Source organism: Stylophora pistillata, chromosome 2, assembly GCF_964205215.1.
Source record: "Stylophora pistillata chromosome 2, jaStyPist1.2, whole genome shotgun sequence".
Lineage (NCBI taxonomy): Eukaryota > Metazoa > Cnidaria > Anthozoa > Scleractinia > Pocilloporidae > Stylophora > Stylophora pistillata.
The window spans coordinates 57,322,903-57,394,991 of NC_142520.1; the positions used below are offsets into that span (position 1 = coordinate 57,322,903).

At 38.2% G+C, this 72,089-nt stretch overlaps 2 protein-coding genes across 2 annotated transcripts; both read left to right on the forward strand.

Annotated features, from left to right (window-relative positions):
- The first annotated feature begins 11,465 nt into the window (after positions 1-11,465).
- Positions 11,466-12,008, forward strand: LOC148740600 (uncharacterized). The gene has a single exon (XM_088749701.1). The coding sequence runs from the start codon at positions 11,466-11,468 to the stop codon at positions 12,006-12,008; it is 543 nt and encodes a 180-aa protein (XP_088605827.1).
- A 28,868-nt stretch (positions 12,009-40,876) lies between these two features.
- On the forward strand, positions 40,877-57,130 carry LOC148740601 (uncharacterized). Its single transcript, XM_088749702.1, has 21 exons — positions 40,877-40,893; positions 43,215-43,286; positions 43,744-43,815; positions 44,596-44,679; positions 45,971-46,042; positions 46,536-46,607; positions 46,837-46,908; positions 47,219-47,290; positions 47,936-48,010; positions 48,228-49,224; positions 49,447-49,528; positions 49,996-50,061; positions 50,919-50,963; positions 51,336-51,386; positions 52,976-53,032; positions 53,914-53,970; positions 54,315-54,362; positions 54,911-54,967; positions 55,168-55,215; positions 55,698-55,749; positions 56,713-57,130. The coding sequence occupies exons 1-20, from the start codon at positions 40,877-40,879 to the stop codon at positions 55,727-55,729; spliced, it is 2,148 nt and encodes a 715-aa protein (XP_088605828.1). The 3' UTR covers positions 55,730-55,749; positions 56,713-57,130.
- Positions 57,131-72,089: the final 14,959 nt, after the last annotated feature.

Genomic DNA, 72,089 nt, shown 5'->3' on the forward strand with positions numbered 1-72,089 from the left:
AAGCAATTTTTACAGTAAAAGGAGAGGAAGGACTTTATTCCAGCAGAACAATCTTTTTTGTGTACAAATCTTACAAGGCGGATTATGAGTCAGAGAATAACTAAATAGATAACAAAGAAAATCAAACAAATTTAACTCACGGAAAGTTCAATCGTTGTATGTTCTCGAGGTCTAGAAACCGTGAGGTGAGAACGAACGGAACGATCACGATCCAATAACACTTGCCCTTTGGCGACCTCTTGGAGACATGGCCAGTTGAAAAGTGTTTTCCATATTCTAGAAATGGCACCTGGGACAATCCTTTTTCATGCCTAATCTACGTCGATACTCCTTTCGGCTGGAGGTTTGAGCAATGTAGGCGTACGAATGCCATCCATTAGCTTTCGTAACTATTTCGTTTGGCCTTTGTAGCGATATTTCAGCATTCATATTAAAGAATAATTGCTCATTCCTGCATAACACAACCCTAAGGTGCCATTTCCCGCCTCAAAACGACGATTAGTCTCTCCTAGAACTGTTCAAGTACAACAATCTCCGTCCATTTCTTAGTTAAGAGCCTGCGCAAAAGTTGAAGGGATAATATGACGTCACGAACTAACGAGCGGTCATTTTGCAGTTCGAGTAATGGCGGATGTTGAATCGAGGAAAAAAAGTCTAAAAAAAAACAGACTTTTTCTAGTCTCCTTGATTTGCCACCTTCTCGATCACTGCACTCCTAAATTTCGCATTTAAACGCTTTTCCATATACAAAAAAGAAAACACTGACCGGTCTGTTAGAAAAGAAAACCCAATAAAACAAAGAAAGGCTTATATATACATTTAGTATAATTTCAGAGCTGAGCAAAGAGTTTCCATCAATCTGATTAGTCGAGCGGTTCCTTATATGATGCTATATAAACCTCTCCGCGCGGTTTATATAAAATGTCAAAATAAAATGTTAATAAATGTTACCAAAATGTTATAATTTTAGAGATTTCTCTGTTGTTCAGCTCTGAAATTATACTAAAACAATTATTCGCCTCAGGTTCGGTGAATGTTGTCGAATAATCCCCTCGACCTCGTCTCGGGAATTATTCGACGATATCCACCTCGCCTTTGGCGAATAATTGTTAAATATCGGAGTTAATGAAAAAAAAAAAAACCGCTGGAGCAAGCTTTGGACATTATCGAACATTGGAAGCGCATATTAAGTTATTTTCCCCACAAAGTTTCAACGACAACGCGAAAAAGTTTTTCTAAAATTGCAATACAAGGCACTGAAGGCCACATTGAAGGGCCCTTGCAATGCCATATGTATCACCACAGTGGTTCTCCGAACATCTGTCAGGAGCTGAGGTGGGAATATTTTATCTTTGGTAGTTTGCTTTCTTTTGTAAATGACGAGTTTTGCCAGCAGTCTGGGATTAGTCATAAGATACTTTGCTGTATTGAGAGAGGTCGTATGAGCAATCCGTATCTTTCTAGCGTTGAACAGGGAATTTTTAGTTGACAGGTTTACTTGGAGTAAAGCCCAGCTCTCATCTGATAATATGTTTAGGATTATCTCAAAAAATTATTATATAGTCGACTGACATAAGGAGGATTTTTCACGGTCGTGTTCTGGATGAAAACTAACTATAATCTAGGCATAGATGAGTAAAGGCACATACTTTTCGACATAATTTCACTTCTTTCACAAATGAGTCAAGGTCATATTTGGTAATAATCATGATTAAGAAAAAGCTACTCTGTAAATTACAAACATTATAATGATAAAGTGTTATCGTTTGTTTTACGATATGGTCACTTATAATGTGAGTCTCGGCGTTTCGACAGGATACCGCTTCTCTTCATGAGGTGATATGGTCTTCTGGTTTCTGGTCTTCTTGTTAAGCCGGATGTTCCGCTTTGATAAACAAGCACAAGCTTTTTTACATAAAAACATTATCTTAGTAAATCCAGGACGACATCAATCTGTTTAATTCAGTTGATTGGCTTATGGCTAATGGTGAATGTTTTAAACGATAACCACGAACGATGAGCGAAATTGATTTATGGATCTGACAGATGCGCCTGAAAGTATAAATTTATTGCTGCTTAAGTATCCTTCGTTCTTTCCCAAAACATTTTAGCCACTTAAAAGTACTTACTCGACTTATTTGTTGACAGGCGCTTGGACAACAATCATTTGGAGGACTTGCCGAAAGACATATTCACTAACAATATCAAACTAATAGGGCTGTAAGTCAAACGTTAAAAGTAAATGTTTCCTAAATCTGTTACTATTGGCATTGTAATGGGGAGTCAAGAAGGGATAACCAGGGAATATACGGAATATATGGGAAAGCTGTATCAGTTTAAGTATTACAATGATTAGACAGTGGACAAATTAAAGTGACAAAATGTAACATTTTTTGATATATCAGTCTTAGAAGATCTGGCATCCACCGATACAAAAAGCTAGGCTTTTCATTTATCTTAAAAGTAAAGGGGGATATACTAGTTCTTAATTGCTTGGTAATTATCCTCTTTAATTAATTCGGACCAATATTACGTAGCTTGCATATATATTAATCTGAAGATAGGGGAGGGGGCGGTGGCCACTAGAGGTTTACATGTATATATGCCTACCTAGGGAAAGAGAATTGCTTCCTTTTGCACTTGACTTCAAATCTGCTGCAAAGCATGCGTTCGTTAGTTACACAAAATTAAAAAAATGTCAGGACGAATTGAACGTACGTAAGTTACTAGTTCATTCTAGCATTCGAGTTAAACCTTGTTTTGTAGCAATGCTATCTCATTTGACCGGTGTTAAGGCTTCAAAAGTCAAAAGTACGTGCCAGAAATCCATGTAGCATTTAACGGCAAAGTAAATTGCATTAAAAGTTATTATTTTCCATTAATGACCCTGTTGCCAAGTATTCTACGTAGCCTGGAGAGATAAGAAAAAAACTCAGACAAGGTGTCCTTGTTTGGAGTCGCTCAATAAGGCTCCCTAACAGTCCTCTTCACACAACTGTTGTCCCTTTTGGTCTGAGGATATGATATCAGTTTTCAATGTGGATTGGAAGTTTCGATTGTCATCTCTATTCTCGCACCCCGCTATGTGTTGCACGTACCTTTCTTTTTTTCGCTCGCAGTGTTTTGTTATCAAATTCTATCCTCTGCCTGTGAAATGTCTGAAAGACACCTCGTGGAAAGTAGCCACCGATGAAATAATATTCGTACTTCAATCTCATCTACAATTTTCACACAAATGTTTAAGGAATTAGATGTTGCCTGATAGAAGTAGTTCTTCAGGAAACACAATTTGACCAGCTCTGGCCGCTGGCTGTTCATTTTCTTGATTTGAAGGGCGTCCTCAAACTCTTCCCTCTTCACAAAAGGGCGGTTTTGTTCACGATGAAATGTCCACAAAAAAGATCGTTTAAGGTAGAAATAATTTGTTGTTGATCTGAGTTTTCACGGAATCAATAAAGTATGGCGATTGCATGCCGAACGGACCCATTTGGGATGAATTTCCTCAGAGGCCTGCTCGATATTAGTTTAAATTGAACTGAAAGTTCATTTTTGAATGAGCTTTTGTCAGACAGTTCTTTGTCAGTCGACAGACTGTCCTCAATAAACAGGTATGATCATCCATGAACTGAAACGGAAAAACAAAAGGACCTTTAGGAATGCTTAGAAAATCGATAACTGGTGTATTGAACTTGTATTCAGACCTTAACAGCTCGGGAAATTTACGAAATTTAATTCTGCACTCCTTCTTTCTTATGAGCATATGAGTCAAACTGAAATAAATAAATTACACTGATTACTTTTCAGGCACTGTGCCGTAATGTTCTTGAGCTAATTGTACTTACAATTTTGTATTGCTTTCCCTTTCTTGAACCTTGTGTTCCCGTTACGATTATAGATCTATTTTTGTACTTTAGAGACTAATAACGATTTTCGAAACGCATGTTCATTTTTAATAGAAAAATGTCCCTAGGGATTTTACGTAACTTGAAATAATTTCCTTCAAAACACTCCCTAACCAGTGCGGAAATCGTATTATATTATTATGTGATTAGACTGAGCAACGATATGCATTTATCGTAACATTTGTAGTTGCTTATGTTTCATTATTTAGTTCTTCCTTCGTAGCAATTAAACAAAGTTTGTGAATCGGGCAATCATGAACTGAACTTGTGGTTTTGATTCTTGCTTTTCTCACAAGACCATCTGATCCCGGATACGTAAGAAGCACCAGTGCAAGCTTCCATGTTCTTCTCAGAGTCGGTTCCATTTCAAACACTAAATTCCGTCTTTGAGGATTTCTCTCGGTCTGTACCATTTGTTTCTGGGCAACAAATTAGGTGCGAAATATTGTACCCAACACTTCCAGAACTATTGAACCCGTTTTTCTGCGTTTCTCATGAGATGCCGCGGATTCACTTTCTCTTGTTCTGGAGCAGGGGACTGAAAATGGTGGCCAATAAAAAGGTCATTTAGCGTGACAGGAGGGGTTTCCCAGATGCCATCTGAACTATCCCAAATAAGTCATCGCAGCTCGAATTTAAATGGGATGATTTGTCCCACACATTTCAAGACCTTTCAACCGACGCCATTCAAACTACTATTGACGCCAAGCTCTTTCTGTGCTAAAACAAGTGATCTGGTTCCCAAGGACCATAAACATCGCAGAAAAAAATATGGGACTAAACTGTGGGGCTAGCTTAAGCTTTTTTTCTACCTTAAGTTGGAATGTGACGTCGTTTTTCATGACGGCATGATGTAGACAACACTGTCTATGGCTCGGACTGATTTTCTCGGGCTTAAAAAGGTGAAACGTATTTTCCTCGCACATGACGAAGAAATCATATCTCAAAGAAAAGAATTTATCTATGACCCGTACGGCCCCGCTCGCGCAATCCCATTGAAAATCATGATGTAAGCTGACGTGTGAGAAAGTGTCTGATTGGCTCAGTGAGTAGTTCCATTCGCAGATCTCGCTCAGGCCACATGCATGATATGCTGCTTTCACATCGATGACTTACTTCCTAAGAACACTCAATATCTCAAGTACTTATTCTTGTTATAAGAGAACACAGGTGTTATCAGTTAGGTAGGGACATCCTTGAGATCCCAGTCCGCTGGTGAGGCCTGTGTCATGGAAACCCAAGCCGAGAAGCAAGTAGGAAGTACGTTTTATCAGTCAAATTGACAACGTTCCTCGTTGGGCATATCACTCCTTAAACACACCAGCCACAATATGAGTCTTTAGTCAGTCGACAAAAGACGTAGTCAATTGCGAAACAGCAGAAGAACTCAAATACAGAACAGAGAGGATTAGGGCGTATGGTGCGTTTTTAGTGTCAAAATTCCAAACCTCGTGTCAGACTTGCTATTTTTCTATTCAAACTTCCTGTTTGACAATTTGGATTCGCTATTTGTTTACTGAAACATCCATTGTTTCAATTCAAAGTAATATTTCTTCGATTCAGTCATGCTGTTTTTCTATTCAAACGTGCAATCCTTCGTTTTAAAAGTGTTTTTCTACTACCCAAACATTCAGTCGTCTAATTCAAACGTGCTATTGTGCATTTAAAATTTTCAATCTCGCAATTCAAAATAGTCATTTCCGCAAGTAAAAATGTTGTCCTTCTATTCCAATATGCAATTCTTTACCGCAAACCTCCTACTCGTCAATTGAAATACACTATTCGCCAGTTCAAACAGGCTTTTCGTCGACAGAAACACGCAATCCTTCATTTTGAAACAATCGTTCTGCAATTCAAACACTCTGCTCTTCAATTCAAACCGGCAATTCTTCCATTCCAACGCTTAATCTCTTAGGTCAGATCTGCTGTTCGACTATGGACACATCCAGTTGTTTAATTTGGTAACCCTATTCATCACTTCAAATATTCGAACTCCTTTTCCAAACATTCAAGGGCGAGGGTACCACCTAAGATGAGGCCACCGCCCAGAATGCTATTTCTACATGTACTTACAGTGCACAGTTTATCATCGAGCGTAATAAAAATTTGCGTGAAACATAGGAGCAACTTTTCCGTATGCTAACTGAGAAGTTTGGCGATTAGTTCATCCGATTATTCAATCTGAAAATCAGCTTCCCTACGGCAGAGCATCTATAAACTGTCATTTTGGAACACAGTCTCGGTAATGGTTATAGAAACCGCAGAAACAAACTTTAGTATGAATTTTGTTTATTGAGCCCTCTACAAAGTACATATGCTGGCAAATAGTTACGGCAACTAGTGATTAAAAGTGAAAACGTTGGAAAAGTAGGCGATTTATGGTCATTTCCATAATTATTTCGCTTTCTTTTCTCGGAGGGCCTTCAAATTCCCCGTCGACGGACTTAAAAAGTACCCTCATACTTCCTCGCTATCCGAAGACCTTTAGTTACAAAATCTCATTTACGAAATCTGTACAAAAATCTTTAATAAATAATAATTTGGAAATCAAACAATCGAACTTGTTTGAGCATTTCCTCAGGACTTTAAAGTTCTTTGCGATTTCACATGGTTCAATTCCATGTTCTCTTACATGGTTGCCGATTACCGATCGTTTATGCTCCTCCACACGTTGATGTAGGTGTCGGCTTGTAAAGCCGACATAATCTGTATCGCACAGATCACACTTAAATAAATATACAACGTTTTGCTGGTTGACAATTGGAGGTTTAAGTTCCTTAGCTTTGAGATCATCTTTGATCTTACGGCTTCTAAAGACAGGATGTACTTTGTTTGTATTACTCAGAGCCCCTCATAAAAAACACCATCAGGTCTTTTGTTGAAATGAAGGTGATGGAAAGCGCGCGTCCCCCACAACAAGCAGGTGAAATTCCCGTCAGGATACCCCTGCCCTTCAAGAATCAGAGATCAGCGAAAAAACAACGCGAACAACTTTTAGTGACCATAGCCGGAAGATAAAGACCGATACAGATTATGTCGGCTTTACAAGCCGACACCTACATCAACGTGTGGAGGATAAACGAACGGTAATCGGCAACCATGTAAGAGAACATCGAATCGAACAATGTGAAATCGCAAAGAGCTTTAGGGTCCTGAGGAAATGCTAAAACAAGTTCAATTGTTTGATTTTCGAAATGTTTTTTTTTTCGGGACCCTTTAGCTGCCGCTATTCCTATGGGGTAATTTCTGACCCCATAAGAGTATAAAGTTACCGAAAAGTTGCGTTACTTCAGTTCGACGCCAAATTTGGCACACAGGAAGTAAACAGATTTTGCCAGTTACTGGCCGAATTGTTAGGAAGATGCTTTAATTCAGAGTTCACGACGAATTTTTTCATCCCCAACGTGTCTAAAATTGATCAATCGACTGCCGATCCTATTCCTATGGGGTCATTTCTGACCCAATACGAGGATAAAATTTACTAAAAAATCGCACTGCTTCCGTTTGACGCCAAATTTGCCGCACAGGAAGTAAACAGACTAAGCCAATTACTGGCTGAATTTTAGGGAAGATGCTTTAATTCAGCGCACATGACGAATTTTTTTTCAAACCAAGTGAGTAACGTTTTACCCTCACCAAGGTCGTTGTTGGAACTGTCATGTATGAGTCATATAAAGCTACGTGTGACGTAATGCTAATACATTCGATAGGGATATGGGTAATAAAACAGCACGAGGTTCTGTCAAAAATACGTCGTTTGAAGGTAGTATATAGCACAAATTTAAAGGGAACATAGATAAAAAAAGATGACAAACTTTGACGGCCACTGGGGCAGAGGAATCGAAGTTAAGGGGGTTTTAACATTTCCTTGGCAACAGACTTGTAGTTAAGTACCACTCCCCCTAATTCATGGATAAACTTGATGCATGTTGAACTGTAAGCCAGTCAGTTAGATTAAGTAATACGATGCTTACCTACTGTATCATTTTGTCATTTTTTGTCATTGTCGTTTTTACTGTAATGAATGAATGCTCCGCAGATTGAAGTCGGAGATTGACAATTTAAGAATTAGCTCGGGTCTGCACCTCTTGAATGTCTTAAATTTTTAATCAGCGCCGATGAAAACTAAGACAAGAAAGTAATTCTCAAGCTGCACAAGAAAATGATAATCAATATTGTTTCCACACTACTTTTTGAATCTACTAATTTAATTCAGTCTCAAGTGACTTGAATCGCTGAAAAAAAGGCAAACAAACAAACCGAAACGCAGTCTTATTCCTCAGCCTAGTTGTTTCATCGTCAAACAACAACTCATTGTAAACAACTCTGTCGTCTGGCTTTGCTTGGTTTTTGCATGGTTCCGCCATAAATACGTTCAAAATCCAATGCAACTCTACCAAACAGGTGCTTCCCATGAATGAGAAGAACTATTCAGTAAACAAGGGGAAAAACGACGACGATTTCTCAATTGTATTTTATAAAATTAAGGAGAAAAGTGACAGTGACACAAATGTCAGAAATAGCTTGTCTAGGTAACTGTAATATTTAATAGGTAAATCAATAGACACGAGATTTAACTGGAATGGAATAACTATAGAGTTTTTAAAATCGCCTATGTGGACTCATAATAACGTCTCATTTGCCGTATCTATAATTATTCTCTATTTGCGCTTACTGCATAACTTTCAAAGAAGAAAATCTCGTTCTCCTTGAAACCGAAAAGTTGTGTTGGCGATCTTGAAAGGGCCGGGTTTAAGATGTTCACGAACAAATATAACTTTGACATCTCGTTGCAACGACTACTAAGTCACTTCTGAAACACAACTGAACGGGGCGACGTTCTCAACCCAGTTTATTACAAGTACTTTTGATACCCGCACTGTTGTCAGCGGAAGTTTACTTCCTCTCGCTAAATCGCCCTACTAACTTCTCAACAAGGCATATAATAGCTTTTTACTGAACTGAGTTTTTGCCGAATTCGAGCTGACTCTAGACCGAGACAAGGCCACAGAACCTTGAAAAATATGACGTCACAAGCGGATAGCAACAGCAGCACATCGGTTCCAAGGCTCAAAGACTGCAGCAATCTTCGCTTTACCTCTAATGTTTTAGTTCTTCCGAGGCTAGATCCTCGTAGAGATCTAGAAAAGAATTGAAAGAAAAAGCTTGGAAAAAAATTACACTCGATTTACACTGAAAGCTGGACGACTATCGATTTTCACTACAGTATCAGGCCAGAAGCCTTCGATATCCACGCTGGTTTAACCTTTGCCTCCAATGAAGAGAAAAGTAGGACCGATCAAGCCTTGGAGTTTTGAAATAATCACTGCTTGGCTGGTAAGACGAATTCAATTCTCGAGGGCTAAACAAATTTCATAATAGAGTAAGATCGTTGTTGAGCAAAACACATCAAGCTAAGTAATGAGAAGTTCGAATTCAATTGAAGCGAAGCGCCATTTTTTGGACGTGTAATGAAGAAGAAGCAAAGGTTAGCCAGATCAAAGAAAAGCTGACCTGCAGATGTGCCAGCAGTGCAGGTATTTATAGGGTTACTGAAGTACCTGTGTCAATTCCTACAAACTCTTTAGAAATGTGGCAGCCACTACACTGCCTGACACATGAGAATGGCGAGTCGATCTGGATGCAATAGTGGAAAGAGGCTTTCGAAACGATCAAAATGAAGACGGTGTTTCCAAAAAACGTTACTTCAGCTAGAGTGACCCAACAGAAGGCAAGGAAACATGTCTAAGGACGGGGTTGGCTTTTTACAGATGCAGCATGGTCAGCAAGTGAAATTTGCAAACAGCGCACTCACGTTGGCAGAGAGGCAGCAATCTCAGATCGAAAAGGAATTTTGCTCTCACTCTTTGACATGGAGCAGAACCGCCGATATGTGTTCGGATGAAAAGTCATCTAGTAAATTGACCAAAAACCCCTGGTCTCTATTTTTCAGGGCCTCTCAGTATCAGCAACGAAGACATTAAAGCACCTCTCGTCACGATCGACTGCAGCAGTACGACCCCGAGATAATCTACAAGCCTGGGAAAGGTATGCTGCTAGCCGCCACTCTGCCAAGAGCTTGCCACCCTCTTTCTTCCCGTTCCAAACCACCAACCCAAGGAAACCCATAGGGAGAGACGACCTGTGACAAAACCCCACAGAGCTTCAAGGAAACGATCTTGGAATACTTCCCAGATTCTAAAAATGATCTCCCTAAGGCCGCCCATCCGAGCAATTCCAAACGAGCCACAAGCACCTCCATAAGCAGGGGCTCAAAAAATTCCGAAACAGCTAGGAAAAGCCACAGTGCGAATACCAAGTAAGGCCCAGGATCTGTCTGTAACAACTGACTGACCCCAAGAGACGAATGCCGGAACCACGAGATCTAGCCGGTTGTCAAAGCCACCAAGTTCCTAGTAGGACTATGCATAAGTATAATCGAATGGCTGAGTGCAGACCATTCGAAGTTTAAAAAAAAGAGACACTGAACTTATAGGCCCGACAACGAAATGAGGATCCCATGGTATTACAACACGAGATGATGGAAGTGCTCTGTCTTGCCGGGCCATTGCCATACCAACAGCACACTGCAATTCTCCATGCCTCTTTTACCAGCTGAGACGGGAGACGTTTTCGTCCCTAGTTTCCCGAGTTGAAAGCTAAAATGCAAGTGCGTATCTCCCTTTAAGCCAGTTAGCCTGAGCCTACAAAATTTCCTCGGAATATTAAGTTTTTCTTTCACTATATTTACGAGGTATGGAACAGGCTTACAAGCCAAAACTGACTTGTTACGTATCTGAAATGAAATAACGAATGTGCCTCAACTAATGACAGATCGATACTGACCAGTAAAATATAATTCCAGGTTCAAAAGCACAAGAACTATATTCAAATGTTCCAACTGAAATTATTCTTAGAATAGGAGGAAACCTGTACTATTTTTTGTCAATGGTAAATCTTTTAAGTGGCCCACAGCTAGTCATGAGAATTTTTGTTTTGAAATGAGAAAGATTTTATCACCAATCCCTGGATTTCAAATGATTTTAAAACGTTTTAGGGCTTACCGCTGAATACTTAACATGTATACTTACACTCATGACGTCAGTGCACACATCTGAAAACTTTCCAGGATATTTTTTTAATATTTTGTAGAGAGGTTGAGGGTCATATATACCGAGCTTGACTCATTAACGGTTATATCTCTGATAAAGTAGACTTTGGGATACGTGCAGCTTGAAACCTACGAAGTGACTACACTTAAATGAAAAATAACATGCGATGCGTCCATTTTCTAAGGTTTGTTTTCAGAAAGTTTTTTTCATTTGTAAGGGTTAGCAAGAAATTTCCAAAACTAGAAAGTTGTTCCAAATTGAGCTTGAGGGAATTCGGTGCAGATATTTTGTGGCAGCGCTGATAGCAGATATTCTTAATTTATCTTATCGCGAAGGTCGTCTCCCTCATTCATGGAAAGAAGCGGATCTCGTGCCGGTGCCCAAGCAAAGACCTGTGCAGGACATAAACAAACACCTTCGACCCATCTCTCTGACTCCAAGCTTGTCAAATATGGCGGAGGAGTACGTTGTCGACACTGATGTTAAGCCCGCTGTCCTCTCAAAGATCGACCCACAGCAATTTGGAACGGTGCCTAAATCCAGCGCCACGCATGCATTAATTAGTATGTTTCACTCTTGCGCGAAGTCAACGGATGGAAATGGATCGACTACGAGAGTTGTACTCTTTGACTTCCGGAAGGCATTTGATCTGATTGACCATTATGTCCTGGCGCAGAAGCTTTCATCCTACGATATTCCAAGGTCGATTTTGTGCTGGATCATGGACTTTTTAACGAACCGTAAGCTAAGGATAAAACTGAGCCGCGACTGCTTCTCGGAGTGGGAAGCTGTTCCTGCAGAGGTACCACAGGGGACGAAATTGAGCCCCTGGCTGTTCCTTATCATGATAAATAATCTTTCTGTAGCAGACACAATTCTTTGGAAATACGTTGATGACACCACTCTTGTCGAATCAGTATTGAAGAATGAGTCTAGCTACATGCAGTTACGTGTAAATGAACTTGTAAGACAGTCAGAAGTTGATGGTTTCTGATTCAATGAGTCTAAATATAAAGAACTGGGAATATCATTCTCCAGATCAGGTAGCCTGTTTGATCAAATTACTATCAATGACGAGCAAATCGAAGTTGTTTCATCCGCTAGGTTGTTAGGAGTGATAGTCTAGGACAACCTCAGATGGAATGCGCATGTAGAATCTATATGCAAAAAGGCTGCGAAGCGTCTGTACTTCCTAAAACAGATAAAGCAGGCTAAAGTTCCATCTGAGGAAATGCTACTTTTCTATACAACAGGTATACGCCCTGTATTAGAATATGCGTGCCCAGTTTTTCATAATTCTTTGCCGCAATATCTGTCTAATAAAATGCAAAGGTTGCTAAAACGCTCGTTGCGGATGATTCAGCCTGACTTACCCTACGCTGAGGCTCTAGTAGCTCTTGACGTTGCGTCACTGTACGAGAGGAGGGAGATCTTGTGTGATGCTCTATTTTATCAGATTGTAAGGGACGAAAACCACAAGCTCCATGATCTGCTGCCTCCACGCAACGAGTCCACCTATTGCACCCGCAGCCAGAGATACTTGAAGCTACCGATTTGTAAGACAAATAGGTTCAAAAACACATATTTATCATGGCCAACAGTTTTAATTATTAGTAGCTATCTTATTTATTTGTATCTTGGTTTTTGATACTTCTCTCATTGTATATTATTGTAGATTACATTTTGCGACATTTATTGTAGTTATCTTAGAGTAAGAGATAATTTATTCCCATTGTAAAGTAAGTCGTATTTCAGCCGGCCCGGAGGCTGCAATGATTTTACTTCCTAATAAAGCTATCTATCTATCTATCTATCTATCTATCTATCTATCTATGCCATAAGTTATAGATTTCAGGAAAGTTAAATGCAAGGAATAAAATTTCAAATACTTTGAAATAGAATATAGCATCAGCTTCATTCAACACAATCTCTTCATTCCATTGTGGACAACCTCTTTTGGCGTTGTTCTTCACCAAGATAAAAAAATATTCCATTATCTTCTCCTGTCCCTACCCATCCACCGCGCAAGAGTTCAAAACCCTAGAGTATATATTACTGACTATAAAGGATGCAACTTTTGCTTCATAACGCCTGAGCAGAAAACTAACGCGCCGGTTCTCTTTTTTTCATCTCTCCTGAGATCGTAAACAAATTCCTTTAAACAGGCTATCGATTTTATATTGTGCATATGGGTAGATATAAACTTGAACATAGCGCTTTAATTTGCGCCCGCTCAATATATAATTTTCGATAAAAATATAGACATTTTGTTATTATCTCAAACTGACCCACCCTTAGCCTCTGTCGGTAACCGACCTTCAACCTCCTCTACAATCAATGTCGTTTGGCCTATAATGAGGACTACACTAGAAGACCCAATAGAATTTTGCCTTTTACATGTATCTTTGGGTAGCCCATTATTCGTTTTCAAGAACACCGAAAAGGAAACATCGCATCATAAACGAAAGAAATTTGTTAAAGGATATGTTTTAGGAACTTGTGTAGAATCTGAACAACTACAGAATATTCGAGAATAACAGTCTCGTTTACTTTATTTACGAATACAGGGTAGTTAAGATCTTTCTTAAATATCTTTGGTAGGTGGTTGGACAACAATCAGTTGAAGAAATTACCATCAGGGATTTTCAGTAACAACAACCGGCTGCTCGACTTGTAAGTTTGGAGCCTGCCCTTTTTAAGTAAAGAATGCATCAAATCCATCCAGAGTAGGCGGGAATATCAGCAGATCAGAGCAGCGATTTTCCAGTATTTTCCATAAACGCCTCGGTGCAATATCTCTAGATATCATGCATGTTCCGATGCCCTTATAGGATTGTAGATTGCAAAATGGATCATTTGCTCCCACTGCAAAGCATGTAGTGGGATCTCATGCAGAGTTGAATGCTATAATGACATTGCCTAGAAGAGCCAATAAGTAGAACACAAAACAACAAATAGCTATAGAGAAAACATTAGGGAAAGGATCAAAAGTCAGAGTGAAGGCGAAACAGAGGCAAGATACAAAATGACTGAAATAGGAGAAGAATACCGAATATGGAGCTGGAAACAGAATGAAATAGGTAATAAACAAAGTGCCATTTGAAATCACTACCAAAAACAAAGAATCTCAGCTGAGTTAAGAACGTTCTTCCCAAATTGAGAGTTTTAGCTACAAAACTCACGGAAACTGGTTGGGCTGGAAACTGTTGGCAAATTAAAACAACTAAGTTGAGAGAGAGGTAATTCTTTTGATACGTCATCTAATATTATTTCAGCTAATGTGCCGCAAAGTCATTTCTGAACACCTAAAGAATGTCAGCATTACCGATTTTGTTTGTTAAATCGTCGCGTATTGTCACTGTTTGTTAAATCTGTTCAAACCACTCAGTACGGCATTCGTTCTCTCTGTTAGACTGGTCAAAAACTTTGGAATTCTTTATCTATTGATGTTAAGAAAATCAAGCCGTTTTCCAGTTCTCGTCAATAAATCCGCAAGAATTCTGTGACTGATGGTTAATATATATATATCTTATTAAGCAAGCGCAAGGGCCGTACTGGGAGAATATCGGCCCGAGGTCTTGACAGTACGGACCGAGCGCAGCGAGGTCTGTACAAAAAAGACCGAGGGCCGATATTCTTCCAATACGGTCCCGAGCAAGCTTGGTTAATAAGAGATTTATTATACGACCAGAGTTCAAAAGGACACAAGTGCGGTATCATTCGGGACCATGCGGGACAGCACCCGGTCCAATAGTGAGAGAATATTGACCGGAAATATAGCATTTTGATTGGTTGATTTTAGTTATTGACCCTCCGACTGCCCGAGTCGTGTAATAAATACTGTTACTGATTCCTAATGTTTTACGATTATATTATCTTTAACTACTATTTAACTAATGCCGTAATACTTTTTATCTAAAAACAAATATTTTGTATCTATATTCCTTGTACTCATATTATTGTTTGGTTCACTTACTCGGTTAGTTCCACGAACTATTTAGGTGTCCCAAACTTTGCACAATGTACCTAAAATTGAAAGTTTCTTTTCCTTCACAATCTCTTGATTTTTTATATCTAAAATACTTATTTATATTCATTATTATTCTGTGTGAGTTTAAATAAAAATTGACTTGACTTGTTAAGACTAGGATAAACACATCTGTTGACAAGAGTTAGTTTATATCATAAGCAACCTCGAGTGGAAAATAAATATACACTGAAAAATGACTGTTAGTGCGAATCAAACTTGCATAGTGGCAGTAAAGAACTGAAGAGGGTAACTTCCCTTCTTTAAATCGTAGTTCAAGTTATATAGATTGTTGTAAAGGTTACGTTTATCCTGACTCTCCATGGAGATGTGCTCAATGTCTCATTATCTACTGAATATGAGTGAATATGTCTTTGTGTTGAATGAGTATCGTCGACCACAAAGCGATTAACATAGGGTCAGGATCGTTTCTAAATTATTATTGCGGATTGATCAAATGTCCATCATATCAGAATTATGACAAATGCATTTGTTTGACCTGAACAAAACACGAATAAACTGTATATTGTTCGCTACAGCAAAAATACACAAGAGTTAACATTTTTAACTGACTTTAAGGAAATATCTTCTCGTAGGAGTTTGGGTAACAACCAGATAGAGGAGCTACCACCTGGAGTATTCTATAACAACTCCGAGTTGGTCAGACTGTAAGTAATTGATATTGATTTCATTCCTTTGTTGATGGTGCTAAGAGTTTTATCTATTTATCTACTAGATATGATGAAGAAGGTCCTGAAGCTTAGTGGGTGTGGTCAGCCATAAAGAAAGAGAAAGGGGGCGGGTCGGGTCGGGTCGTAGATGGACAGTATTGAACAAAAGATAATAACAGACCTTAGTTAGCCTCGCACTTCGCGTTTCTTTGTACGTCATTACCCCAATCAAACGCAAACAAGATTTATGAGTTTCCACGTGCTGCTAAGTTTTAAAACTTGCAGGCACTTATACGGCAACAAGATCGAGAGTTTACAAGGCGATATATTTTCCCAATTAGCCAAGCTACAGTGGCTGTGAGTGAAAAGTCGTCGGTAGAAATGATTTAAATAAACTTGTGCAACACTTACTCCCAGCACTACCCCCCTCCTCCCCCTTTCCCTTGCCCAAGTGATATTCCCCAGTTTTCGAACCTTATATCCACTAGGATTAGTCTTCGTTTGACTTTGATTCAAGAAAACAGAGAGTTTTATAAAATGTTACAGAAGGCAAATATAATTTGTTAGTTTTCCATAACTTTAGCTCAGCCAAATTTTCTTCAGGCTTAATTTAAGGCGGGGAAAAATGGGTCGGGGATGGTGTTTAAAGTAACCGTCGTATTTGATTTATGAGTCAAGCTACAGCCGCTCTAATTATAATACTTCACTCGCTGCAACCTCAAGTGGAAAATAACTCTACACTGAAAACTGACTTTTAGCGCGAATCAAATTTGCGTAGGGGCAGTAAAGAACTGAAGAGGGTAACTTTTCTTCTTTAGGTCGTAGTTTTAAGTTATATAGGAAAACTCATTACTTGATGAGGGAATTCGGGAAACGAGGGAACTCCGGGAAACCTTCTTCGCACTATTATAAACTTCCTTATGTTTGCCGGTTTTCAAACATCGCTCAGACTAAGTTAAGACAACTACTCAAACGTTATTGTAAAGCTGATTTGGATGTTAAATTAGTCTTCAGTACTCAGAAACATGTTCAGTGTGAAAGATTCAGTACCGCTAGGTCTACGTTCGCGTGTCGTTTATAAATTTTCGTGTGCTGGCTGTAATGCCAGTTACATTAGGGAGACCACTCGCCACATTTGTAAACGAGTTCGTGAGCACCTCTTGTCGGACAAGTCTTCGTATATTTACAGACACCTGCAATCATAAGGGCTGTCTTGACTCTTGTGATGCGGAACGATGTTTCACGATGTTAGATTTTGCCGCCTCAAAATTCCAAATTGAGATCAAAGAGGCATTGCATATTAAGTGGGAAAAACCATTCTTAATCAGCAATTGAAGCACCTAGATTTATCTCTTTCCTTTTAATTATGTTGTTTCTTTTGTCTTTTAGGATTTATTTATTTATTATTATTATTGTTATTATAAATTTTTTTTGGCCTAGTTATGCGCGAGCTATTTTCATTTTACGCGTATTTAATATTCAAATGTAACGCAAGTCCGGACACGTAATTTGTAACGTACCTTAATATAAATTCAAATGTACAACCGTTGAAAGCTTGTTTGCAACTGAAGATGACATAAAAATGTCGAAACATTTCTTGTAGATTTAAGTTTAAAGTGCACCTAAACCCGAAATTTTTTTTTCGCCTAACAAAATAAGCGTATTTTTTGAAGTATTTCTGTGCAAAAATTCTTTTATTTGCTCAAATCTTCAATTTTCTGTGCCCAGTCAAAATACGGAAAATCGGCCGCCATCTTGCCCCACGACCGAGTTTAAAGAGGAATGGCTCTAGCGGGTAATGTGACGTCAAATCGAGAACACGAAAGTCTGCATTTCACACATTTTCATATGTTTGGGAAGGCTGTAGTCGATGTTGTCCGAAAATATGCTGACTAAGTGTATTGTAGAAGGATGTAGCAACGTGCGAAATCTGCAAGAGGGTATCGCGCTTCGTACATTCCTCATACAACACACCTAGTCGGCATATCTCGGACAATATCGACGACAACCTTCCCAAACAAGTGAAAATGTGTGAAATGCAGACTTTCGTGTTCTCGATTTGACGTCACATTACCCGCTAGAGCCATTTAGCGTGACAGGAGGGGTTTCCCAGATGCCGTCTGAACTATCCCAAATAAGTCATCGCAGCTCGAATTTAAATGGGATGATTTCTCCCACACATTTCAAGACCTTTCAACCGACGCCATTCAAACTACTATTGACGCCACGCTCTTTCTGTGCTAAAACAAGTGAACTGGTTCCCAAGGGCCATAAACATCGGAGAAAAAAATACGGGACTAAACTGTGGGGCTAGCTTAAGCTTTTTTTCTCACTTAAGTTGGAATGTGACGTCGTTTTTCATGACGACATGATGTAGACAACAGTGTCTATGGCCCGGACTGATTTTCTCGGGCTTAAAAAGGCGAAACGTATTTTCCTCGCACATGACGAAGAAATCATATCTCAAAGAAAGGAATTTATCTCTGACCCGTACGGCTCCGCTCGCGCAATCCCATTGAAAATCATGATGTAAGCTGACGTGTGAGAAAGTGTCTGATTGGCTCAGTGAGTAGTTCCATTCGCAGATCTCGCTCAGGCCACATGCATGATATGCTGCTTTCACATCGATGACTTACTTCCTAAGAACACTGGCCGACATCCAGATTCTACTAGAAAATTAAATATCTCAAGTACTTATTCTTGTTATAAGAGAACACAGGTGTTATCAGTTAGATAGGGACATCCTCGAGATCCCAGTCCGCTGGTGAGGCCTGTGTCATGGAAACCTAAGCCGAGAAGCAAGTCGGAAGTACGCTTTATCAGTCAAATTGACAACGTTCCTCGTTGGGCATATCACTCCTCAAACACACCAGCCACAATATGAGTCTTTAGTCAGTCGACAAAAAACGTAGTCAATTGCGAAACAGCAGAAGAACTCAAATACAGAACAGAGAGGATTAGGGCGTATGACGCGCTTTTAGTGTCAAAATTCCAAACCTCGTGTCAGACTTGCTATTTTTCTATTCAAACTTCCTGTTTGACAATTCGGATACGCTATTTGTTTACTGAAACATCCATTGTTTCAATTCAAAGCAATATTTCCTCGATTCAGTCATGCTGTTTTTCTATTCAAACGTGCAATCCTTCGTTTTAAAAGTGTTTTTCTACTACCCAAACATTCAGTCGTCTAATTCAAACGTGCTATTGTGCATTTCAAATTTTCAATCTCGCAATTCAAAATAGTCATTTCCGCAAGTAAAAATGTTATCCTTCTATTCCAATATGCAATTCTTTACCGCAAACCTGCTACTCGTCAATTCAAATACACTATTCGCCAGTTCAAACAGGCTTTTCGTCGACAGAAACACGCAGTCCTTCATTTTGAAACAATCGTTCTGCAATTCAAACACTCTGCTCTTCAATTCAAACCGGCAATTCTTCCATTCCAACGCTTAATCTTTTAGTTCAGATCTGCTTTTCGACTATGGAGACATCCGTCGTTTATTCTGGTAACCCTATTCATCACTTCAAATATTCGAACTCCTTTTCCAAACATCCAGTTATTCAATGCGGACACGATACTCGTCATTTCCAATACGCAATCCTTCAATTCAAACATTCAAACTTTCATCACAAACACGCTGTCCTTCGTCGTAACCTGGAAACTAGCCCGGCCACGCATGAACGTGGAACGATGGAACGGTAAATTGGCGGAGAATGTCCCAACTCCTAAAACATGGAGCGGCGGAAAATGGCCCCAAATCCTAAAACACGGAACGGATGTCAGGGCATGTTGCGCGAATTTTGTACATAGACACTAAACCACTTGGCTCATTCATCCCTTCGACGATAACGCGCGTGACCAAAGATAGCTGCGTTTTCGGGTTGTAAACCTGTTTACCTTTTTTTATGCTAAATTTGCCATGAGTTTTAGTCGCGACATAAAGAGTCGCACAGCATATGAAAACTAACTTGACATACCACATTACAATAAACGATGGTAACATACGTTTGCTGGTGACGTCTGCGTTGATTTAATGAAACCAAAATACCTCAAACGCTTGTAGATGTGAGAACATTACAGGCACGTTTTCAGGCGTCTCAAAATATAACAACGTTCAGCCCCAGCTCCAAACTTTGACTAGCGTGAGAGCAAGCCCTCGTTACGAGCCCTTCAATACGAGCGTTTCTTCATCCGCGAATAAGTTTTGGGCCTTGAGTAACACTAGGTGAAGAAAGGTTTGCAGGGAGTCACGCCCGTGGGAATTTCACATGGCGTGAAAAGACAAATGAAATTTAGCAAAACAAAGCCGTTAAGAAGAATTTGAAGAATTTCTCCGCGACTAGCTGTCCAAAACACCACCATCCTACTATTTAATTTACGGCTTACATATCAGCGGAAGAAATATATTTTGTGGACAAAAAAGAGGCTATTTCACTAATTCGTCTAGTTTGCTCTCTTTTAAAGTGCAATAATGCTGGTTGGAGACCAGTATACTGGCAGGCTTTATATCACTGTGGACGATCCCAAGGTCATGCAAATGTGCAAGTCGCCGTTTCGAGGGCGATCTTTTCTTGAAGTGGAAGTGTCTATGTACAAAACTCGCGCAACATGCCCTGACATCCGTTCCGTGTTTTAGAATTTGGGGCCATTTTCCGCCGTTCCATGTTTTAGGAGTTGGGATCATTTTCCGCCAATCTACCGTTCCATCGTTCCACCGTTCATGCGTGGCCGGGCTAGTTTCCAGGTTACGACGAAGAACAGCGTGTTTGCAATGAAAGTTTGAATGTTTGAATTGAAGGATTGCGTATTGGAAATGACGAGTATCGTGTTCGCATTGAATAATTGAATGTTTGGAAAAGGAGTTCGAATATTTGAAGTGATGAATAGGGTTACCAAATTAAACAACTGGATGTGTCCATAGTCGAACAGCAGTCTGAACTAAAAGATTAAGCGTTGGAATGGAAGAATTGCCTGTTTGAATTGAAGAGCAGAGTGTTTGAATTGCAGAACGATTGTTTCAAAATGAAGGACTGCGTGTTTCTGTCGACGAAAAGCCTGTTTGAACTGGCGAATAGTGTATTTGAATTGACGAGTAGCAGGTTTGCGGTAAAGAATTGCATATTGGAATAGAAGGATAACATTTTTACTTGCGGAAATGACTATTTTGAATTGCGAGATTGAAAATTTGAAATGCACAATAGCACGTTTGAATTAGACGACTGAATGTTTGGGTAGTAGAAAAACACTTTTAAAACGAAGGATTGCACGTTTGAATAGAAAAACAGCATGACTGAATCGAAGAAATATTGCTTTGAATTGAAACAATGGATGTTTCAGTAAACAAATAGCGTATCCGAATTGTCAAACAGGAAGTTTGAATAGAAAAATAGCAAGTCTGACACGAGGTTTGGAATTTTGACACTAAAAACGCGCCATAAGGGCGAGGTTACCACCTAAGATCAGGCCACCGCCCAGAATGCTATTTCTACATGTACTTACAGTGCACAGTTTATCATCGAGCGCAATAAAAACTTGCGTGAAACATAGGAGCAACTTTTCCGTATGCTAACGGTGAAGTTTGGCGATTAGTTCATCCGATTATTCAATCTCAAAATCAGCTTCCCTACGGCAGAGCATCTAAAACTGTCATTTTGGAACACAGTCTCGGTAATGGTTATAGAAACCGCAAAAACAAACTTTAGTATGAATTTTGTTTATTGAGCCCTCTACAAACTACATATGCTGGCAAATAGTTACGGCAACTAGTGATTAAAAGTGAAAACGTTGGACAAGTAGGCGATTTATGGTCATTTTCATAATTATTTCGCTTTCTTTTCTCGGAGGGCCTTCAAATTCCCCGTCGACGGACTTAAAAAGTACCCTCATACTTCCTCGCTATCCCAAGACCTTTAGTTACAAAATCTCATTTACGAAATCTGTACAAAAATCTTCAATAAAAAATAATTCGGAAATCAAACAATCGAACTTGTTTGAGCATTTCCTCAGGACTCTAAAGTTCTTTGCGATTTCACATGGTTCGATTCCATGTTCTCTTACATGGTTGCCGATTACCGATCGTTTATGCTCCTCCACACGTTGATGTAGGTGTCGGCTTGTAAAGCCGACATAATCTGTATCGCACAGATCACACTTAAATAAATATACAACGTTTTGCTGGTTGACAATTGGAGGTTTAAGTTCCTTAGCTTTGAGATCATCTTTGATCTTACGGCTTGTAAAGACAGGATGTACTTCCTTTGTATTACTCAGAGCCCCTCATAAAAAACACCATCAGGTCTTTTGTTGAAATGAAGGTGATGGAGAGCACGCGTCCCCCACAACAAGCAGGTGAAATTCCCGTCAGGATACCCCTGCCCTTCAAGAATCAGAGATCAGCAAAAAAACAACGCGAACAACTTTTAGTGACTATAGCCGGAAGATAAAGACCGATACAGATTATGTCGGCTTTACAAGCCGACACCTACATCAACGTGTGGAGGATAAACGATCGGTAATCGGCAACCATGTAAGAGAACATCGAATCGAACCATGAGAAATCGCAAAGAACTTTAGGGTCCTGAGGAAATGCTCAAACAAGTTGAATTGTTTGATTTTCGAAATGCTTTTTTTTCGGGACCCTCCAGCCGCCGCTATTCCTATGGGGTCATTTCTGACCCCATAAGAGTATAAAGTTACCGAAAAGTTGCGTTACTTCAGTTCGACGCCAAATTTGGCACACAGGAAGTAAACAGATTTTGCCAGTTACTGGCTGAATTGTTAGGAAGATGCTTTAATTCAGCGTTCACTTCGAATTTTTTTCACCCTCAACGTGTCTAAAATCGATGGATCGACTGCCGATCCAATTCCTATGGGGTCATTTCTGACCCAATACGAGGATAAAATTTACTAAAAAATCGCCTTACTTCCGTTTGACGCTAAATTTGCCACACAGGAAGTAAACAGACTAAGTCAATTACTGGCAGAATTTTAGGGAAGATGCTTTAATTCAGCGTACATGACGAATTTTTTTTCAAACCAAGTGAGTAACGTTTTACCCTCACCAAGGTCGTGGCTGGAACTGTCATGTATGAGTCATATAGTGTTACGTGTGACGTAATGCTAATACATTCGATAGAGATATGGGTAATAAAACAGCACGAGGTTCTGTCAAAAATACGTCGTTTGAAGGTAGTATACAGCATAAATTTAAAGGGAACATGGATCAAACAAAGATGACAAACGTTAACGGCCACTGGGGCAGAGGAATCGAAGTTAAGGGGGTTTTAACATTTCCTTGGCAACAGACCTGTAGTTAAGTACTACTCCCCTTAATTCATGGATAAACTTGGTGCATGTTGAAGTGTAAGCCAGTCAATCAGATTAAATAATACGAGGCTTACCTACTTTATCATTTTGTCATTTTTTGTCAGTCTTTTTTACTGTAATGAATGAATGCTCCGCAGATTGAAGTCGGAGATTGACAATTTAAGAATTAGCTCGGGTCTGCACCTCTTAAATGTCTTAAATTTTTAATCAGCGCCGATGAAAACTAAGACAAGAAAGTAATTCTCAAGCTGCACAAGAAAATGATAATCAATATTGTTTCGACACTACTTTTTGAATCTATTAATTTAATTCAGTCTCAAGTGACTTGAATCGCTGAAAAAAAGGCAAACAAACAAACCGAAACGAAGTCTTATTCCTCAGCCTGGTTGTTTCATCGTCAAACAAGAACTCATTGTAAACAACTCTGTCGTCTGGCTTTGCTTGGTTTTTGCATGGTTCCGCCATAAATACGTTCAAAATCCATTGCAACTCTACCAAAGAGGTGCTTCCCATGAATGAGAAGAACTATTCAGTAAACAAGGGGAAAAACGACGACGATTTCTCAATTGTATTTTATAAAATTAAGGAAAAAAGTGACAGTGACACAAATCTCAGAAATAGCTTGTCTAGGTAACTGTAATATTTAATAGGTAAATCAATAGACACGAGATTTAACTGGAATGAAATAACTTTTTAAAATCGCCTATGTGGACTCATAATAACGTCTCATTTGCCGTATCTATAATTATTCTCTATTTGCGCTTACTGCATAACTTTCAAAGAAGAAAATCTCGTTCTCCTTGAAACCGAAAAGTTGTGTTGGCGATCTTGAAAGAGCCGGGTTTAAGATGTTCACGAACAAATATAACTTTGACATCTCGTTGCAACGACTACTAAGTCACTTCTGAAACACAACTGAACGGGGCGACGTTCTCGACCCAGTTTATTACAAGTACCTTTTATACGCGCACTGTTGTCAGCGGAAGTTTACTTTCTCTCGCTAAATCGCCCTACTAACTTCTCAACAAGGCATATAACAGCTTTTTACTGAACTGAGTTTTTGCCGAATTCGAGCTGACTCTAGACCGAGACAAGGCCACAGAACCTTGAAAAATATGACGTCACAAGCGGATAGCAACAGCAGCACATCGGTTCCAAGGCTCAAAGACTGCAGCAATCTTCGCTTCACCTCTAATGTTTTAGTTCTTCCGAGGCTAGATCCTCGTAGAGATCTAGAAAAGAATTGAAAGAAAAAGCTTGGAAAAAAATTACACTCGATTTACACTGAAAGCTGGACGACTATCGATTTTCACTACAGTATCAGGCCAGAAGCCTTCGATATCCACGCTGGTTTAACCTTTGCCTCCAATGAAGAGAAAAGTAGGACCGATAAAGCCTTGGAGTTTTGAAATAGTCACTCCTTGGCTGGCAAGACGAATTCAATTCTCGAGGGCTAAACAAAAATTTATAATAGAGTAAGATCGTTGTTGAGCAAAACACATCAAGCTAAGTAATGAGAAGTTCGAATTCAATTGAAGCGAAGCGCCATTTATTGGACGTTATTTATTGACGAAGAAGCAAAGGTTAGGTAGAACAAAGAAAAGCTGACCTGCAGATGTGCCAGCAGTGCAGGTATTTATAGGGTTACTGAAGTACCTGTTTCAATTCCTACAAACTTTTTAGAAATGTGGCAGCCACTACACTGCCTGACACATGAGAATGGCGAGTCCATCTGGATGCAATAGCGGAAAGAGGCTTTCGAAACGATCAAAATGAAGACGCTGTTTCCAAAAAACGGTACTTCAGCTAGAGTGACCCAACAGAAAGCAAGGAAACATGTCGAAGGACGGGGTTGGCTTTTTGCAGATGCAGCATGGTCAACAGATGAAGTTTGCAAACAGCGCACTCACGTTGGCAGAGAGGCAGCAATCTCAGATCGAAAAGGAATTTTGCTCTCACTCTTTGACATGGAGCATAACCGCCAATATGTGTTCGGATGAAAAGTCATCTAGTAAATTGACCAAAAACCCCTGGTCTCTATTTTGCAGGGCCTCTCAGTATCAGCAACGAAGACATTAAAGCACCTCTCGTCACGATCGACTGCAGCAGTACGACCCCGAGATAAGCTACAAGCTTGGGAAAGGTATGCTGCTAGCCGCCACTCTGCCAAGAGGTTGCCACCCTCTTTCTTCCCGTTCCACACCACCAACCCAAGGAAACCCATAGGGAGAGACGACCTGTGACCAAACCCCACAGAGCTTCAAGGAAACGATTTTGGAATACTTCCCAGATTCTAAAAATGATCTCCCAAAGGCCGCTCATCCGAGCAATTCCAAACGAGCCACAAGCACCTCCATAAGCAGGGGCTCAAAAAATTCCGAAACAGCTAGGAAAAGCCACAGTGCGAATACCAAGTAAGGCCCAGGATCTGTCTGTAACAACTCACTGACTCCAAGAGATGAATGCCGGAACCACGAGATCTAGCCGGTTGTCAAAGCCACCAAGTTCCTAGTAGGACTATGCATAAGTATAATCGAGTGGCTGAGTGCAGACCATCCGAAGTTTAAAAAAAAGAGACACTGAACTTATAGGCCCGACAACGAAATGAGGATCCCATGGTATTACAACACGAGGTGATGGAAGTGCTCTCTCTTGCCGGGCCATTGCCATACCAACAGCACACTGCAATTCTCCATGCCTCTTTTACTAGCTGGGACGGGAGACGTTTTCGTCCCTAGTTTCCCGAGTTGAAAGCTAAAATGCAAGCGCGTATCTCCCTTTAAGCCAGTTAGCCTGAGCCTACAAAATTTCCTCGGAATATTAAGTTTTTCTTTCACTATACTTACGAGGTATGGAACAGGCTTTCAAGCCAAAACTGACTTGTTACGTATCTGAAATGAAATAACGAATGTGCCTCAACTAATGACAGATCGATACTGACCAGTAAAATATAATTCCAGGTTCAAAAGCACTAGAACTATATTCAAATGTTCCAACTGAAATTATTCTTGGAATAGGAGGAAACCTGTACTATTTTTTGTCAATGGTAAATTTTTTAAGTGGCCCACAGCTAGTCATGAGAATTTTTTCTATTTAAATGAGAAAGATTTTATCACCAATCCCTGGATTTCAAATGATTTTAAAACGTTTTAGGGCTTACCGCTGAATACTTAACATGTATACTTACACTCATGACGTCAGCGCACACATCTGAAAACTTTCCAGGATATTTTTTTAATATTTTGTAGAGAGGTTGAGGGTCATATATACCGAGGTTGACTCATTAACGGTTATATCTCTGATAAAGTAGACTTTGGGATACGTGCAGCTTGAAACCTACGAAGTGACTACACTTAAATGAAAAATAACATGCGATGCGTCCATTTTCTAAGGTTTGTTTTCAGAAAGTTTTTTTCATTTGTAAGGGTTAGCAAGAAATTCCAAATTGAGCTTGAGGGAATTCGGTGCAGACGTTTTGTGGCAGCGCCGATAGCAGATATTCTCAATTTATCTTATCGCGAAGGTCGTCTCCCTCATTCATGGAAAGAAGCGGATCTCGTGCCGGTGCCCAAGCAAAGACTTATGCTGGACATAAACAAACACGTTGGACCCATCTCCCTGACTCCAAGCTTGTCAAATATGGCGGAGGAGTACGTTGTCGACACTGATGTTAAGCCCGCTGTCCTCTCAAAGATCGACCCACAGCAATTTGGAACGGTGCCTAAATCCAGCGCCACGCATGCATTAATTAGTATGTTTCACTCTTGCGCGAAGTCAACGGATGGAAATGGATCGACCACGAGAGTTGTACTCTTTGACTTCCGGAAGGCATTTGATCTGATTGACCATTATGTCCTGGCGCAGAAGCTTTCCTCCTACGATATTCCAAGGTCGATTTTGTGCTGGATCATGGACTTTTTAACGAACCGTAAGCAAAGGATAAAACTGAGGCGCGACTGCTTCTCGGAGTGGGAAGCTGTTCCTGCAGAGGTACCACAGGGGACGAAATTGAGCCCCTGGCTGTTCCTTATCATGATAAATAATCTATCTGTAGCAGACACAATTCTTTGGAAATACGTTGATGACACCACTCTTGTCGAATCAGTATTGAAGAATGAGTCTAGCTACATGCAGTTACGTGTAAATGAACTTGCAAGACAGTCAGAAGTTGATGGTTTCCAATTCAATGAGTCTAAATATAAAGAACTGAGAATATCATTCTCCAGATCAGGTAGCCTGTTTGATGAAATTACTATCAATGACGAGCAAATCGAAGTTGTTTCATCCGCTAGGTTGTTAGGAGTGATAGTCTAGGACAACCTCAGGTGGAATGCGCATGAAGAATCTATATGCAAAAATGCTGCGAAGCGTCTGTACTTCCTAAAACAGATAAAGCGCGCTAAAGTTCCATCTGAGGAAATGCTACTTTTCTATACAACATGTATACGCCCTGTATTAGAATATGCGTGCCCAGTTTTTCATAATTCTTTGCCGCAATATCTGTCAAATAAAATGCAAAGGTTGCTAAAACGCGCGTTGCGGATGATTCAGCCTGACTTATCCTACGCTGAGGCTCTAGTAGCTCTTGACGTTGCGTCACTGTACGAGAGGAGGGAGATCTTGTGTGATGTTCTCTTTTATCAGATTGTAAGGGACGAAAACCACAAGCTCCATGATCTGCTGCCTCCACGCAACGAGTCCACCTATTGCACCCGCAGCCAGAGATACGTGAAGCTACCGATTTGTAAGACAAATAGGTTCAAAAACACATATTTATCATGGCCAACAGTTTTAATTTTTAGTAGCTATCTTATTTATTTGTATTTTGGTTTTTGATACTTCTCTCATTGTATGTTATTGTAGATTACATTTTGCGACTTTTATTGTAGTTATCTTAGAGTAAGAGATAATTTATTCCCATTGTAAAGTAAGTCGTATTTCAGCCGGCCCGGAGGCTGCAATGATTTTACTTTCTAATAAAACTATCTATCTATCTATCTATCTATCTATCTATATATCTATCTATCTATCTATCTATCTATATATCTATCTATCTATATATCTATCTATCTATCTATCTTTCTATCTATCTATCTATCTATCTATGCCATAAGTTATAGGTTTCAGGAAAGTTAAATGCAAGGAATAAAATTTCAAATACTTTGAAATAGAATATAGCATCAGCTTCATTCAACACAATCTCTTCATTCCATTGTGGACAACCTCTTTTGGCGTTGTTCTTCACCAAGATAAAATAATATTCCATTATCTTCTCCTGTCCCTACCCATCCACCGCGCAAGAGTTCAAAACCCTAGAGTATATATTACTGACTATAAAGGATGCAAGTTTTGCTTCATAACGCCTGAGCAGAAAACTAACGCGCCGGTTCTCTTTTTTTCATCTCTCCTGAGATCGTAAACAAATTCCTTTAAACAGGCTATCGATTTTATATTGTGCATATGGGTAGATATAAACTTGAACATAGCGCTTTAATTTTGCACCCGCTCAATATATAATTTTCGATAAAAATATAGACATTTTGTTATTATCTCAAACTGACCCACCCTTAGCCTCTGTCGGTAACCGACCTTCAACTTCCTCTACAATCAATGTCGTTTGGTTTATAATGAGGACTACACTAGAAGACCCAATAGAATTTTGCCTTTTACATGTATCTTTGGGTAGCCCATTATTCGTTTTCAAGAACACCGAAAAGGAAACATCGCATCATAAACGAAAGAAATTTGTTAAAGGATATGTTTTAGGAACTTGTGTAGAATTTGAACAACTACAGAATATTCGAGAATAACAGTCTCGTTTACTTTATTTACGAATACAGGGTAGTTAAGATCTTTCTTAAATATCTTTGGTAGGTGGTTGGACAACAATCAGTTGAAGAAATTACCATCAGGGATTTTCAGTAACAACAACCGGCTGCTCGACTTGTAAGTTTGGAGCCTGCCCTTTTTAAGTAAAGAACGCATCAAATCCAACCAGAGTAGGCGGGAATATCAGCAGATCAGAGCAGCGATTTTCCAGTATTCTCCATAAACGTCTCGGTGCAATATCTCTAGATATCATGCGTGTTCCGATGCCCTTATAGGATTGTAGATTGCAAAATGGATCAATTGCTCCCACTGCCAAGCATGTAATGGGATCTTATGCAGAGTTGAATGTAATAATGACATTGCCTAGAAGAGCCAATAAGTAGAACACAAAACAACAAGTAGCTATAGAGAAAACATTAGGGAAAGGATCAAAAGTCAGAGTGAAGGCGAAACAGAGGCAAGATACGAAGTGATTGAAATAGGAGAAGAATACCGAATATGGAGCTGGAAACAGAATGAAATAGATAATAAACAAAGTGCCATTTGAAATCACCACCAAAAACAAAGAATCTCAGCTGAGTTAAGAACGTTCTTTTCAAATTGAGAGTTTTAGCTACAAAACTCACGGAAACTGGTTGGGCTGGAAATTGTTGGCAAATTAAAACAACTAAGTCGAGAGAGAGGTAATTCTTTTGATACCTCAGCTAATATTATTTCAGCTAATGTGCCGCAAAGTCATTTCTGAACACCTAAAGACTGTCAGCATTACCGATTTTGTTTGTTAAATCGTCGCGTATTGTCACTGTTTGTTAAATCTGTTCAAACCACTCAGTACGGCATTCGTTCTCTCTGTTAGACTGGTCGAAAACTTTGGAATTCTTTATCTATTGATGTTAAGAAAATCAAGCCGTTTTCCAGTTCTCGTCAATAAATGCGCAAGAATTCTGTGACTGATGGTTATAATATTATATATATCTTATTAAGCAAGCGCAAGGGCCGTACTGGGAGAATATCGGCCCGAGGTCTTGACAGTGCGGACCGAGCGCAGCGAGGTCCGTACAAAAAAGACCGAGGGCCGATATTCTTCCAGTACGGTCCCGAGCAAGCTTGGTAAATAAGAGATTTATTATACGACTGGAGTTCAAAAGGACACAAGTGCGGTATCTTTCGGGACCATGCGGGACAGCGCCCGGTCCAATACTGAGAGAATATTGACTGGAAATATAGCATTTTGATTGGTTGATTTTAGTTATTGGCCCTCTGACTGCCCGAGTCGTGTAATAAATACTATTACTGATTCCTAATGTTTTACGATTATATTGTCTTTAACTACTTTTTATCTAAAAACAAATATTTTGTATCTATATTCCTTGTACTCATATTATTGTTTGGGTCACTTACTCGGTTAGTTCCACGAACAATTTAGGTGTCCCAAACTTTGCACAATGTACCTAAAATTGAAAGTTTCTTTTCCTTCACAATCTCTTGATTTTTTATATCTAAAACACTTATTTGTATTCATTATTATTCTGTGTGAGTTTAAATAAAAATTGACTTGACTCGTTAAGACTAATAAACTTGTGACTGAGGGCCACAAGTTTATTAGCTATGCTATTATGTGTTACCCTCGTAAAATAAAGTCTTTATTTATTTATTTATTATAAACACATCTGTTGACAAGAGTTAGTTTATATCATAAGCAACCTCGAGTGGAAAATAAATATACACTGAAAAATGACTGTTAGCGCGAATCAAACTTGCATAGTGGCAGTAAAGAACTGAAGAGGGTAACTTCCCTTCTTTAAATCGTAGTTCAAGTTATATAGAATGTTGTAAAGGTTACGTTTATCCTGACTCTCCATCGAGATGTGCTCAATGTCTCATTATCTACTGAATATGAGTGAATATGTCTTTGTGTTGAATGAGTATCGTCGACCACAAAACGATTAACATAGGGTCAGGATCGTTTCTAAATTATTATTGCGGATTGATCAAATGTCTATCATATCAGAATCATGACAAATGCATTTGTTTGACCTGGACATAACACGAATAAACTGTAAATTGTTCGCTACAGCAAAAATACACAAGAGTTAACATTTTTAACTGACTTTAAGGAAATATCTTCTCGTAGGATTTTGGGTAACAACCAGATAAAGGAGCTACCACCTGGAGTATTCTATAACAACTCCGAGTTGGTCAGACTGTAAGTAATTGATATTGATTTCATTCCTTTGTTGATGGTGCTAAGAGTTTTATCTATTTATTTACTAGATATAAAGAAGAAGGTCCTGAAGCTTAATGGGTGTGGTCAGCCATAAAGAAAGAGAAAGGGGGTTGGTCGGGTCGGGTCGTAGGTGGACAGTATTGAACAAAAGATAATAACAGACCTTAGTTAGCATCCTCTCGATTAAATAAGTAATCATCTTCTTAGATATGTCGGGGTTCTTCCTTTTGTTAACTTCATTCTCTATTGCCTTGAGAACTTTTCTTCAGTTGTATAAGTGTGGCTGGTCTGAAGAGAGAGGTAGAAAGAAGCGAAGACTTACTTTTTACGAGATAGGACGAAATACGTAGAGTAACTGTATGGGAAAAAATCCAAAGGGAGAGGTGCGAACGGGACACCATGTTAGTCGTCCACCCAGGAGAATTGAGGGTTTAAAATTGACAAATATACCGATATAAAGAAGTATAGAAATAAAATTAAAGATGGTGACATAGACGATCCCATGAGATAGACCACGAACAAACCAAGTACAAAACAATAATTGATATTAAAAAGGACATATAATGGATTTATAAAATGATTTAAAGAACCTTCAAGCGTTCCCTCAGCTTAAGACTGCCTTGCACTTCACGTTTCTTTATACGTCAGTATCTCAATCGAACGCGAACACGATTTATAAATTTCCACGTATTAGTACTACTTTGTTTTAAAACTTATAGGTTTTTATACGGCAACAAGATTAGGACATTACGAGGCGATGTATTTTCCAAATTAGTCAAACTGCAGTGGCTGTAAGTGAAAAGTGGTCTGTACAAATGATTTAAACAAACTTTTGCAACACCTATACCCAGCACTTCCCACCCGCTATCCCTCTCACCTCCCTCTTTTCCTTACCCAAGTGATATTCCCCAATTTTCGAGCCTCACATCCACTAAGACTATTCTTCGTTTGAATTTCATTCATGAAAAGAGTGAGTTTTATGGATGTTACAGAAGGCAAATATCATTTGTTTGTTTATAAAGTCGTGCCAGAGAACACCGAACAGAAAACATTCCAAGCAGGAACTGATTGACACTAGAAAACTTAATTACTTACTTAGAACAACTCTTAAATCCAGCGTAAAATCCTTTTCTGCTTACTTTCTTAGTTTCTGTAGGTAATTATAGTTTAAAATTAAGACCGTAAGTATCAGTCCGGCCCCGGCCGGACCGATACTCATGGTCTTAAAATAAGCGAGGAAATTTGCTACCTTTCTATAATCAAGAAATTGATAGATATTCTAGTCTTCTCGGATAACGACGAACAAATCGTAGGTCCCGTCTCCTATAAGGTTAGGGGTAGCATAATTTCCCATGCAAGAGATTACTGTGTTGTGGATGTCCTCCCCTGGGGTGGGATGGGTGGGAATTGGCCCTGAAAAGCCCCCATGGGAGTGGTCAACTAACGTATACATGTATGTATGTATGTATGTATGTATGTATCATGTTTCCATTCTTTTCATTTACTTAATCTCAGCCAAATTTTCTTCAAGCTTTATTCATGGCGAGGAAAACAGGGTCGGGGTTGGTTTTTAAGCTGTGGTATTTGATTTATTGGTCAAGCTACAGCCGCTCTGAGTGCAAAACCTCACTTTCGTGAGAGCATTTTACAACTCTTCAATATACACACGGTCTTGACAGTACGGATCTCAGTTGACAGTACGGACCTCGCTGCGCTCCGTCCGTACAAAAAAGACCGAGGGCCGATATTCTTCCAGTACGGTCCCGAGCAAGCCTGGTCAATAAGAGATTTATTATACGACTGGAGTTCAAAAGGACACAAGTGCGGTATCATTCGGGACCATTCGGGACCATTCGGGACCATTCGGGGCCATTCGGGACCATTCGGGACAGCGCCCGGTCCAATACTGAGAGAATATTGACTGGAAATATAGCATTTTGATTGGTTGATTTTAGTTATTGGCCCTCTGACTGCCCGAGTCGTGTAATAAATACTGTTACTGATTCCTAATGTTTTACGATTATATTATCTTTAACTACTATTTAACTAATGCCGTAATACTTCTTATCTAAAAACAAATGTTTTGTATCTATATTCCTTGTACTCATATTATTGTTTGGGTCACTTGCTCGGTTAGTTCCACGATTTATTTAGGTGTCCCAAACTTTGCACAATGTACCTAAAATTGAAAGTTTCTTTTCCTACACAATCTCTTGATCTTTTATATCTAAAACACTTATTTGTATTCATTATTATTCTGTGTGAGTTAAAATAAAAATTGATTTGACTTGTTAAGACTAGGATAAACACATCTGTTGACAAGAGTTAGTTTATATCATTAGCAACCTCGAGTGGAAAATAAATATACACTGAAAAATGACTGTTAGCGCGAATCAAACTTGCATAGTGGCAGTAAAGAACTGAAGAGGGTAACTTCCCTTCTTTAAATCGTAGTTCAAGTTATATAGAATGTTGTAAAGGTTACGTTTATCCTGACTCTCCATCGAGATGTGCTCAATGTCTCATTATCTACTGAATATGAGTGAATATGTTTTTGTGTTGAATGAGTATCGTCGACCACAAAACGATTAACATAGGGTCAGGATCGTCTCTAAATTATTATTGCAGATTGATCAAATGTCGATCATATCAGAATTATGACAAATGAATTTGTTTGACCTGGACATAACACGAATAAACTGTAAATTGTTCGCTACAGCAAAAATACACAAGAGTTAACATTTTTAACTGACTTTAAGGAAATATCTTCTCGTAGGAGTTTGGGTAACAACCAGATAAAGGAGCTACCACCTGGAGTATTCTATAACAACTCCGAGTTAATCGGACTGTAAGTAATTGACATTGATTTCATTCCTTTGTTGATGGTGCTAAGAGTTTTATCTATTTATTTACTAGATATAATGAAGAAGGTCCAGAAGCTTAATGTGTGTGGTCAGCCATAAAGAAAGAGAAAAGGGGGGGGGGGGGTCGGGTCGGATCGTAGATAGACAGTATTGAACAAAAGATAATAACAGACCTTAGCATCCTCTCGATTAAATAAGTAATCATCTTCTTAGATATGTCGGGGTTCTTCCTTTTCTTAACTTCATTCTCTATTGCCTTGAGAACTTTTCTTTAGTTGTATAAGTGTGGCTGGTCTTAACAGAGAGGCAGAAAGCACCGAAGACTTACTTTTTACAATGTAGGACGAAATAAGTAGGGTAACTGTGTGGGAAAAAATCCAAAGGGAAAGGCGCGAACGGGACACCATGTTAGTCGTCCACCCAGGAGAATTGAGGGTTTAAAATTGACAAATATACCGATATAAGGAAGTAAAGAAATAAAATTAAAGATGGTGACATAGACGATCCCATGAGATAGACCACAAACAAACCAAGTACAAAACAATAATTGATATTAAAAAGGACATATAATGAATTTATAAAATGATTTAAAGAACCTTCAAGCGTTCCCTCAGCTTAAGACTGCCTTGCACTTCACGTTTCTTTGTACGTCAGTATCTCAATCATACGCGAACACGATTTATAAATTTCCACGTATTAGTACTACTTTGTTTTAAAACTTATAGGTTTTTATACGGCAACAAGATTAGGACATTAAGAGGCAATGTATTTTCCCAATTAGTCAAACTGCAGTGGCTGTAAGTGAAAAGTGGTCTGTACAAATGATTTAAACAAACTTTTGCAACACCTATACCCAGCACTTCCCACCCGCTATCCCTCTCACCTCCCTCTTTTCCTTACGCAAGTGATATTCCCCAATTTTCGAGCCTCATATCCACTAAGATTAGTCTTCGTTTGAATTTCATTCATGAAAAGAGTGAGTTTTATGGATGTTACAGAAGGCAAATATCATTTGTTTGTTTATAATGTCGTGCCAGAGTACACCGAACAGAAAACATTCCAAGCAGGAACTGATTGACACTAGAAAACTTAATTACTTACTTAGAACAACTCTTAAATCCAGCGTAAAATCCTTTTCTGCTTACTTTCTTAGTTTCTGTAAATAATTATAGTTTAAGATTAAGACCATAAGTACCAGTCCGGCCCCGGCCGGACCCATACTCATGGTCTTAAAATAAGCAGGAAAATTTGCTACCTTTCTATAATCAAGAAATTGATAGATATTCTAGTCTTCTCGGATAACGACGAACAAATCGTAAGTCCCGTCTCCTGCAAGGTTAGGGGTAGGATAATTTCCCACGCAAGAGATTACTGTGTTGTGGATGTCCTCCCCTGGGGTGGGATGGGTGGGAATTGGCCCTGAAAAGCCCCCATGGGAGTGTTCAACTAACGTATGCATGTATGTATGTATGTATGTATGTATGTATGTATCATGTTTCCATTCTTTTCATTTACTTAATCTAAGCCAAATTTTCTTCAAGCTTCATTCATGGCGAGGAAAACAGGGTCGGGGTTGGTTTTTAAGCTGTGGTATTTGATTTATTGGCCAAGCTACAGCCGCTCTGAATGCAAAACTTCACTTTCGTGACAGTATTTTACAGCTCTTCGATATACACACGGTGCACTGACAGTGGCATGGTTTTTTATAATACATGCCAGACAAAGATAAGCATAAAGGCTGATAGTTTCGAAAGAAACTGTGACGTTTCGAGCGTTAGCCCTTCGTCGGAGCGAAGGACGAAGGGCTAACGCTCGAAACTCCAGCTTTTGTAATCGTTACGGTGGCCAATTTACCATTTCAACTTTGTTGATATATCCAAAAGATAAGCATAGCTATTGACAAGAGTTAGTTTATATCATCACGTGATCTGAGGAGACTCGCAGCAACCTCAGGTCGAAAATGAAGTTTATGCTGAAAACTGACTGTTGGCGTGAATCAAACTTGCATCAGTAGCATTAAAGGACTGAAGAGGGTAACTTCCCCTCTTTATATATTAGTTTAAGCTATAGAGATTATTGTGAAGGTTGCCTCTATCCTGACCCACGATCGAGATGTGCTCAAAGTTTCGTTGTTTGCCGATTATGAGCGGATATGTTGTCATGTTTAATGAGTGTCATCGTCCACAGAGCAAGTAACATAGAGTTAGGTTTACTTGTAAATTAGCATTGTGGAATGACATTTGAAGATAATAACGAAAGCGTTTGTTTGACCTAGACGTGATACGAATAAAATGTAAATCCGATAGAAAAAAAGATTCGCTACAACAATAATACACAATAGTTCACACTTTAACTGAAATTAAGGAAACATCTTCTTGTAGAGATTTGGGAAACAATCCGATAAAGGAGCTACCACCTGAAGTCTTCAATTACAACTCCGAGTTGGTCGGACTGTAAGTAACTGATATTCATTCCTTTGTTGATATTGCTAGGAGTTTTATCGAATTATTTACTAAATATGATTGAGTTTGCCATGATAGCAAAACAAGCCCAAAAGAGCAGAAATCGCCAAAAAACACGACGGAAATACAAGGAATGATTAAGTCTTATTAACCTAAAGTGTAAAATATTCATATTTCGGAATATTTAGTGTTAAAAATGGACCCTATTTTTCCCTCATACTATTCCTTATAACGCATTCAAATTCTCAACGGTTGCTCGCGTAACTGAACACCGCGTCACACAACGTGGGACGCTTTCACAAAAAAATCCTTCGCTTTTGCTCGAGACGTGAGCTTGGGACGCCTGTGGTGGTATAATTTGTAAAGTAGCATTGTGGAATGATCATATATCGATCATATCAGAATTACAGCAAAAGTGTTTGTTTCCCCGGACATCAGAAACACGAATAAACTGTAAATTCGACAGAAAAAAAGGTTCGCTACAGCAAAAATACGCAAGAGTTAACAGTTTTAACTGAAATCGAGGAAAAATCTCGCGGGGATTTGGGTAACAACCAGATAAAGGAGCTACCACCTGGAGTATTCAATAACAACTCCGAGTTGATCGGAATCTAAGTAACTGATATTCATTCCTCTCTTGATGGTGCTATGAGATTTATCCTGGTTTTTAATAAATATGATCAAGAAGGTCCTCGTGCTTAGTATGTGTAGTATAAGCGTAAAGAACTGAAGAGGGTTACCTCCCCTATTTAAATCGTGGCTCAAGTTATATAGAATATTGTGAAGGTTACGTTTATCCTGACTCGCCATCGACATGTGCTCAAAGTCTCATTATTTTCCGAATATGAACGAATATGTTGTTTCGCTTTCTGTCGGATATTCGCGTAGGCCCCAAATGCTTCTTTCGAGGCGTCTGAGAAGGCACGCAGTGCTGGTGCTTCTGGAGTTTCGGGTGGAACCAGGCACCTCTTGAAACCAATCTCGTCAAGTTCCTTCATTTCCTTTAAGAACTGAATCCACTTTCCTTGTACCTCACATGGAAGCTCATCGTCCCAATTAAGACCAATCTGCCACAACGCTTGTTAACCTATTTTGGCTCTGATGAGGAATGCGGCTGCGAATCCAGTGGGGTCGTATAAAACCGGGCAACTTGACTTAGAAGCTTTCTCTTGGTCATGTTTATTCTACGGTCTACTGAACGATCTTTCAGGCGCGGTAAATCCACTTTGACTTTGAAGCTGAACTCATCTGTAACGTAATTCCAGATCACAAATGTGTTCGATCACCCGAACACATTTTTTCTCGATTACAGATGGCATGTGACCATTGTCCATGTCATTTTCACTTCCGACCCCCTTTAGAGTGTTGAAACTTCGTTTAACCAGGTGAACTAAGTCTCAAAATCTCGCATCTTCTCTCAGTTGCAGATCTCTAAGCTTTACTATGTCTTGAGGGATCGTGTGGAACACGAACCTTGGATCTCTGTAAATAGTGTCCAAATAATCTCACGCTGCGTCATAGTCCGAGCCTATCCCTTTAATTAACTCTTATGGGTTATCTTGCAGACATGTACTAAGAAAAGTTATCGCATCCCTTTTGCTGTATTTTGATTCTATCGCATGCTTAAAATCGACGCGAAAAATAGCATACTCTCTTACGTCTCTTTATTTACCCACGTAGCGTCAAGGAGCTTGTGGAGCTCGTTCAAAATACGTACGTGCCTCTAAGATTACGTTTCTAAAAAACCTAATACATACTGTCAAGACCTAAATGCAATAACTTCAAATTAACATTAAGATTTAAGTTTGTACAATAAAATTCAGAGTCATTAAAATACAGATAGAAAGTGGTGAAGCAATAACTTAAATAACTTAAAATTAGTATTAAAACGAAGTTTGCATTGTACAATGAAATTCAGAGTCACTTAAATACAGGTATAAAATTGTGAAGCAGCTAAAGTTTCAATGTTCGCAATAGCTTCTTAAAAAGGTTGATATTATTGGCCAGTTTCACACTTGAAGGTAATCCATTCCACAGCTGTGCACAAATATAAGTGAAAGATTTTTTCGTAAAATTTCGATTGAATTTAGGCGGGCACAAATTAATGCCGGTTCCTCTTAGATTGTACAAAGTTTTCCTAAACCTGAAAAAATCTCTGATATACTTGGGACCGTCGTTATGCAAACATTTATATAACATAAGGGATTGTTGTTTCCTTCTCTGGTCCGAACGTTTCCATATTCAAGATTCGCAGCAATTCATCATAAAGGGTGGACTTAAAATAACTTAGCAGTGATCTAAGAATATAATAGCTGGCATCTTCTAGCCGATTCGCTTGCACTTTTCCCAATCCAAGAAAGAGGGGGCGACAGTATTCAAAATGAGGGAGAATGAAAGTTTTATAGAGCTTTAACATTACATTGCCCAGGACAAAACACCTTATTCTCCTGAGTGCGCCACTTTTAACGTATACCTTTTGAAGCTGTTTAGTAATGTGATCCTTGAAGGATAGCATGCTATCAAGTTCAACGCAAGTATTTTGATAGATGGCAGTGTCTCTATGACAGAGCTATGTATGGCCAGGTCGTAATTGTACTTACAGGGACCAATAGGTACTGCTTGCGTCTTGGTGTTGTTGATCACCAGATGATTCTCTTGAAACCACGATGATAACCGCTCAAGACCATCATTCACAACAAATTCGAGAATCATGGGCAAGACGTCAGAGGCATACATAGTTGTGTCGTCGGCGTAAAACCTCAGAGATACATCTGGTAATGGCGTAATTCAAGTCATTTATATAAATATCAATCAGCAGCGGTCCGAGGAAGGACCCTTGAGGGACGCCCACCATTACTTCTAAGTAGCTAGAACAAACACCGGACAACTTAACTCGCTGCCTTTGACCCAACAAATAGGAAGAAGTCAAGTTTAATGCAGACAGAGAGAGGCCATACCCTTTTAATTTAGCCAATAGGAGGTTATGAATAGAATCAAATGCTTTGGACAGGTCCACTGCCACGGCTATGTCTGCCTCCGTGTTGGCAACGCTTCGCCTCCAGTCTTCAGTCATCTTCAAGAGTGCGGTGCAACAAGAATGTTTCTTCAAGAACCCAGATAGATTCGGAGAAAGATGTTCATGGAAAGCACCGTACAGCTGGTTAAACATAACCTTCTCGTACACTTTGGAAATGGCGGTAAGAATGGAAACAGGACGATAATTTTCTTTGCGTGTATCCTCATCCTTTTTAAATACCGGTGTCAAGCTCCCTCCCACTCTTCCATTCGGTTGGCCAGGATTGGTTCATAATCAGATAGTTAATCAGCTGTGTTACCTCCGCTGCTAGGATGGGAGCAGCGAGCCTTAAGAGACGAGGTGAAATTCCATCTACGCCAACAGCCTCCTGGGGATTTAGATTGTCTAATATTTCACGTACATAGCCGCACCTCACAGGCTGGAAGACAAACTGATCTAGCATTTTAGACTTTTCCATCTTAAAACCATAGGCGGCAGTTGTAGCATCGAGGTTGGTTTGGATGCTTTCATATATTCCATTTCCCGAAACAAAGGACGTGTTTTCATGATTTAGGGCGACATTATCATTTCCGGAACTTACATTTTGATGGGTGTCAATGGGATGATAATCGCCAGAACTTACACTAGGGCGTCGTCTTCTATTTGAATACTTGGAATTCCACTACTTCCTGGCCCACCATCACCATTATTTTGTGCTTTAGAGGCTGTATATGTATCATAAGTTTTCAATGGGGCCTTTGCTAACTTAAGAAAGAATCCAAATATACCTCTGCGCCCATTTCCCTTGACATAAAGTTTTCTTGACAATCTGCTATCCATCCCTCTCGTACTTCGAACTCACTGCGGATTAATCGTGAATGGTTTTCTTGTTTGGCCACAAGATTTTCAAAGGCTAACTGTAGTTTACTTGGACCATCTCTTACCTCTTGCTCTGGTCTTTCCGCTTCTGTTGACTTCGTTAAGGACTTTCCACATCGGGTGAGCGTTCCTTTGGCAGTCGTCTGATCAGTTTTCGCAGTTTTTGAGGCGCTCACCCAAGGAAGTTGAGGTTTTAAAAATACGGATAAAAAGAAGCAAGGAAATAAAATTCAAGATGGTGACATACACAATCCCATGAGATGGACCACGAACAAACCAAGTCCACAACGAGAACTGATATTAAAAAGAACTTAAACTTATTTTATAAAATGATTTTAAGAACCCTCAAGCATTCCCTCAGCTTAATGCAGACCTCGCACTTCATGTTTGTTTTTACGTCCGTGGAGATCTTAATTTCGAGAGATGACCATATTAACGCAAACGGAAAACCGCGGTTTGCCGTTGGCGGTTTGCCGTTAGCTGTCTGCCGATATTTGGGATTTAAGATTTGCGGGAGGTAGCACTGATTAATTATGGGAAATTAGTACAAAAACAAGATGGCTGTTGGCCGAAGGTGGGTTGTGGATTAATTTGTTTGTCGGATTTTATTGATTAATTAATGAGAGCAGAACACGTTGATCCTCTTTAAATTAAGCGAGACTACAAAGATCTGCTGGACATAGAGTAGTTCTGAAGGCTCGTCGTCGAGTGAGGAATATCTCGATTTCTTATTTCTTGAAGCAGCTTTGCCTGGCCGTCTGAATGGAGCCAGATAGGAAACAAAATGAACACCCATACATTCACATATCATCAGAAATTGGCTTTTGTTTAACCTCAAAGTAATCCGACTGACAAAACAGTTTTAATAACAAGTAGCCAGTCGCCATATTTGTTTTTATTCATTCTTTCACTTCTATTTTAGCTGAGAAATCGTCTTCAAAATTACGTTTCTATGAAAAATATGATTCACACGCGAAAGAGTTCTAATAGTAGTGTTTCTCTCAAACGTGGGATTGTGATGTTTTAGGGTGTAAAAAACTTTGCGGGTAATCACTTACCTCTAGAGCGTGGTCTAACCGTACAAAAGTGAACCTGAGACTGCAAACCTGGCGGCAAGGCACTGGTCACGTGACTTCTTGACGCTAGCAGTTCGCAGGAAATACCTAAAAACCTCGATCTTAAGGTCCCTAGTATCTCAATGAAACTCGAACAGGATTTATAAATTTCCACGTATTAGTAATACTAAGTTCTTAAACCTACAGGTTGTTATACGGCAACGAGATCAAGAATTTACAGGGCGATGTATTTTCCCAATTAGTCAAGCTGCAGTGGCTGTAAGTGAAAAGTCGTCTATGCAGATGATCTATATAAACTTTTGCAACATTTACTTCCAGCACTTCCCAAACCTATCCCTCTCTCCTCCCTCTGTCCCTTACTCAAGTGATATTCCTCAATTTTCGAACCTTATATCCCCTAAGATTAGTCATGTCATTCAAGAAAACAGAGGGTTTCGTGAATGTTACAGAAGGTAAATATAATTTGTTTGTTCACAAAGTCGAACCAGAGAACACTCAAAAGAAAATATCCCACGCAGCAACTGATTGACTCCGGAAAACTGCTCTACTTACTTAGAACTAACCTTAAATCCAGTGTAAAATCCTTTTCCTGCTCAGTTCTTACAGAATAATCAGATTGTTCAATGAAAAAGTAAGCGAACTGGAGTTAAACATTTCCACGTATTTTTAATACAAAGTTTTCAAAACCTACAGGCGGTTAAACGGCAACATGATTAAGAAATTTCCAAGCGATGTATTTTCCCAATTAGTCAAGCTGAAATTTTTATATAAAACGATTTAAAGAAATAACAAATCTTGAAGGCAAGTACAAAAGTAATAACGGGCAAATCTGGTTTATCACATCACGTGTCTCAGGTCAGCAATACTGATAGTAACTATAACAGACGACTGAATGAACACAAGCGAGTGACAAGAATTAAAACAGTAAAGGTGTATCCTCATTACAGCATCCTCTCATTCTCATAAATGATCACATTTCGATATACGTCGGCGGTCTTCGTTTTGTAAACTCCAATCCCTATTCCCTTGATAAATTTTCATTTGTTTCATTTGTACAAGAGTAGCTGGCATGAAAAGGAAAGATAGAGGGAAGCGCAAATGGATTGTCTTTTCCTTCAAATCTTTACCAGGAAATAAATGAAGAAATACTTTATACAGGATAAGAAGAAATAAATAGAATAACTTTAAGAAAAAAATTCAAAAGGGAAAGGCGCGAACAGGACACCATACGAGGCACCCACCCAAGGGAATTGAGGTTTTAAAAATTTAAAGTTATACAGATATCTAAGGAAGCAAAGAAATAAAATTTACGATGGTGGCGTGGACAATTGCCGTGAGATGGATCACGGACAAAACAGGTCCACCTGAAAAACTGATATTAAAGAGGACTTAAACTAACCGGTATTTTATAAAATTATTCAAAAGAACCCTCAAGCTTACCCTTTCAGGAGGGGACTCACAAGTGCCACAAAACACAAATTTTATTTAAATAGTGCATACTCCATTTCAGTCCACATAATAGCACATAAACTGATAACAGACGCCCACAATCAATGACCAAGGACACGATGACTTATCTAACAAAAAGCAGGAGGTGGTCTAAAAGATTAGGTCCCTTTGAAGCCAAGCCTCGTATGACTGTTTTAAGTTAAAACTTAAACAAGGTTCGTACTAATGCCGAATGAACTTCTTTCGAAATCAATAAATGATAGTTCATACATTTTTGAGCTTCAGAAAGCCTATCTGTCCAAATGATGTATTTTCCGGGATATTCAAACTAAGTTATTGTAAAACTCTTTTAACTCTTCTGTTCATACAGACAACTTAACGACAACAACCTGATAGAGATGCAAGAGGGCTTGTTTGATGGTTTAAGAGCATTGAAAAAACTGTGAGTTTTGAAAAGAAACCTTTAAACATATAACATGGGAAAAATCAAAATTATTTATATGAGAAATCGGAACTCTGCAAATTGGCATAAGATAAAACTAATATGTCACTCTGAAAAAAAAAAAGCTGGAAACATGTATAAATACTGCAGTAAGAGATCATATACCATGTGATGTACTAATTTGATGAATGAGCAAAATAATACGCATAATGGATGCTCCAGTTCCTGAACAGCAAATTACAGCAGTGTTGCACACTACGATTCAAAATAGGAATACGAGTATTTAAGCGAACAGCCCCAGACGTATCGAAAACTATCAGAAATCAAATTCAACAAAAAGTCAGGATGTTGACCGGTATTGTGTATCTTAAATTAGTTTGAAAGACTCACCTTTGATAGCTAGATAATGTGATGGAAATTTACCCACTATTGTCATTTTATTCTAACTTTTAATCAGATGGCTGCAAGACAACAGAATTGTAAGGCTAGATAATTACGTTTTCGAAGACTTGACTAATTTGGACGAGCTGTGAGTATGATAAAAAATATAATGTGTTTGCAAAAAACGTCTAACTCTTTTTCAAGTTTCTTCTCCTTTAAAAAAAAAAACAAGTCCCAGCTATTTTCAGCCATGGCAATCTCAAGGACGATTATTCATATTATAATATAACTTGATCGTTATCAATAAAGATTTGGAAATGCAAAGACTGGCAAAAACCAACGATAAAAGCCGACCTTTCGGTGTCATCATGACGCCATTGTCAAGGAGAAATAAAAATGACAAAGTTTGTGGCAAGGTGTAACACTAAATTAGCATAAATATGTTAGGAGCTAATTAACCAAATACTTTTGCGCGAATTGAATCGCTTTGCACGATCAGAGTGGGTTTTAGGTCTCTGATGAAAAGCATTTCGTTCACCAAACAATCGAACTTGTTACTACACTTTCTGTATTGAGTCATTCTGGTATTTTCTTAAATCATGACTTTGATTACTTCTTTTTCAATTCGTTGGAATAATCACAAAGGGAGAGTCCGCGTTTATCATCATTAGACAACAGTGTTAAGTGGCCGAAGAAAATTTAAATAGTCAGCTGCCTCTTACCTTTTGCTATAAATATTGAGTTATATATATAATTAGCGAAAGGAACACAATAATTGTTGAAGATGCTCTGTACTATACTCCACACTTTGTACGCATATGGCATCACTCAGCCCTTTAAGTATTTTTGATGACCAACATCTGTATTCATTTTAAGTTACTTATAAATTTCAGATCGTAGACTTAATGACGATTTAATTTTCCTGTTTTGTCATCATCAGCTATCTGTCAAATAACAAGTTGAAGAGTCTGCCAGATGGAATTTTTAACAGCCTTTTCAAGCTGATACATCTGTGAGTGAAATGTTTATTTAACAAAGGAGATAATTGGGAACAACCAAATGATCATTTTTGTGATATTGTTTACAAAAGCACAGCCGTCACGGCTCAAATAATATGGAGTTTTCCAGCTTGACTTTTTGAATCTGATTCGATGAATCTGATTCGATGAAGAAAAGAATGCTATTTTATGCGGTTGATGTGCTTTGTTAAGTAATCGTAAGATACTTGGGGGTTTAAATGTTTAAAAGCTCCAATTTTAGTAGCAGCCTTAACAAGCACTTTGTTTTTTCTTTTTGCTGGATAAAGTATCAGTTTTTAACATATGATAACCATTAACCAACGGATGATGTGCAAGTGATAACGCTGATAATGATACTAATAATAATAATAGTAATAATCATAGCAATGATGATAAAATAGTAATAGTAATAAAAACAGATACAATGAAATATATGAAGCTGATATATTTTGAACTGCGGTATTAGATACATATAATGCACGATCCTCGCAGTAGATAGCGCTATTTAAGCAATAGCGAAAATCAGAGCTGAAAAAAATCAGGCCTGTACGGGACTCGAACCACTGACCTCTGCGATACTAGTGCAGCGCTCTACCAATTGAACTAACAAGCCAACTGGGAGCAGGCCGTTAAGTTGATTCATAATAAACCCGTGAAAGTGATAAATCAGATACAATGAAATATATGAAGTTCATATATTTTGAACTGCGGTATTAGATACGTATGATGCACGATCCTCGCAGTAGATAGCGCCATTTAAGCAATAGCGAAATTCAGACCCGAAAAAAATCAGGCCTGTACGGGACTCGAACCACTGACCTCTGCAATACTAGTGCAGCGCTCTACCAATTGAGCTAACAAGTCAACAGGGAGCAGGCCGTTAAGTTGATTCGTAATAAACCCGTGAAAGTGATAAATCAGATACAACCAGAATACAATCAGATACAATCAGAATCAACTTAACGGCCTGCTCCCAGTTGGCTTGTTAGCTCAATTGGTAGAGCGCTGCACTAGTATCGCAGAGGTCAGTGGTTCGAGTCCCGTACAGGCCTGATTTTTTTCAGGTCTGATTTTCGCTATTGCTTAAATAGCGCTATCTACTGCGAGGATCGTGCATCATACGTAAGTAATAAAAACAGTAAGAAAAGGGGAAGCCACTACACAAGTCAACTACAGTTTTGAAAGTTCTTCTCCAAAAGCCACTGGAAAAGTAAAATTCTATGAAACACTTTAGCTTATAATTCTATTATTAGGGATTTCCTTGTAACTGTGGTGATTTTTCAGGGATTTGTCAAACAATGAACTCAGAAATCTGCCACCGCACATCTTCAGAAACATTACAGCGGTAGAATTTCTGTGAGTAAGATTCTCATGGACATAAAAGATTGAAGATTAATTTTTAAGGATTTTCTTGAAAACATCAAACGCGGTAAATATAATAGCTTCCTAGTTTATGACAACTCTAATAATAATCTACCTTTAGATGGAAAACGTTTTTGTCCCCTTTATATGTTGTATATTATGTTGTTGTACTAGAGGATCAAACTACCCCAATAAGTTTGTAATTTGTAACAGGAAATGGATCATAAATAATTTTTCAAATTCAGCTTAAACAATAGACCTTCTTAAGGCGCTTGGGAATAAACTTAGAAGTTTTCGATTTTACCCTTGAGAGCATTATACTTATGTCTGATGTTTTTCTTTGAAGATAAAGAGCTATTTTATTGGGAAAAGAAATGCCATTGCCTTGCCTGAACTACAGTAGTGACTAAAAAAACAGTGTTAAAGATATCACTCCACAGGTACACCTGGGTATATCAGTCTAAGCTTTCCTTGTTTCTTTTTTCAGGAAAATGGGCTACAACAAAATTGAGAGGCTTCATGAAGATCAGTTCCAGGGCTTGGTAAAAATGTTCGAATTGTAAGTACACTCAGAGTTGAAACCTTGTCCCAAGATGATCTGATTGGCAAACCACATAGCCCCTCAACAGCTCTTTCAAATTTATCAAATCAGTTGATAAAACCAAAATTACAACATCATTGAAATGTTAACTCCAACATCGCTTAAATGTGATGAGCAACACCCAATTGAAATCACATTATGTTTCTAAAATTATGTATTTATCTTTTGTTCCTTTCACCTGTTTAAGATATCTCTCGGAGAACAAAATTGAGGCTTTGCCAGATAAAATTTTCGAGGGCGTCAAAAACCTCAATACTCTGTGAGTACGGTTAATTACAAAGAAAAAAACATGCTAGCATGTTTAAAGTAATGGGGAGAGTATAATAGAAGCATTTAAAATCTGAGATCTTACTTTAAAAATTTGAATATGAAGTAGAATAGACAGTGCAAAAAGAACCGTTTATTTAAACATACTTTTAGTGAGCAAGGGGGGATATTAGTGAAATGCAAACACACATAGTTGAGAACCAGATAGTTTTACAGCCATTGAATGTAATTTTATGAGGAAAATGACATTTGTAAGGAACTTTCTACCTACTAATTGTAAGTGATTATGTTCTTTATTTCAGCGATATCTTCGGCAATGAAATACAAAACGTTTCCATCACGACTTTCAGCTATACTCATAAATTGCGATTTTTGTAAGTTCACGGCAAATTACAGATGCTTATCTAGACACCAAAACTTTTCTATTCCTTTTTTTTTTTTTTTGGACGGTCTATTTGAACATTGATATGTACTTATTGACGAGTTCAGTCGAACTGGAAGGAACATTATTTGCCTCAAGAGAGCTAATTATTTCCCAGTCCAGCCCGACCTCACTCTGTCAATAAGCATTTTATCACATGACCTCTGACTAATTGAGTTTTTAAAAATACCAAAAAGTTTGTTTTAACATAAATCGGACTCAATAGACCAGCGCGCGTGGGAAATCATAAAAACAATTTCTATGTGAAAACTTTTCCTTTCTTTTTCGAGTCGAAACATGGAACTCAAAGTTCATCGGAAATCTTGACTGATTTATTCTTGTTTGTTCACTGCTGTCACTCGTTTTTTGAAACAACAGCGAACAATGTCGCCGTGTAAGTACACTAGTGTCGGTCGGCGTTTTCATCTTTCACTATGGTTTTTTTTAGGAATTGCACGAGTGGGACCGGACGGGTCATATGATAACATAAATTCTATTCTTAGAAATACACTTTTTGAAATAAGTCAAATATATTTTGTGAAGCGAATTACGATACAAACCGACTTAATGTTTGATTAATTATTACTCAAAACTGCAGGTTCATACATTACAACCTGATGGCTGAGCTCCCCAGAGGATTTTTTACCAGGCAGTTGAAGCACATTATAAGAGTGTAAGACTCGGTCCATAAATACATTTCCTTCGATCACATCTTTTCTTAAATAACAGCCTATCATATTAATCAATTAAACATTATTAATTGAATTCAGATCATTAACGATTAAGGTGTCTAGCGTAAATCACTTAATTTCCCTTCATTTTATGTAAGCATATGCTTTTATTAACGTTCAGTGATGTAATAATAAAGTGCAGTTTTTTTTTCATTCCAGAACTTTGGACACCAACCTCATGTGCTGCCACCTCGATCTTTTCAGGCAGGATGCCGATTGCGACTATTTTTTCAATGACAACTTCGCAAGCTGTCACTCTATGTTCCGTAACCTTGCTCCAAGGAGAAGTCTTTGGGTTGTTGGTCTTCTTTCGTTGTTTGGGTCTTTGTTTGTTGTTGGGTGGCAGTATTTTTTCCCTGATAACAATGTGGTCCAGTCTATCATGCTGGTGAATCTGGGAATCTCAGACGGCATCATGGGTATTTACCTTATCACTATAGGTATAAAAGACCTGCAATGGTCAGGAGAATACTACCTGCACGACTACGAGTGGCGCACTGGTTGGTTTTGTCATTTCAATGGCGCCATGTCTGTCTTTTCAAGTGAGGTGTCAGTTATGATGATCTCTCTGATTGCATGGGACAGGCTCAAGAACATTGTGTTTCCCTACACTTTTGCAAAAATTACACCAAGGCAGACTCGTATAATGTGTGCAGTCATCTGGCTGGTTGGAGGCATTATGGCATTCCTTCCCTTGTCTGGAATGTACTACTTTGGTGACTGGTATTATGGCAAGAACGTAGTGTGCTTGCCCCTGCAGCTTTCCCCGCAACTACAAGAAGGCTGGGAATACTCCACTTCCATCTTTATCGTTCTCAATTTTTTTCTTTTCATCTTCATTATGGTGGCTTATATTGCCATCTTGTTGAAATCATGGTCGTCAAGCAGACGGCTCGGCGCACATGGAACTGTGCGTGAAATACGAGCAAGAGCACAAAGTGCACAGGCCAAAAGAGAAAAAGCACTTGCCAAAAGGGTGTTCTTCATCATTCTGACCGACTTCTTGTGTTGGATACCAATCATTGCTATCGGCATCAAGTCTCACGTCGAGAAAACATTTGATCCCCCTGGTGATCTGGCAGTGTGGATTGCAGTGTTCGCTCTTCCGATCAATTCAGCTATCAACCCACTGCTGTATACGCTTTCTACTCCACAGGTAACAGGTCTATTCATTTTCACTATTGAATAGGACATACTGTCACGTTCAAATTTTCTCTGGTGTCAGGGTAGGCAGGCAACTTAATTTTGTAATTGTGACGATTGACATAGAAAATCAGAAATGAAAAAGAGGTGATTATGACCATGGAGACCAACTTGAATATAATAGAGATTATTCAAAAGTCTCGCACTAACTATCCCATAAATTTCTGATGTGTAGGTGCAAGCTATACTAAAACCAAAACTGAGGAAGCTGTGGTCGAATGTTCGATCTTTTTTCAACAGAGGGCAAAATCAAGAAGGTACAGTTTGATGTTCCATTTTAAAATACCATAATAACAATAATGGTACTTCACACCTCGAATTTCAAATTTTTTACGCCTGAGGCGTACAAAAAGGAATAAAGAGTGACTTTAAATGTGTGGGTAGAAATGGGGGCAGAGCACGTTTCATGGGCGGGGTGGGGTGCGTCGCTAGTTGAAATAATTATTTCTGATCGATTTCTGATCGATCAAAGCCATGTTCTACGAGTATTGACGCAAATTGAAGCCATTTGTCAAACCATTTTGATTAAGAATGGAGCGGAAATTTGTAAATCATTATCAAAATATAAAGGAATCAACCTCTGTCTTAAATTTCAATATAAGATTAATACAAATCTGACTTGTAGAATGAGTTTTGTGTAATAAAGGTTTGGAAAAGCCTGACAGTGGCTTATTCTCTGTTTGGGGAAGACCAAGTCATTTTTTTTGTTTGTTTTATAACATAGAAGAAGTAGACAATGATCAGCAGGGACAGGGTGGAAATGAAGATGCACACGCTATCAACGAAGAGGGTAATAATCAATCAATCAATCAATCAAGTTTATTGTCTTTACGTGAGGCATGGTTACCAAGTTGTCCGAGCCAGAGGCTCGTGTATAAAACCTGAGACTATAAAAAATTATGTTTAGATAATAATATAAATATGGCGATAAAAAGATAAATCATATTGAAATTGTTAATAAGGTTGATCAATATAATACACATGAAATACGCCTTCTCTACCTTGGAAATTTTTCGCGTAACTGTGTAAATAGTGAAGTAAAACCACCTAATGGGAAACATACCAAGGACATTATTCGACCCGAAAAATTTTCAACCGTGACACTGATGTTGATGGTTATGCCATGACTTACTTTGCAACATAACTTCCTTGGCATGTGTATCTAGTCTATTTTAAATGTACCAGAATATTTGCTATTTCAAATTGAAATACCTAGAATAAAACCACAGCATTCCTTTTTTGTTCTGGTACATTCTTTAGGTGCATTTTGAGAGAGAAAAGATTCAAAAAGTTTTTCCATATGACATAAAAGTGACTAAATTTGGCGTTATCACTTTTGGTTGATAACTGCAAGAAGAACGTCTAGTTTAACCAGCTTTGGTTTTCTTCAGATACGTTTAAAAATTTTGTTGAAACTTTTCCTTAAGGACCTTTTACCTCTAGTGGTGAGATGCCCCTCCCTTTCCTTTAGCAACCTGTACATGCCCAGTGTATCATGGGAAAAAGATACCCTCGTCCCACATACGATACGGGTGTTGTAAATGAAGGATATCTATATATTGATAATGATCATTATGTTTTGGGTTTTTGGTTTTATTATATGATAAATAACTCTAACTTAAAAATATTCCTTAACTTTGTCGACAGCGATGGAACAAGCCTGTAGAGGGGATGAAAGTGCATCTTCCTCAGGTATTATTACTTGTTAACTGAAATAAAACTCACAATCTTGCAGATGTAAACATGAGCTGTGTAACATAAGAAGTTTATATCCATCGAGAAATTAGAAAATTCATCGTGATTTCTAGAACTTTCGGACAATTTTTTACGCTCGCACGCATCCAGTTCTGAACGTAAAGCTTACAGTTAAACTTGACCGAAGTATTTCAGGTCTTTTTTGTTTTTGGTCGGATAGCTTAGTTGTATATTTCATCAATCAATAAATAATAGAAAATACATGGATATTACCCAATAGAAAATGAAATTGTTTAGTAATGTATTCAAGAAGAAAACATGAACCAAAAGCCTCATGACATGGTTTACTCTACTTGTTCCTTGAAACAGATTATGAGGATGGTTTTGACATCCAACCAGCCACTAAAAAGACTGTGAAAGGTAAGGCCTTTTCAATTTTAATTTTTTTTTAAAGCAAAATATACTACTTCACAAAACAATGAATCAAGGAATGTCTTGTATCACGCAAAGTATTGGCTGGTGCTACCGAGCTGGCGCACGGAATACTTGATTGTATTCTTTCTTTTTGTATAATACCGCGGAGGAGATCGGTATTCCATATTATTAACGTTATAACCAGCAATAAAATCAGTGTATTCATGAGAGAAGCCTCGTATTTCCTCCTTCTCTTACTGAACCAAAAAGATCATCGCAATTGAAAAACTTCTAATTGGCAAATTTGCCTGTTGTCAGAGAAGTGTTAAACTTGCAGTTAGAGGTATTCACGTCAAAGGTACTCACAAATGAATGTCTTCCGAGAAAACTAGCAACACCTGATTGAAACCTTCGAAGGATCGCTATCAGTGAGGATGAATATAAGTAAAATAATCGTATAATTATATTGTGAGGTTTGAGGCTTTTCAGGCATGTTTTCTAGAGCTGTTCCTACTCTAGTAATAAATTACCTTATTTGGGTAAGAAGTTATGTTTATATCTAAACGTATCATGACTTGAATAAGTTGATTACTTAACTTCTGAGCCTTTACGAAACAACCAACATGTTAGTCAAATGAAGCGTGCTCTCTATCTTGTTGCAGTCACTGTTCACCATGGAGAAAGCCAGTACCGACAAAGAAGACGAAAAGAAAGTAATTAATTGTCGACTATCATTATTTAAGTGGGAATACCTAAACATCGATATAAGATTCTGATGTTGTGACTTAGTTCTATGAAGGTTTTATCTTACCTAGAAACAAATTTCATAATGGATCTACAGACAAAGAAAAATGTAGGTAAATGGTGGATAAGTTAGGTGCATGAAAGAGACCTTTTTTTGACGGACAGTAGTTGTAACTGTACCTTTTAGCTACTGACACAAGATTCAAAAGATATCGCGATTATTGGGCGTTTCATCGATAGGACCTTGACTTAAATGATATAAAGAGCCATAAAAAATTCTGAAGGAAAGTGAGCACCGGCTTGTCCTTTTTTGTTACTGCTATGAAAAAGCTACCGGAACTGTTACACGTAGGTCAAGAGTATGCACTCCTCACAATAATCCAGGACCAGAAATTAAAGGCCCTTTAATGAAGATTTTAAGAAGTGATAGCATTCAAAGGCTGACTGTTTATGCACTCCTCAAAATTGAGGTTACGTGCTGTCCCTGGTACCCCAACCTGATTATTATGAATGCAATCGTTTTAAAACCTATTTATGCAGCTCAAGAAGGAAAAAGTAAGCCTGAGCTTAAAAAGCCCTCCGTGAAAGGTAAAAAAATTAATTGATTGTTTTCAAATGAGAATTTTTTTAACATATGTTGCATTTACTGCTGCTCACAGTGCGAGTTGTTCATGATATTGACAGCTGGCCAACTGGGCAATTTGCCTGCCTATAAGCGGGCAATGGGTCTACTGTGTAGACCGCTTCATTTCTTTATTTTACAGGAATTGTTGTAGCTTATACAGTGACAGTGAGAGTAATTCTTAGCTTAGTCCATTACATAACCTTATTCTAACTTTGCTTTATTAAAGCTGGTAAATCTGAGGAGCAGGTGGAAAGTGAAGAGATTCCAGGGCCCAGTGACAAAGGTAAAGGAAAGGGAATGGTTTTTGATTGGTCGCTCAAGAAGTTGAGCCACTTTATGGGCTATCGAGGCCTCACTTTTAGTTGAGCAGTCACTGGAAAAATTCTATTGAAGAAATTGGTTAAGAACTAATGACTTTTTAAAAACGTTTAGGTAGAAGAAAAGGTGGATTACTGACTAGTAATTTAGTATTCTATCAAATAAATCATTTTCTAAAGAAGCTAAAAAAAAGAAGGTAATAATTGACTATTCCTGCAAGTAGAAGTGTCTAAATACCGATCGACCGTTGTGATATTCAAAATTGCCTAGTATTATTTAAGGCGCCATTTTGCTTTGAATTAAATATCACAATGGATCTGTAGACGGTAAACAAAAGTGACCGTAAGGCGATAAAAGCTCGCACCTGACTGTTTAGAAGTAGAAGTAGGCATCTATATTTATACAAGATAGCCCCTTCAGCGTAGTAAACACTGGTATGAACGGGGGTCCTGTTACCCACCCATCCAACCCCAGGGGAGGACATCCATCACACAGTAATCTCGTGCGTGGGAAATTAACGTCTCCTGCCCCTAACCCTGCAGGAGACGGGACCTCCATTTATTCGTCCCTATCCGAGAAGACTAGGATATCTAATCATTTCTTGATGTTATGGAAAGGTAGCACATTCTTCTCAATTATTTTAAGACCCTGAGTGTTGGGTTTACACTCTCTCTCGAGTATTCAGGTTATGAGTTGTCCCTGGTGGTTCCTTACCCAGATACCAGGCAGTGGGTTGAGCTACCCTGTATCTAGCTGAAGACAAATGTGTTAGCCTAAGCAGTGATAGTGACTGTAATTCTTAATAAAATCCTATACAACTTTATTAACAACTTTGCTTTCACACAGCTGGTAAATGTGATGAGCAGGTGAAGAGAGAGGAGACTCCTTGGCCCAGTGACAAAGGTAAAGAAGAGAATAGCTTTTGATAGGTCATTCAAGATGTCAAGGCTCCACATCAGTTATTGAAGAATCTTTTTTACCTTGGTTGTCACTGGGATAAGTTATAGTGGAGAATTAGTTCAAGATTAATTACTTTTTAAAACGCTTCAGTAAAAAAAATCGAACGACTAGTACTAATGTCCTTTTCATTAAATAAATAAATTTCTTAGGAAAGTATAGATTAAAGGAAAGTAATAGTTGACAACTAATTTAAGTAAAAGTGTCTACACACCGATCGAAGGTTCTGAAGATTCAAATCAATTTAAATGACTGGATTAATGCAATCCATTTTAATTCTATTTGTGCAGGTCAAGAAGGAGAAAATAAGTCTGAGCCTACAGAGCCAACTGAGGAAGGTAATAAAAGTGAATTGCTTTTCAGTAACTTTACTCTGTCCAACATATGTTGCATTTATTCCCGCATACAGGGCAAGCTGTTTATGAACATAACAGTTGGCTGGGCCAATATTCTAGCTTGATAACGGGCAGTGGGACGGATTTTCTATAAAGACTCCTGTATCTATTTGATGGCATATCTTAGACTTTGCAGTGACTGTGACGGTAATTGTCAATGAAATCTCATTATTAGCTTCAAAGGTATCCGTATTTCATCCTAATTAACAATTTTGCTTTGACGCAGCTGGTGAATCTAAGAAGCATGATCAAGGTAAAGGAGAGAGAGTGGTTCTTGATTGGTCACTCAGAAGGTTAAAGTGTTAACATGTGTTATGGTATTAACGGGTACCTTAGGCCAATTTTCTGGCTTAATAGCAGACCATGGGCCGGTTTACTCTGCAGACCACTTTATTTAAATATTTGATGGCATTTTTGTCAGCCTACACAGGAACAGTGACTGTAATTATGAACAGTACTTCATTGTAACTAATACCTATGCTTTAACACAGCTGGTGAATCTGAGGAGCAAGTGGCAAGCGTAGAGATCCCATTGCCTGGTGACAAAAGTAGGTGGTTTTGATTAGTTATTAAATATATTAAGGCATTTTATGAGTTCTTGAAGTATCCCTTTTAACTTGTTAGGCGCTGGACAAATTCTAGTTGAAAACTGGTTAAGGACTAATGACTTTTTCAAACGCTTAAGTAGAGAAAAGAATGAGCGATCAAGTACCAAAGTAATTTTTTTTCAAATGCATTATTTCTGAAGTTGAAGAAGAGAAAGTGCTTAAACCTGACATGGACTTCGCAAAAGAAGGTAACATTCCTCATAAATTAGCCAACATAAGGTAAAAGTGGTCCACACAATGCTTCATTCGATGACGCTTAATCACTCCACCTTGTTGCTTAAAGAAGCCTTGAAGTTTTCAGATCGACATCAGAAGTGACCTCATTGAGAGATAAAATAAGCACTTGAGTATTATTATACTTTCTTGTAATGGAGGGTGAAAACCTTTCTTAAAATACTGCTATTTATGATGTGGAGCTGTCTCACTTTTTTAAGCATTTTTAACGATACAGATATTTGCTCAAATAGAGAAAACATAGCTTCCTTGTGGTACATCTCTTTAAATAGAAATGGTGTTTATGATTTTGTGTACCTTAATTTTCAAAACATTTCAATACAGACCAGCTACAATTGTGATAGCGGTAATCAGTTTACAATCTCTTGCAACAATATAGTCACATTAAAGTAACTTTTAAAATCAATATTTCTTTCTCCTTTCGAATTCCATCCAGGGGAAGAAGAAATGTTTGATACCAGGCTTTAGCTCTCTGTTTTTGAACCAAGGTAAATATGTATAAGGTTTGTTTTAATTAATATACTGAATACCACTGACTGGAGGGTTATGAAAAACTGCCTCATGAAGTTATGTTTTGATAAATATCTTATAAAGCTTATGTGGTTAGTTTTATGTTTGAGATGTAACATGAAAATCTCCTCAAGTTTTGTTGTGATGCATGGACGTTTAAATACATAAAGAGTTGGTTTTTGATTACTGGAACTTTCAGTTTCTTGAACCTCTCTATAATCTGAATCAAAACTGACTTCCTTTTGAAGTCAAACAGTGTAACTGTTAAATAGTTCTTTAACTTCTTGGTAATGAAATCAATTTAAAAATCGAGATTTTACTGCACCTGCGGGGCCTGCAATGATCAAAGCTACGTTTGGCGATGAAGACTGAAGGAAGCGTAATAGGTTCTAGTTATGATTTGCTCCTTGTATTTTTTCGAAGTCGCTTGACACATATTTTTTTTCATGCATCCCAATCACTTTTGCCAGTAAGAGTAACAACGTTTCTTCAAACTGATCAATTCATTCTCTTACTTCGGTGATGCATGATTTGAAAAACGTCTGACCAAAAACGTTTCTGGGTGTCTAGTAGACTGCATGAGTACTCTCGACTTCATATCGAAGGGTCTCAATGTGGTGAACCGTTAGTCATTAGGCGTAAAAAATGGAAAAATCATAACCGTTTGTCGTTAAAAAAGTTCATCGTAAAAAAAATTATGATAATAACAATGGAATTATACTTCATATCCAAGGGTCTCAATGGGTTGAGGTGTTAACCATTAGGCGTAAAAACTGGCCAAAATGTTTACTGTTAGCCGTAAAGGCCATCACTCCACTAAGACCCTTATATCTGCCTAACTGTCAGCTTAACTATCTGCCTGACTATGAAATGGACGATCTGCCTGCCTGTCTACTCGACCATGCAATCTTTAACCAGTGTGTTCTCTCTCTTTGCCCCAGAAAGCGTCCAAGGAATATATATATATACCACTAGTAAAGAAATCTTGAGTTCTGGGAGGACAGAAAAAAAGTTAAATAATTCAATAGATAGAGCAGAGTGATTCTAGTAATCAACAAGTATACTATCTGTGGCGTAGTAGGTGAAATAATATTTTCGTTTTCTTAACTTTAATCAATACTTTAGTGAACAAGTTTTCTGAGCTCTTTATTGTATATTAACAAGGTAAAGTTAGCATAGAACATCTTGAACTATAATTAATAAGCGTGTAATGGCAGTTTTTTTTTCATGTTTGTGTTATTTCAACCTTTTTTTTTAGTCAGTTATTACATATATAATAAGCTGATGTCTTATTTCTGTTCCTTTTGGCACATTTCCACATACTAGAGTTTTTATAGTTAATTATAGTTATTTAGAGTTTATTCGTAGTTTTTAGTTTATTCGTAGTTTTGATATTTCATATATTGATATTTTGTAAAGATTATTTGTAGTTTTAATAGTTGATTTGTAGACTATTTAGTTTTATTCGTAATCTATACGGTTTATTTGTAGTTTTTACAGTGTATAAGTCGTTTTTAATTGTTGTCATAATTTTATAGCTTATTCGTAGTTTTTTGTAGTCTACCCGTAGTCTCAATGAGCTATGCGTAGTTTTTATAGCTTATTCGTAGTTTTTTTCAGTTTAGTAGCAGTTAGTATTGCTTCTTCGTAGTTTCTATAGTTTATTCGTAGTCTTTGTAGTTCAAACGTAGTCTATATAGGTTATTCGTAATTTTCATAGTTCTTAGTTTTTATAGTTTAGTCGTAGTATATTGCAGCTTAGTAATAGTTGTTATAGTTTATTCGTATATTTCATAGTCTATTCGTAGTCTACATAGTTCATGCGTAGTTTTTATACTTTATTCGTATTTATTTTCAGTTTCGTCGTAGTTTTACAGTTTTTCGTAATCAACATAGTTTATTCGTAGTTTTTTAAATCTATTCGTAGTTTTTTAATTTATTCGTCATTTCTATAGTTTCTTTGTAGTTTCTACAATCTATTTACAGTCTATATTATATTTGTAGTTTTAGTTTATTCGTAGTTTTCATAGTTTGTATTTTTCATAGGTTAGTTGTAATTTTTCTAGTTTGTTGTGTTTTTGTAGTTTCGTTCTAGTTTTTATAGTTTAGTTGTATTTGCATAGTTTAGTCGTAGTCTGTATAGTTTAATCGTAGTCTTCATAGACTATGAATAAACTGTTGTCTACATTGTTCATTCATAGTTTTTATAGTTTAATCGCAATTTTTCATGGTTTAATCGTGGTCTATATAGTTTAGTTGTAATTTTTTAATTTAGTCGTAGTTACTATAGTTCAATAGTACTTTCTATAGTTTATTGTTAGTTTTTTATAGTTTAGCCGTAGTTTTTATAATCTATTCCTAGTTTATGATTTTTAAATAATATTTCTTATAGTTTATCGGTGGTTTTTATAGTTTATTGTTAGTTGTTATTGTTTATTGGTAGTTTTTTATAGTTTATGGTAGTTTTATAGTTTATTGATAATGTTTATAGTTTAGTGGTAGTTTTTATAGTTTATTGGTAGTTTCCATAGTTATTCGTAGTTTTCATAAATATTTAATAGCATACTTATAATCCAAATAGATCATTTCTTAGCGTTTTTGAACTCTTTAGCAAGCACGATAGGTGAATAAGTCCGAAGCTACGACGATCGTTATGTGGGGTTGCAGATTATAGGGATGACTTAGAAATTTTAATGGTTAAGAGTTCTGTGGTAAGATGTTTGGCAGCACATCAATCTAAATAGCTCATATCCGTATGTATCAAGTCGCTCAATATCATTTGAATCTCTAGCGAAAAAAGGTAAAAATAACAAAAAAAGGAAAAATTGCTGAATAGGATGTCAGTCGTTCGAGATTTGGTAGTATAATGACTATCTAAATAGTTTTTAGAATTTTTATGACTGGTTAGCGAGCATTATAGCAATTCAGACGTTTCATCATGAGCGCAGATTTACCAAATAACTTAACTAACGTTTGGTTAACTAATGACCAGTCAGTTATAAAAATATTAATAGTTTATATGCGCAACTCGCTTGCGAGTATTCTGCGCTCCTACTACCTTTCCAGTTGTTAAATTTCATTGTTATCTCTAGTTTAGTAGATAAAAAATAGAATAATGAATAACATCGTTGAAAGTGTGGGAAAAGGAAAACAGGAAAATATGCAGGTTAGGACGCCGCTTATCAGAGTTTTGTAGTATATAGTGATAATCTAAATAGCTTGTTTATTGGAAGTTTCATAACTCGTTTGTGAGTATTATAGTCATGAGTTACAGTGACGTTCATTAATATTACGTTTACGTTATTGATATTTCACTCAAAAAACAAAAAAAAAATTTAAAGCAAAAGGTCTAAGAATACCGCTAACTTAGATATTTCGTGGAGTTTCAATGTCTAATTTTGTAGTTCATATCTAGATTTTTTTAACTTATATCGAGAATTCTAGTTCATTGTAGTATGTGGTATTCAAGCTGTTGGATAACTTTGCACAAATGTGATCAACGACATGGCTTTTACAGTAATTAAAAATATCTTCAACATGACAATGGTTTTGAGAGGGAAATGGCGGAGTTACGAAAATTGTACCAAGTATGTACAAGTTGTGAATTTGGGAGTCGTGTTTACCGTAAACCAGAGCCTCAAATAAAACAACTTTTAGACCTTATGCTTGAGTTTATTTTCATTCTATCCATGTCTTGCCTGGGCTTTATCTACAGGGTGGATAATGCGTCACAATGCTGTTCGTGTCAAATAAACCGTGCAGAATGGTTTTCTTTATCTCCCAACCTTAATGGGAAGGGGCAGATAGACAGCCTAGAATTCCAAGTGAAGCCGAACCTTGGATTTTTATCAATTGAAATTAACTAGAAGTTATCTGAAAGATGTTACCCCTTTTTGGAGCTTTTCAGACGACATGACGAGCTTTATGCGACTTTGAAATTCACAGCTGGGTATGGGTTCTAATTTCCGGGGTAGTCAAGAAAATCGAATTAGCAAAATTACAGATCTGTCATGACTGCACAGTTTGCGGTGGATGAAGGTGCTAAGTATATCTTGAGTGCGCTGTTCAAATGAAAACCAGATCATGTATGGACACGCGATTTCATTTGTTTATTGTCTTTTGTAAGCGCCAGGCGCCACCCCGTGTGGGGGGACTGGATCGAGATTAAAAAGGTTGTGTTGTGAACACATGTAATTAATGAGTCTGGAGTGTGTTTTTTAAACCGGGACAGTTAGAATAGTTTCCCAAGCCTAGGGATCTCCAATGTATCCATAAATGGTTTGTTGTCAACTCTAATTACACTAAATATATAACAAAGTGCTTCGTCGCGTGTAATACAAAAATTGGCGCGAACGAGACATGACGGTAAAGTTATATCCTCTTCGCCGAATTTTCGGACTGTCGCTCGATCCAGGCAAAATTTGGTACACTGTATCAAACGGCTGGTTTTGTAAATCAAGAGAGTTCATGAGGAGTGATTGAGGACATTGCAGAAGTATGCGTCCGCCATCTGGTCGATGGAAATGGTGGACAAGTCGACCCACCGTGGTTTGGTTCGTCGCCAAAGAAGGACACTGTTAATGTTTCAGCCCTCTTCAGAATAATTAGAAGAGCGTTACGACGAAAAAATCTCGTTGAATAGCTAGTGGTTGCTTCAGATCAATTTAGGTTAGTGAGGGAATTATTAAATTTTCACCAGTTTGACTCGGAAATGGCTGGAAGATCGAATTTTCGCGGCAGCTCAAGACAGCTTGGATCGCTTGGATTGGAGACGCCACTATCTACGCCTGCTACAGTAGCCGACACAGTGGTCGCGCCTGTCTCTCTTTAGATATAAAGCGACCACTTAAAGATCTGCTGAAGTTGGATAAATTGATAGGACCTCGTTTATTCATGAAACGAACTGGAAGACCTCTTGCCGGTAAGGAAAATTTTTTAGTTATCTAAATGGCTGAATCTAAGATGAACATTTAAATCCACTTTCAATTTGTGCACATACATGTACTGCATGATGCTGCTTCTGATAATGATAACACTGTTTGTTTGTACTGCAGGGAGAGTATTGGAATTGTTCCAATTGATTTAGCTATCACTGCTATGTCGGGCATGCCGGCCCGCGGTATCTGTCACATATGCGCACGCATGCCACGTGCGCACCTTGTAGATTTGACAACCGCCATGTTGAAAATATAGATGTTGAGTTTGTATTGAGTTGTAGTAATTCGTCTGACTTAAATCCGTGAAACACAACAATCACAACTGGCAAAGGGCTCTGTGGTTCTTAATAGAGTGCTAGCTCTAGCTGTTTATCCAATTGCAATTGCTAATTGTGCTGAGAAAAAGTTAGTAGAGTTTGATTTTACTATGCTGTGGATATAACTTCTTTATCATTCCCTATCACAGGTAATGGGTAACTGTTAATTGATAATCCAGACTCAAACGTAGACTTACTCTTAGACTTTTTTCTTACTTTTCTCAGGAACAAGGTGAAGAAGTTGATTGTTTGGCTAAATGAGGGGAATAAAGTTCTGACAGAAGAAGGCTTCACTGTTGATGGCAAACATTACAAAGCTAATTTTAAAGGTTGCATTTCAGATTGAATTATGCTTTACATAAAATATTAATTTTAATTAACCTTTTCAGGTTTAGGTCATATTTTATTAAAATTAATTTTTGTAAATTATCTTTTTACTTTTATTTTTTTCTTAGTTACATTTGACTATACATGCTTCTTGAAAAAGTCGATGAAGAAAATTTTGTGCTAGCTGGGCATGGACTCAGTGTTGAACTCTGTTTGTTATGTCATACGTTAAGGGTAATTTGAACATTTTTTTCCAAAAAAACAAAAACTAAACAAACAAAACTTGAGGCTAAGCAGTGTCAATGTTTCTAGAAAACAGGCATCCCCATATACCCTTCAGAAGGTTTTTGGTGTGAGCCACCTACCCCTTGGAATATCCACTTTGTTCCTTTACAAATTTTAGCATTTGAGATACCATTCCCCTTTGTATTCTTAACAGCCTTCCTCTTTGGATGGATACATGTGGATACTATTTGAAGTCAAATCCTTAATCAAGAAATTATATCTGATCCAAAAGATAACTTGAGCAAGTAAACTCTTGAACAGTTGACAGGGAGCAGTTCATTATTCAGATCATTAAATGGGCTTCTTTTTGAGTTTTTCTTCATTTTTATGGAATGGGCCACTACATGTAGCTACTACTTTTGCACCATTCAAATAACTCACTGTCAGTGTTAATAATTGTCTTTTTCAATTTCAGTTACTATCTGGCCTTCCTGAAGTAACAGAGAAACTTGGCTTTTTTAAGCGTAGTTAATAAAAGTTGGAATCACCTGAAACCACCTGAAACCATCTGAAACCACCTGAAACCATCTGAAACCATCTGAAACCACCGATGAAACCACCTGAAACCATCTGAAACCCCCAAGGAAACCATCTGAAATTACCTGAAAATATCTCGAAACAATTTAAAACAACAGGAAAGCACCTAAAAAACTACGGGTAACATGAAAAAATAAGTGGCACATCGGAACCAAAAAAATGATACTCTTTGATTCTCCTAATTGCTCTTTGCACATGAATATGAAGACTTGCTATTGCTTTAGTTTGCTGTATATCCTTTCATGAAAACCGAGTTTAGCTCTGTAGGAAAGGACGGATATTGAGCTGTACTCCTTTTTCTAATAGCAAATCTCCAACATCAAAACCTTTGTCTGCCATTACTGAATCTTAATTCCTCGGGCAAACCCAATATACCACTACACCTAGTGATTTTCTTGTCAGATATAGCACCAGTATACAAACTAAAATCAAAGGAAACTGCTTCATAAGGAGTTATTCCAACTAAACCTTTAAGGGTAGTATTGCTTTTGTAAGTTGAATATAATTGACATTGTAGTAAGAGGGAGCTAGGGGTTTTCATATGAATTTCCGTGCAGTCTATGATTACCCTAGTGGTTGGATATAAAGAGTTCGAAAACATTCAGGCATATAACAATTGACATCCTCCCTTGAGGGCCACATTGGTGGACTTCCCAACATAAAATAAAGATAATTGCACCAAGTCGGTTGATTTTCTACTGACAGAGGATATATGAATTTGGAATCTGTGAGCAAGGTCTTGCTCAAATAATCCCAATCTAGGTCTTACCAAAACACATAAACAATTCATCTATAATTTGCATATTCCGCGCCCCTGAGCGGCTTTGCCTCTCCCCTGTAGCATAACAATCAGTCATTGTTTGTGCAGTTGGTTTAACCAATAATCAGGGTTGTGTATAAGAGCCGGCAGCCGGCGAAGTTCGCCGGCTTCTCTGCCAGGTTTCGCCGGCTACTTTCATTGCTTCACGTACGAGTCAAGATATGTCGAGGAGATGATGTTTATCAGATCTAAACTACTTGGGCTGAATAAAAATATAAATTTGCAGTGCCTATCTTTCTCAAACATATAAAAGATTTCAGACTCAAGGGCAGTTCAAACACGTTATGCTTGAGCCTGTCCAGTTTTGAACAAATCTGGCTGCGGTGGTGGGAAAGTACGAACAATATGATGTGTTGTCCGCCGTATTGGATTTCGATACATGAAAGCGTTATTAGTGCGAGCAGGAAACTGGGAAAGAGTATTCTTCGTACGTGACTATAAGCACGAAATTGCGAAAGTTGCTGTGTCCCCGAAAGAAGCCAAGTTTTTCTTGTTGTCTACTTATGTTTTATTGAGTCATTATCTGTAGAAAACCTTTCCAGACTAAACTTGTATACAGCAAGCTCCTGAGCTGCAGGTTTCCTTGCTTCATAAAGATCTTTATCTACCTGTGTATTGACTGCTCTAGCCTTTAAAATGCAGCAGTTGTTTCTCTTTTGCAGTTTTCCAGCTCTTGGGTCCTTAGCATTAGTTCCAATTTTAGGGCTTCTAATTGATCCTGGATTGGTGGTTCCTGGGAACCAATGGCTTCGGTATCTCCCTCCATGTCACTCTCGCCAGTCTGTGTTTCTCTGAAAATATAGAGTATTCTATCCTCTAAAACCAGAATCAAGTTAATGAGTTAGATCATTAAAAGTTGTTTTTACCTACTCAAGTGGTGAATGATCTTTCTTCTCTTATGACTTTTTGAGGACCAGTCAAACTGAGAGGGAACAGATCCTCTTTTAAGTAAACGTCGTCCTGCGTTATCAGGGGGTAGATAGTCGTCTTCAAGAAAATGTCTCTAACAAACCCTTGTGCTATTTGTAATCTCTTGATTAAACACGTCAAATTTAAGAGATAAGGCGATCATGCGGTACAGCAGTGAAGTATAGCAATAGAAAACACTGTTTTAATAACTTTTATTACTTTACCTTGAAATCAGGCCCTTCGTCTATGCGAATTTTGATAACCCATCACTTACGAATTTCTAGATCTTCGCTTTCTTTTCCGCTTGGAATGCGATGAAAGACAAGTTCTTCATGATATCGAGAGTCGCCATTGCATCGGGGGAACACAGCAGTGGTAACTAGATTTCCTTTTTCCTTTCGATGCAGATAATAGCTGTGTTTGTTCTAGAGCCTTAACTGGATCATTCGCGGATTCATCTAGTACAGAAAGACATCGAAGTTTGAGTACAAATGTCGTATTACGGCAGCGTTATGTATACCTTTTCGCTCAAAAAATAAAATGTATTCAATAATAAGTTGATATCTTGTTTTCGATGAAAATAAAAAGCCTCTCAGTTGATTTCACAAGTCTTTATTTCTATTCACATACCTTGATTAGACGCCCTGTTGTTCATGTTGCTCCGCCGACGTGAGAGATAAAAGCGGCAAAATTCGCAACAGTATTAGTACGTATGATTTTGTTGCTGATACACTCCAAGGAAGCTGTTGATTAAAACTTACTAGGTTTCTCGAATTGGGATACCCTTTAACTTATTATCCGCTGTATTCTTTGTTTGAATGCACACCTCTGTGACCTCTATATTGTCTGAGATCACTGGAGTGCTTGCTCTCTAGTATGGCGTTGCTATGCGGTATCTCTGCAGGTGATCTCTAACTGCAAAAGGCCGTCCTTGACTCGATACTTATATCAAACGTCAAATGAGACAAAGGGATTATTTACAGAAATAAAGCTCACACTACCGGACTTCTCTCAGACTGGAAAAGAAATCGAGTTACCAATTTTAATCAGAAAGGAAAAGGAAAACTACAATTGAAGGCTGATCGACGAGAATGCTGGCGATCCCAACTCATTCTGGTGAACAGTTAAGAAAATCCTGCCCTCCGAAAGCAAAATACCATCACCAAACCTCAAAGTCGACTGTAAAGTAATAATTGAAAAAGCCCAATCGCAAATTTTTTCACTAATGTCTTTGTAAATACAGTTATCAACCTTTGCAAACTGTTTATAAATGCTGTATCGAACCCCTCGTCAAGTATATCTTTAACAAAAGCTACGAACTCTACTTTTCTGTTTACTGATATTTCTGAATCTACTGTTCCGTCTGAAATCCGACGACTTAAATCACGCAAAGTTGTGGGCTTAGATAACATTCCACCAAGACTTCTAAAGGACGCTTCTGCCATGGTCACTAAGCCTTTTACAGCAATAATTAATGCTTTACTATCTCAGAGCAAAGTTCCTGACAACTGGAAGGCTGCTTATGTAATTCCATTATTTAAGAAAGGGAGGAAAGACAATGCTGACAATTATTGCCCCATATCTATCTTACCCGCAATATCAAAGTTACTTGAACGAGGGGTGCATACTCAACTATTAAGTTATTTGCAAGAAAACCGTCTACTTAGTCCATTCCAGTGTGGATTTCGCAAGCAACACTCAACAACATTTGCAGCTCTATCTTTCGCGGACACAATCCGGCGAAATATTGATCAGGGTTTTATGATGGGAGTAGTTTTTTTGGACTTGCGTAAGGCATTCGATACAATAGATTCTGTTTTGTTAAGGAAACTGCAGTTTCTTGGAATCAAAGGCAAAGAGCTAAACTGGTTTGAAAACTATCTGTCTGACGGCACCCAAGTTGTTGGCGTCGGTGGTGGCTCGTCTGATCCTCTACACATAATAGGGACCTTAAGAAACCACGACGGCGACGGCAACGAGGACGAGGAAAAACAAGAGATCTAGTTGGCAGAACAGTAGCTCAGCACGTGCGTTTTGAATCTTTGTACATTTCATAGCCGTCGTATGCAAAACAACAACGTGAAATCGCCAAAATTTGCGTCGTCTGCGAACCGAAAGCGCGACGGCAAATTATTTTAATTTCCATTTGGAACTCAACGGCTACTTTATACGTCATGCGGAAGTTGAGCTGTGGCGCTATATGAGACAGTAAGCTCCTGTAGCCATTTTTGAAATTCTAACTAAGACTATAAATTCATTTTTTAATCGAGGTCTTCCTTGGCGTCGCCGTCGTAGTTTCTTAAGGTCCCTAATATCTGGTGTTCCACAAGGTTCCATATTGGGCCCTCTACTCTGTTATTCATATCAACAATTTGCCCCGCTCCATTAAGATTTGTAATGTGCTTATGTACGCAGATGATACCGTTCTGTTTTGTGCCGGATCTAACTCTAAAGTCATCGAAGACAATCTGAACAAGACCTGAATACATTGGGGGAATGGCTTCAAGTGAACAGCTTGTTTCTTAATACCACCGAGACTGAAGCCATGTTGTTTTGAACTAATTCTAAACTGTCCAAACATAAAGACTTTGATATTACTTTTCACGGACAAAGTTTAAAACGGATAAACATGTTCACTTATCTTGGTATTATATTTGATGAGACTGTTTCTTGGGCTCCCCACATTCAGTATATTTTATCTAAAGCTGGCAAAAGATTAGGTATGCTACCTCGATCACGAAAAGATTTAACTTTTTATGCTGCCAACACTTTATATCTATCATTTATCCGTCCAATTTTTGACACTGGCGACACTGTACGTATGGAACTGTTGTGGAGTGGGCAATGCCAGACTGCTGGATAATTGTCAAAGAAGGGCATCCAAAATTGTTTCAAGATGTATGGATAGTGACAAAGCTTTAATGGATCTTAAATGGCCTGAGTTACAATCGAGAAGAGACAAACATACTTTGAAATTAGGGCTGATAGTTTCGAATGAAACTGTTTGGGGCTGCGTCGGTGGGAGTAACGAAATAATTTGGATATACCAAAAAAGTTGAAATGGTAAATTGGCCACCGTAACGATTACAAAAGCTGACGTTTCGAGCTTTGAATTTAGTTAATAAATGCATCTCTGATAACTGTCCTCAATTTTTTAAGCAATATTAAAATTTCAATAATATCAGAACAAGACAGAGAAATTTACTTAATTTGCCTCGCGTTAGAACTGAAACAGCCAAGAAATCTTTTTTATTATCATGGTTGTGTTGTTTATAATACTCAAGTTTATTAGAATTTTCTATAATATTTTATATTGAATAGATTCTTATTGTTTTGTGTGTATTTATAGATTATTATAGCCTTATATATATATAGATTTTTATAGTTTTGCTCGATATTTAAATAGCATATATGTTATTCTTGCCACCGTTATTATCATTAGTAGTATTATTTATATTTATTTTTGTATTGTGCATTGTATCTATTTTAGGATCCTATTCACCAGGGCTCCTATTGAGAGCAGAGCTTTACGTTCTGATGAGACTACCCTAGTGTTGGGTTTATTATTCATTTAAATAAAGGTGTCATCATCATCATTCTGTAGACGTTATGTAGTGTACAAACAATAAGATAACTCGAGAAGGTACCTAATGATGGTTATTGAAGGCCTTGTACCTATAGTTTTGCTTCAGCGTTTTTTCCCGAGTTATTTTTTCCCGCGTTAATTAATAAAAGTATGAGAAAATTAGATTGTTGACTGTGGTGACGACAGCGGACAAAGACTTACTTTTAGTTATTATAAGCATTTTCATACGTGAGTCCCCATAAAAAACGTTCAAGCATAATTCAACGTTCCCAAAGGAATAATGCTGAATATAAAGAAAGGGTGCTAGTGTTTCTGGTAAAGACGCGTGCTCTTGCAATTGTGGCCCAGGACTTTAATAGGGTCTGCCGGTCACGCAATCCTTACTGAGCATTTCGAGACTATGGAGGGCAGTTCACCGCGGCGAATACACAAACAAACATAATCAGTACTCGAATCAAAGTGTAAATATGGTAAAAATATTTATTTTACGGTTTGTATCCGTCCTCGGTCGCTTCGAACTGTACGAAGTTACATTTTGGCTTGTTTTGTTTCGAAAATAACAGCTAAAAATTTAAATCTCAGTTAACCTAAGCAGCAGAAACGATAAATGTTGGTCAAAATCAACATTTTACTCAGATTGGTAACGATATTTCGCTCCCAAAGCGGCCTGTTGTCTTTTTTCTAAGTGCGCATTGATGATTTTCACCTCCAACTGCGTGACAAGGAATGGCGCGTTTTGACCTCGGAGTCACTTTTGTTTGGGGTCCTAAAATCTCGTAGTTTGAGTAGCCCAAAAAGTTTTATTGGAGTTATTTGAAGAAGACACCTTGTTCTTTTGCTGGATGAACTGGATATAACCCCATGCCATGTGCCGAGGTGCGATTTTACCCTCTCAATTTTGAAATGTTGGAAAAAACCAAAAATTCCCTAAAAATTCAGATTGCAACGGAATCGAACAAAGAACACTTCAGACTATTTGTAAACACACGTTCTTTTCATTAGGAAAATATTTGGTCACATTTACTGTTTTGTTTATTTTCAAGCGACGTTCAAAGAATGGTTGTCTAAACCTCGTGAAGCTGACGTGAGAGCCACAAAACCGATTTTGCCTCCGATCGCGAAAAATAAAAATGCAATTTAACTCAAAGTATTTTTTTTAGGAATAGTTCACGCAGACCTATATTCTGGCAAAGTTTGGGGATTTTCGATTTTTTCATATTGCACACCTAGGCCTCCGGGCGATATTTGTGGACGGCCGCTCTTAAGAGCGAATGTTTGAATTGACCGAGCGAAAATCGAAGAATGTGGCACATGATCGAAAAATTGAAAACCTTCATTCCCGGAGACACCTTATAGTGAACTTAGAAACGTGGTAAGTTTTTTTTCCAGACTTGTTTCTTTATCCTAGAAAATTCACAAAAACTGATGAAACGAGCGTCGGTAGACGTAGAACGGCGGATATCAGTGCCCTTAGTAGAGGTACATGAGCTTTGCTCATGAAAAGTGCAAAAGAAAGCAAGCTCGTTTCGATTTGACAAATTTTTATAGGAGTGATTGAGGTATTGCTTAGTCTTAAACGGGACCATTTCATTTAATTTCGACCTCTGGGAACGCTTTTAAAAATCACCAATATTTCAAAATCCAACTATCGCATTTCGTAGCAAATTTTCAGTTATTATTTTCCCCATGCGGTATAACTCAGAATCAGTTCAGGTTAAGCTCATCATAAGTGAAAATAGTGTTGTTTTCGAGGATATAAAAATTAGCTTGGGGCTTTTCATTTCCGCGCGGAAAAACCAGGCTGAACTTTGTGAAAATCGCAACATCGTCATTTACGTCACGACATAATCTGATTAGGCACCTGTGGTATACTAGGACAGCGGTTACATATGTAAAAGTATTCATCCGGGAAAGTGTGAGCGCGGGAAGATCACATTGAAACGTGTACTGTGTGTACTGTTGTTGTTCGCCTTTGTGGCTGCCTTTTGTGGCTTACTTTTCGCGGTTAGACACTACTGCACCCCGTGGTTAAATCCGGAATTTCAAGCCCGCCATTCTAGAAGTTAGCACCGTGTTCGATCAGGAAATCAATACAGTAAGCTAGCATTGCATAGCTAACCACGGCAGATGGGTTTTTATCTCTGCTTTCGTTTTAAATACTCCTCCATTTCCCATGGCGGAATTGTTTACAATAACACATTCCGTAATGTAACGGAGGGCATCTGTTTTTCTTTGCTTATTCGACCACCTTCAAGTTTTAAGAAAATCTCAAGGTAAACTTGAGCTTCATTGTGGACTTGATAGAGGACAATTCAATCATCTATAACGGCAGGTCAAATGTTCTTTGCCGAAGATGCTGAAGACGGGAAGCAATTTGATACTACTATAAATTCAACATACTCAAACGTTTGTCACGCGCAAGGTCGAAATATTTTCAATCATAGAAACACACTTTATTGTTCCCTTCTTGCGGATTTTCGGCTACGAGAATAACACTTTTAAAAAACTTGTTCATTAGATAACATAGAATATTTTACCTTTGAAGAATGTCTACTGAAAAGCAGAGAAACAACTGTAGGAGGACTCACCCCAACTCCGTTGAAAACCCCTATGGTATCTATTTGTAACGGAAAATCATTAGATTCAATTGCCAGTAGAAGACGCTGTGGCACAGTTTTTCTCGGCGATTATCAAACAGATAACATTGTTAGGTGGAGGGATACTGAAAGTATTACTCTAGCAGAAAAAAATGTTGCTTCGATCAATTCTAAGCTTCAACACTGCCTTCCCTCAGGAATTTTAACTTTTGAAGGTTGGTTCCAGCCCCCCCCCCCCCCCCCTCCGAGCCAAAATGATGTTCAAATGCCTGGCCAGGTTAGCTCAATGGATAGAGCGCTGGACTGTAGTGCGGGAGGTCGCGGGTTCGAGCCCCGGCCGGACCAACACTTAAGGTCTTAAAATAATTGAGAAGAATTTGCTACCTTTCTATAACATCAAGAAATGGTTAGATATTCTAGTCTTCTCGGATAGGGACGAATAAATGGAGGTCCCGTCTCCTGCAGGGTTGGGGCAGGAGACGTTAATTTCCCACACACGAGATTACTGTGCGATGGATGTCCTCCCCTGGGGTGGGATGGGTGGGTTAGGACAGCAGGTCCACATCAGCTATTACAGCTGCCAAATTAATCAACCTGCTAAAACAAATAAATGAACTTCAACTTCAACTTGTTCGTCATAACACGGAAAAAATTAGCCGCTATGTGTAAAAACTGACAAATTTTAACTGTGAGTCCTAAAAATAATGTAATCGTAAAAAATTTAGCATCAGCTGTATAAAATGGCCAAAAAATGTAACCGTTAGCCGTGAAAGCCATATTTTTATTGAAACCCTCATTTTATTGTCACATCTTTTGTAAAAGACACGATCAGCAATTGATTTGACTATTCAAGCTCCAAAACCTAGACCTTGTAGACCCTATATTCTGAGCCATCCGCTTTAAGTACCTCCATATTAAAATATAAACCACCAATATTTCTCTGGAAAGACTTGATACTTCCGGTTCAAGCTTCCCATCCCACCCGGGTAAGGTTCAAAGGACGACAGCCAAAACCCTGTGGGTTGTCCCGGATGTTGAAGCTGTGACTAATTGGTGTTTAACGTCACTGACACCTATTCAACATTTTTTGAACGTCAAAGTCTAAAAAAGGAATGTCAGCTAGTGCGCTAAGCAAAACTAATTCGACTGAGTTAACGACCACACCTATAGGAAAAAAAAAACTTGTGATCATGTGTGGCTCTTTCTCTACAATGAATTTTTAGCAGAAAAACGCAAGCACGAAGTAAAAAAGTTGCAGGGACATGTATTTTCAAACTTAAAAGCTCAGTGAGAAAATCAACTAGGGACGAAAATACCTCGAGCTTGAAGTTTATAACAACTTATTATTAAAAACTGGATCATTGGATAATGCAATTCAAGACTTTTCATTGGCTTAGCTATTATGGTATATGAGCCAATATACCATAAACTACGATATGGTAAGCGTACGCGTAAGCTTAAATTTAAAAGGGAGCTAAAAATTTAATAAAATTTAATAATTTAATGCAGCGTTTTTAATAAAACAATTATTCCACTGGCGTTTGTTGGATATGAGATGATTATAGCCAACTCGGCGCTACGCGCCTCGTTGGCTATCTATCATCTCATATCCAACGCGCGCTCGTGGAATAATTGTTAATTATATGGCAGATCAGTGTAGAGGTAAATCCAAGCGTTCTGATTAGTTCTTACTTGGTCTGGACCTTGCCATACGGACTATTTCCACGGAAGCGGTCATAAGCCGTATATTTTTGTTCGGAAAAGCCGAACAATTAAAATTAAAGAGGTTTTCCCGAACGCCATGATAAAATACTCAGTAACATCGCTTGCTTGAGCTGTATTGGAAAATATTGACCCTCGGTCGTTTTTCTACGAACCTCGGTGCGCTTGCTCCGTACTACCACAATCTTGGGCCAATAATCGTCAGTATGGCCCTCGCAATTGTTTAGTGAGAAATTATGCTCAGCGGCAACTGCTTACTTGTCTTCCTTTGCACAGCCTCT

Excerpts from the sequence above, each read along its gene's own strand:
- LOC148740600 (XM_088749701.1), top strand. The coding sequence starts at position 11,466 with ATGGCGGAGGAGTACGTTGTCGACACTGATGTTAAGCCCGCTGTCCTC.
- LOC148740601 (XM_088749702.1), top strand. Across the intron at positions 49,225-49,446 it reads ATACGCTTTCTACTCCACAG|GTGCAAGCTATACTAAAACC; the intron begins GTAACAGGTCTA and ends TCTGATGTGTAG. Across the intron at positions 50,062-50,918 it reads ACACGCTATCAACGAAGAGG|CGATGGAACAAGCCTGTAGA; the intron begins GTAATAATCAAT and ends CTTTGTCGACAG.